At 42.8% G+C, this 60948-nt stretch overlaps 1 protein-coding gene and 1 long non-coding RNA gene across 2 annotated transcripts; one reads left to right on the forward strand and one right to left on the reverse strand.

Moving 5' to 3' along the window:
* Positions 1–33378: 33378 nt before the first annotated feature.
* On the reverse strand, positions 33379–58694 carry LOC8030104. The gene is made up of 5 exons (XM_002409086.5): positions 58581–58694; positions 56288–56442; positions 35389–35462; positions 33878–33955; positions 33379–33507 (listed from the first exon to the last, which is right to left on the reverse strand). Exons 1-5 carry the CDS (start codon positions 58692–58694, stop codon positions 33383–33385), a joined length of 546 nt encoding a protein of 181 aa, XP_002409130.3. The 3' UTR covers positions 33379–33382.
* LOC121836385 lies at positions 45414–48513 on the forward strand. The gene is made up of 3 exons (XR_006077909.1): positions 45414–45467; positions 47810–47882; positions 48367–48513. It is a non-coding gene; the product is annotated as an uncharacterized LOC121836385 (long non-coding RNA).
* Positions 58695–60948: the final 2254 nt, after the last annotated feature.

Raw genomic sequence — 60948 nt, forward strand, 5'->3', positions numbered from 1 at the left:
CGTGTTGTGTCCGTTTTTTAGGTCACCAGGTTTGGGATACTGCGTCGTGGTGAAGAAAAAATCCCGACATAGAAAAAGAACGGCCGGTTTTTTGCCTTGGCCGCGGCAGTCGACCAACGTTCCGGTGCTTTCCGTTCATGGGTAGCAAGTCTTCTTCGAGCTACGCAGAGTAGCGCGCAGCCGTGCTTCGCCGAAGCAGACGGCGACGAGGCGTGGGCTGCGCTGAAATGTTGGAGATAGTGCGTCGCCACACTAGAAAAATATATTGCGCAAAGGGGGTTGAATCAATCTCCCCACACTGTACCCCCCCCCCCCCCTTGCCGCACAAACGCCTGACTCCACTATATTGGATGTGAAAAATGTGCATGCAGGTATGCTAACTTGAACTTTCAGAGGGAAAATCATGGCTATGCTTCAGAATATTTTAAAGATAATGTACATGTGGCATATTTTTGAACTAAAGAGCAGGTTTAAAGCCCATACTCTCTCCAGGAAGTAATTCTCTGCTTCTAGTACAGCCCTTGATGTGGTAGGTTTGTCCTGCTCTGATGTGTGGGGTTCTACTCATTTCCTGCAAATCGTGATGTGCGCAAAGAACACACAAAAAGTATATGCTACATTAAGCGATATTTGTTACACATAAAGAAATGTAAAAAAAATAATTGTGTATTATTAAGCTTCTAATGAAATATGATGCATATTCAGGCCCTCACCTCCGTCCACCCTAGGTTTCTGGAAACTGGAAAGGAGTTTCCTTATTCCAAAAGAAAAAAGCATGTTGCTTTTTTCCCACCCTTCAAATGGCAACTGCAAATGCGTGCTTGTTGTCCCGGCACGTTGTCTGCTCTCACAAGATAATAATAATAATAATCGATCAATATTTTTAATGTAAAATAATTATAATATTTAAATAAACCACTTAAGTGAAAAAAAAAATATAAGGGCAAAGGTGAACAAGGAGGACGCTATCCACCAGTCTTCTACTAAACACTAAGTTAAAAAGCTAGTCTGAACAGCAGAACATTTGAAGAGCACAATGAAAAAAAACATCACTAATGTAGATATATAAGCATGAACAAAAGAAAAAACTGATAGCGCATGGACACAGGTACATTTCTCAACGGTCTTTTACCATAGCAATGTAAGACTACTGCCAGTTTGAGCTGAAATTTACTCTCACTATTAATTCCATGAAACTACTTTATCAATATTATAGTAATAATATATAACTAAAGGGGCCATATTTTAAGACATTATGACGGAACAGATAATGGGTTTTACGTTGTTGCTTTGGCCCGTTTTTTACATCAAGGCAACTGTCTGCCAGTGCTACATGTACTCACCTAATGTTCTCGATCCAGCTCTTTCGCGCTTTGGGGTCTTGGGGAAATCTCAAGAAACTGCAAGAACCTTTCTCCGCGCGATGGTTACAAGTAGGTACGAAGCACCTTCTTATAGCGCGAGCCCGCAAACAAAGTTTGGGATCTCAAGAGATCGCCTGAAGTACTTTTTTCACGGATGCAATGCGATCTTCTAGCAGTCGATCATCTCGATCAATGCCCGGACTTTCGATAAACAATATTTTGCATCGCACCCCACTCAGCGAGAAAAAAGCATACGTTTAGAACAAAATATCAAAGCAGCGTCTGTCCCTTTTTCTCCTCTTGCAGCTGACATGGGTTGTAAAAAAGCAGCCATTCTTTTGACCCTACCATGAGCGGTTTGAGGCCCCAGATTTTGTTTTTCGGTTCGCGATATGGGTGCGTGTATTGTACCTGCTTGTAATTGCCTCACTGAGAAAGCATCCTGATTTTTCAGTTTTTAGAAAGTCACCAAATTGCAAAGGTACTGGATAATAACATCGGGCAAGTTATATTGACGTGTGCATGAACTAGAAGGGACGCTTCTCCTTACATCTAGAAATTGTGTTTACTCTTACCCACGTGGAAAAGATAACGAGGCCAGAATGGCCTTGCTCTGTCACTCATTAACATTTTAGGTGGAATGTCTCAGATGCCGATGGTAGTAGATACGAAGTCCAGCGTGAGCTTTGCCGTCTCACTTAGATTCTTCCGACAACAAGGAACATTCACTCTCGCTCCAGTCATGCTGTCGCACCGACGGCGCGACGTACGCTGCTACTGTTTCGACGCATTCCTTTTTTTGTTTGTGGCACAAGTTCGCCGATAAACCCTTCAGTTTCAGTTTACGCTAGTTGAGTCTCTTTCATCCGCCACATTTCTGGTGGAAGTGCCAGAGGAAGGGGAAAGCCTTTCTTCTCGGTCATGTACGTGGAAATATATATAGATATGTTACGGACAGTTCATTTGATCCCACAATGTGCACTGAAGAACTGTGCTGTCAGAAATCCTTGAAACGTGTGTTGGCCTGCACTGAAACCTTAATAACCTTCACGTCATTGACGTGCCTGATTCGGCTTCATAGCTGTCTTTTCAAGTTCTGAAATATTCGGAAGTGAGCTCAACGGGAGGAGTTCGCACGTTCGCCCACCCCGAGCGTCGATCAAAGCTGTTTTACGGGCACTCTTTTTTTCGAAAATCTCCCCAGAAGCTAACCCCAAGAATAGAAGTTTCGCCAGTTGTCATCAACTTCATTCCACACAGCCGCGTACTCACTCCGAAAGAACCACTTACCCCGCGAAGTCGTCGTGTCGTCTGATAGGTAGGCAAAACGGGCTGTGAAACTTTATTACTGACTTTTATTATCGCTTCGTGCTACTGAGACGATACCAAATGTGTTCGTGGTTATATATGTAGACACAGGGCATACCAAAATGTATTCATTTTTTTATCAGGCAATGTGCAACCTTACGTCGAGTGTCTATGCATTTGTCCATAACAATGGCCCTAGCAACGGTTTGTTTGGGGCGGCGCGCCATTTTTTCCCGTCATCACTTACGGGGTCAATTACTGCAGTTATCATGCTCTGTACGACACTCAAAAGTGGCTTTTTGGCTGAGCACACATAATGTCCCAGCTTTTGCTCCAGTTATGTATGGCGCGACAGCTCCGTGGATTCAAATGGACTCCCTGTAACTTGCAACCTCTTCTCCCCCAAACATATGGGTTCTACACCTTCATTCAACTGGATTTGCAATTTCTGAAGACGTGTGCTTGCATAATCAATCACTGGATATTTCTTTAAAATTATTATTTATTAAAAATGCTTTTTTTTTGTCTTTTTCGGTCTGAGTTTAGGCCAGACCACACTAGCGACAACGGCGCTGCCTGTCGGTTGCACTGGGCGGTACCGCCGTCCTGCGTTCCAACGTGAGGAGGCCACATTGGCCTCCGTTTTTGCGAGTGTCATATTCACGTGACAGAGCTGGCTCTCACGATCGCGTGTCCGCCTCCCTCCGGATATTGTTCCCTTTTGTCGTCTGGAAGTCTTAGAGGTGAGTCTTAGATTCCTCCGTTTCGGCTCTCATCTTTCGCATATATTGGCATCGAAACCACCCTCGCTGCCTAGATGGTAGGTGACCATGATATCCTGGTAATCAGCGAGAATATGACCATCCCAGCCTGCTCGTTGACCTTGCGACGCCGCTGTAATCTGAAGGGAAGGAGACGCAGGTTTTGGGTCCGTCCAAGTTGGTGTTACCAAAATGCCGAGAGACAGGTCAGTACTTTTCTGCTCCAGCTGCGCGCCAGAGATGAAGGCTACTTTCGATAGTGTCACCAAATCAACACGAGATCCGACACAATACAGGCAACATGCAAGAAGTGCCACAGAAAAACTGAACTGTAATTCCGAATTTCTCTCCTATAATTTACCAGCGGTTGTTCTTAGCGTCCTCATCTAGGTAGTCTGGCTGCGTCTCCTGTCGTATAGAAAGGGAAACAGTCTCAATTTGGAGGAACCACTCCGTTGGGGAAGAGATTGTGGATAAGGGATAGCTGACGAAACAAAACAACGCTACGCTCCTTTGCAATGTGAAAGACGCGCGTAGAAGCGGCTTGCGCGTTGCCATGGCATCAAAATGTCACTGTCTACAGTTTTTGTTTTCCTTTAGACTCTTCGTTTTTGTAATATAAGGAATATGGTGCGTCCACACGAACCTTGCTTGCGGTTGCCATGTACTGTCGTCGTGGGCGTATCAAGAAAGCCCCACGGTCGCGTCACACCGACAAGCCCAGTATCCCTAAAACTAATGCAGGAGGCAGTCGGCCCAATCAAGAGGTTCAAGCGTAGGGCTTAGGACCGGAGCTACGCCACGGGAATTTTTATAGTGGCCTTAAATATAACCAAATTTAAGCACAGGTTAAAAAATAAATTTGAGTTGATGTAATTAAAAGTGGCCGTAGCCGGTACTTTAGGGTCCGACGAAGAGCAAGCTCCACCCAATAAATGAAGAATGGTAGTAGTTGCCAGTCATTCACTGGTGCACTGAATCTAGCAAAGCCAGTGAACGTGACCCAAAAGCCTTCCCTAGCAGTTCCGTGGAATCCTGGGGCCAGTGAATACAGTAAACGACACATAACCTTAAATTTTGGTGGTCGCCTGTCTACCCTGGTCAGATCGGACAAAGGAAAAATATGGAACGCCAAGGAAGTCACTTCCCTGACAGTCCATGAAATCCTTGGGCCAATGAACACAGTGAAGTGTTAATAAACCTTCAGTCTTGGTTGCTGCTTGCCTACCCTGGCCAGCTCAGACCAAGAAAGAGGAAGGAACGCCAACGAAAGTGATTTCCTGGCAGTTTTGTAGAACTCCTGGACTCGGGAAATACAGTGACACGCCAGGCTGGCTGTTGACCTAATTCATTGGGCGGTTCAGGTGCAGCCTATCACGGCCAGGACGCAATCCTGACTGTAGTTAGCCCAAGCAATTGTGCTGCCTGCGTACTCGTTTGATATGGGTACCCGTTCGATATATGTACCTGTTTGATAGGGTACACCTTTGAATAGGCCATGAAGGTTGTGAGTCAAAAATTCGCCGTAAATGTGTACCACCTGAGATGGATTTACCCTGCAAAGGCAAACAATGCACCTGTGACACTTTCTTCGAACAAAAAAAGTTTATTATAGGTGCGTGTTAATGAGAATGCGCTGCATTTGCCATTTCTTATAAACTTGACAACCATGCCTAAATAGAAGTGTGAAGAACGTTGATTCGACTAAAACAAAAATCTCCATATATATGACTTCCAGTTTGCAAGTGTAAATTTAGGAACGAGTTTGCCACGCAGAGAAGTGGCCTTGTTTGGGTTTGAATTCAATAAACAAGCAAAGCTTATCAATTTGCTCAATGATGATGCACTGTCCAGAACGAAAGTCCCGATGTTGGACTTGGAGCACCAGATCGAGTCACCCATTATTAACTTTTATGTAGTGTGGCAAAAAGTGATACATAAGAAATGCTCCACCGTTAGGAACGCGTGTTTGCTAGATTGTACCGCTGTACGACTTGCGCTTATTCATATTACTTACGCATCTGTAACCCTGCAGTTCGTTAATATTGTTGGCCATAAAAATAGCACTACTTGTATTGTTGGTTAATCGTCTTCACATCTTCATTGAAAATTCATGATAAACACAATGCTGGCGTGGGTTCACATAACAATGTTACACTACATTTTTGTTTCTGCTTAATACGGAATTTACTTTACATTTGACAACCATGGTTTAAAGTGAGGGCGAAAAATTAGAATAGGTGAGTGCCTTTATTGCCAGAAAGCTCAAAATTGTGTTTGTTCCACCCAATTACCACAAACCTTCAGCGTGCCAGTATATATACTTTGACGTTACCAATGAGGCTCGTGAAAGATTTAGGCCTGCTATTCACAGGTGGTGTCAAAAATGTTGAACTTCGAAGTGGTACCGCAAAGGAGATCAAATATAAAATTGCAGCAGGTGTCAATATTATCCAGTTTGCTCTCGGGAGCGGCGAGTGCGCATTTGCCTTCTGAAGAAATAAAAAAGTGGGGAAAATATATGAACGCTGGTTAGCATACCTACTCCGAAGAAATTTCAGATTAAAATTAAACGTCATCAGGAAAACATGTTGTCCTGCCGCAGGTGAACACATACAAATTTTAATAACGCAAAAAAAAGACTGTAGCAGCATAAAGCTGAGGATGATTTCATCTTAAATCGGGCTTGAAAAAATGTTGTGTCCTCCAAAAAATCTGCAAAAATATATGTGGGTGGAAGATGACTTACTAGAACAAAGCTTCAAATTAAAACCACGTTCTTTTTTTTTTTCTTTTTTTTTCGGGGGGGGGGGGGGGAGGCGAGGGGGGGGGTTTAAACGCAGATGCAGGTTTTGCGGTTTTTATAGTTTTCTTTAGTGACATATTTTGGAGTCGCGCAGCTTAGTTTATCTTTCTCACATAATGATCACTTTTTGTAGTTTTTTAATACTCGATATAGAAGTGTTAACGTTCACTAGAGGCGTGTTTTTTTATTTTATTTTATAAAATAAAAATTCTTGAATATTGCACCTTTGACAATAATGGTCCAAGTCTGAATCGAGTTAGCGTTCGAGTACAATTGTTTAAGGCAAAATGAATAAGTCTTAAGACCACGTGACGTCAATTCCCCGCTTAATTTAGCGGGAAAAGTGACGTCACGTGACCTCAACACAACTGCAATTTTCGCACTGAATGTGCAAAAATTGCACATTTAGTTTGACAGATCACTTCGAGGTCTGTCAAACTACCTTCACCAGACTCTTTCACCTCTCGTGGGCAAAACGACGACTTATATACGATATTCCAGCGACTTCATGGAACAGATTTCGACGTTGAAGGTGACCACCGAAGAAAGTCTAGTTTTCTTCGACGTCATCGCGCTGTTCACAAGCATCCCGGTTCCCCTGGCTGTCGCCACGGCCAAGAACGCCCTCGAAAAAGACCAATCCCTTAGCGAAAGGACTAAACTTAGCGTGGAGGAACTCTGCCGCCTGCTTGAGTTTTGTCCTTAGCAGCACCTATTTTAGTTTCAAGGGAGAATTCTTCAAACAGTCCAGTGGAACCGCAATGGGTGCCTCCATTTTAGTCACAACAGCGAACCTATGTATGGAAGCCATCGAGGAAAAGGCGCTACAGTCATTTCACACGGCCACCAAAGTCTTCTTGAGGCACGTAGACGATTGCTTTTGCATCCTAAAAACGTCGGAAGTGGACACGTTTCTTACCCACCTCAACTCCATCGAAACGCCTATACAATTCACCGTGGAGCATGAAAAGGACTATACCTTGCCTTTCCTCGATGTGCTCGTCAGAAGGCAAAATGAAGAGCTCCAGTTTTCTGTCTACAGAAAACCGACACATACTGGACGCTATCTCCATTTTCATTCCAATCACCCAGCCTGTCACAAGGCATCAGTGGTCAGAACACTCTTACCTAGGTCAACAAATATCTGCTCATCCGAAGCTGACCGCAAGAAAGAGGAACACACCATCTTCGCCGACCTACAACATAACGGTTACACAAGCAGCTTCATCCGCCGCATTGCGCGTGATCAAGCCAGAGATCGCCGACACCTGCAACTCCCAGCAACTACACAGGCCCGTCGTACCTCACGCAGCAGCGTTCCTTACATGACAGGTACAAGCGAGGCACTGGCACGTGTACTGGCCAAAGAAGGGATCCAGGTGGCCCACAAGCCGATGTCTACGCTTGGAAGACTCATGCCCCGTCCAAAGGATCGCCCGCCTAAGGAAAAAGCACAAGGCGTCGTTTATGAAATTCCATGCGCGGGCTGCCCGGTCACATACATCGGGGAAACGAAGAGCTTTCGGGAGAGAATCCGCCAGCATATGAACGATGTTCAAAAGTTCGACCATGAACGAAGCGCCGTAGCTGAGCACTGCGACGTCAAGGACCACAAAATTGACTTGGCCAACACCAGCATCCTGGCTGTTGAAACCAATTCCAGACATAGACTTTTTATTGAATTTTGGCACATACAAACAACTCCAGAAAACATAAATAGATCCCTCGGCACTCTGCCGACCGGCTACGTGAACGGACTTCGCCACCTCACCGATGCAAAACGATAGACACTGCCGTAGAAGAAGAAGAAAACAGATTACTGCTCCTCAACGGCCACAGCCGCAGTCAACCCCTGAAGAAGAGACCGAGCTGGTCTCGAAACGTAGGGTTTTGCCTTTATACAAGGATTTGGTTGGTGTATATTTTATTTATTATTATAGCGGGAAAATTTACGCCACACAACTTGGTGTCGCGTCACCTATGAACAAATTCAATTTCTCCGCTGGATTTAGCAGGAAAATTGACGTCACGTGACCTTCAAAGTTATTCGTTTTCCCCTCTAGCGGGGAAAATGAACAATTAGCGGGGAAGATGACGTCCCATGTCTTGGTATCACGTCACATGTGAAAAACTTCAGTTCCTCTGCTAGATGTAGCGGAAAAATTGAGGTCATATGACCTCAACACCAATTCAGTTTCCCCGCTAAATTTAGAGGGGAAAATGGCGTCACATCATTTGGTGTCATGGTGTCACGTCACGTACGAACATATTCAGTTTCTCCTCTAGATACAGCGGGAATGATGACGTCACGTGCGGGGGAGGAGAAGGGGAAGTTACGGAGGAGGAGGAGGAAGAAAGGAGGAGGATTAACAGGGGTGAGGAGGAGGAGGAGGAGAGGGGGAGGAGGATTAGGAGGGGAGAGGATAAGGAACAGGAGAGGGGAAAGAGGAGGGGAGAAGGGGGAAAGAGATACCCTCCCCTACCCACCTTCCCCTCCTCCTCCCTGAGAGCTGCACTCTAATTGTGAGTTGAAGATTTGGAAACGTCTTTAGTTTGTATCCAATTTTTTATGAAAGCCTTTTTATGTGCTCTGATAAATGCAATAACATTTATTTGACATATATCTTTCGTCAGACTATGCAGTGCGTTCGAAAAGAGGTCGTATTTGTACCTTCATTCTACGGTGCCTATATCTGTCATTTCGTTTTTCACCTCAATATTTGTTATTTTTCTAACAATAGCAGTGTTTTTATTTGTACTCGAGTTCATACACATTTCGGGAAAACTTTTACATCTATAGTATTGCTACTATAATATGGTAAATCGTTCTTCCGCACGTTCAGTCTGCTTACTTAGTAGACTACATCAATAGAAACTGTTTTAAATAACGCTTAGGCGTTGTCACGTGAGATTAACAAACGTATATAGAAAGTCTTATAAATTTCTGATAGTTTATAGAGCACATGTGGGTAAAAAATGTTCAAACCGACCGCCCGCCGAGCACGTCAATAAATGTGCATGATATTTTTTTTTTTTCTTCAAACAACGTCCTTTGCTCGACAGCTTGCTGAAAACTCCCAATTTCTGTCTTTACTATTGGCAGTGCTATGTTTGCGAAACCAAACGTACGTTCCGAATCTCGTAGGATGATATGAGGTAAAACTATAAATTGTGATAGCATCGCGCCGCTTCGGTGCTCGCTTTAGCTTTTCTTAAATGTGCTCCTATTCGCTAATTTTGCCTTTTACACTTCTATTTTGTTGAAATATAAGCACCTTCAAAGTACTTGTAAGCTGCATTGGCTATATTTCTTTGGCGAAGAGTGGAAACGAAAGTGCAGTCCAGTGGCCGAGCGGTACATACACATGCCGTCACCTTCTTTAACTCTGTCAGTGTCACATCCCTCCTTTAAAAAGCTGACGTTATTGCCTACTTAGTTCCGAAAGGGTCACTGTGAACGTTAGAAACAACTACCATAAAGCGATCTATGCACGTGATAGAAGGAAAGGAGCTATAGGCAACCTTCTTTTCCAGGAGGCGATAACAGTGCTAAAGCTCATGTGCCGCCGCCTAAAAAAGCGGCAGCCTTTCTCTTCTATTTTCCTTCGCTGGCAGGTTTTAGGCTGTCCAGATACCTGGTATCTCATCTTAGTTTGTATGACACAGTTAACCAAAACCGAGAGAGGGAGTGACTATTTTTTGCCTGGCAGCAACATCAAACGTGGTCGACCCAGAATTCAGTCCTGAAAACATTAGGAAACTTTAACTGTGTGCTAACACAACTAAGGTGTGCGTTCTGGTGACCTGGAAAGTGTGTCCAAAAAGAGAGGGTTTTACCCTGGAATCATGGCCAATGAAGGAAGTATAATAAATCGAAGTAGTTTTGAGGTAATCTAGAAAGGTACTAAAGAAACAATTGGAAAGTAGCGCATTATTCAATGTGCTCTGAAAGTGCGCAGCAAAGTACTTCCCCCATTAATTCATCCAGTATGCTCAGCGGCTTGCTATAAGCTCAGAAATGTACATCTTACGGCTCATACCATCGTTTTACATTTTAATTTTAGGAAAAACTGGAGCATCGTTCTTTTGCAAGCAGTACAATGCTTTCATTGCAATAACCAAATCGTAGCTATCTTCATCTGCGTAGCTAGAACGGAGCTCAAAATCTACAGCTGCTGAGTTGTCAGCGATGACATCGTGCACAATACAGCACACGCACTGTTCGGTATCCGCAAAGTTGAAGAGTGGCTCGAAGAAAACATTCCAATATTTACAAAACTTGTCTACATCTCCGACAGGGAGGCTAATCATTTCAAATATCACTTTCAACCGTACGAGATGGTCAAGAGACAAGAACTGACCGAATTTATTTGCAAAGCTACGGCACACGGGAAAAGCATGTGTAATGGCGTAAGGCGAGTCCTGAGTACCAAGCCGCCTTGCACAACCTCACGTCGTCAAAACTGGAAACCATTGGAAGTGCTGATGAATTTTTCTCCTGTAGTGTACCCGAAACTGCCTTGAATTTTACACTTGAAATGTGAAGCAGCATGCCTTGCCCAATACCATGACACAGTCCAATTGGAACCCCATTGGTAGATGAAGGCTCAAAACTGAAACGGGTCTTTAAGTGTTGTAATAGAAACCAAAAAAAGCTAAACCTCAAGGGTATTGTTAACCTGACTTAAAAACACTTTTTCTTTTATCACCATAAACTTTACTGGGAGCTTAGGATACTGAAAATGCACTGTACTCGTATGCGTTTTCCCCACTTATCGGTATTATTCGTTCTTGCCTCAAACCAAAAGGAAGTCAAGAAGTTTTAAACGAGCCTCGCCAGAATACGCCAAAATGCGGCCGCGTGAAAGGAGCAAAATTTCGCACTTGACCCGCTAGGTTTCTGATCATAATTTATTTCGCAGTTCCTTGTCTGACATACAGGTTTGTGAAACTTACCTCTTATGCATATTAAGTAAGAAGACAGTTCAGTAAGTTTATTTGAAGAAACGCTGTTAACCTTCAAATTTTATAAGAAGAGTGGACATGTAAATGAAACTTTAAACAAATATAACATAGCAGTCATGCCTCACTTTTACTAAATCATACATGATATACATCATAAAAACTATGGTCACGTTACAAGCATATATGTAGTAACTATATACATAGAAGACGTGTGAACTGCTTGATCTTTTCATTTTTGAATGGAGGAAACACATTTATTCTTTTCAAATGCACTGCTTAATATGACGAAACCATATATGTCAAAGAACTTTTATTGCATATAAAAGAAGACATAAAAAGCTCTCTTATAAGAAACATTTTAAAAGTATATATTTTTTTAATGACGTTCACATCTGTACTTTTTAACATTTCTGCTTAAGTTTACGGTGTTTGTTTTTCATATAAACTATAAGTAAATTAACAATATTATAAGTTTTAAACTGGCTCAGATAGAAGCTTTCATGTGATATGTTCCGTATGCCTTGAATAATTGTGCATCGAAAGCTACCTTGATTAAATCTCGGACTATTGTTGTGAATGGTGCAAATTTCAGAAAGTTTTATTTTATAAAATAAAAAAGACGCACCTACTTCAAATGGTGTCGCTCATGAAAACTGCAAAAACTGCAAGACGTATCTTCTGCCCTTTCGGAGTCCAAAACTAAAAAACAAAAAATTACTCTAGTTCTAATTTACAGTATTTTTAGGCACTCATTTTCCACGAACATATTTGTTTTCTAAATTTTTTTGACGACCTATAATTTTTTTTGCGCAACCTGAGATGAAATTATCCCTCAGTGTTCTTCCGAACAGAATCATTAGCTCCGGCGATTAATTAAAAGGTATAATTCAATCACAATTTGCGATTAACTGGTAATTTTTATATAAAACGGCACTAGAACATACAGAAAAGACGGTTGAACGAGCGTCAAGTGATAGCAATATTTTGCTGTGGATTGGCGCGTTCTTTTATAAATGTGGCCAGCGTTTTTTTTTTTTTTTCATTCGACATTCAAAACCAAGTATGAGAGAATTACCGCCTACGTACGGCAATCGAAGCACAGAACATTTCTTGACGTCAGTGTACGCTGAGATTCCCTGGACAGAAATAATTTCTGCAAAACAAACAAAAATATATGATAATTGAACGAATTTTAATTTTTATAAAATTACTAACGCATAATCATAAAGCCCGCATGAAAGAGGAAATTGTTTTCGAGAAACTGACAAGCAGCCTTGTTATTTCGCAACTACAATTAAACTTTCACAGAATTTTCTGTGGCAAAAATTAAAACAAATGAACTATGCATTCATTTCTTGCGGTTCGCTTAAGTAATCTTAAATTTATTCAGCATATATCATAATTTAACACATCTTAATTTGTTGAAATTACACTAAACCCAAATTGAAGTTTGAAGTGATAGATATATGTGCAAAGTTTTATAAGACTTTTCTGTTGAAATTGGATCGTCAAGCTTATAGTTTTAAGGTGTCTAGCTTAGGTCTCCTATGTTTAATTTTGTGGATAGCGCTATTTTTTTATTTTAGTTCGACTACGCGTTTAAAAGTGTGTAGTACATTTACTCACCAAAGTGAATCGCGTTTTCGTTCAGATAAAAATAAATTTAAGTAACTGCCGAGACGCACAACATGTAAAATTAGTACTCATGGCGGAAAAGTTTAAATGCTTTACTCACGACCTTGAACTTCCAAATTCACAAAGTTTTTTAAGTAAATCCTGGAGATACGCTTAGGGTAACTTTCGCATTTCTGTAAGAAAATGGCCGGGCGTCATTAATATTATTTAAAGCTGGGCATGCCAAATGTAAAGTCGGTTGGTTACGGAAAAAATATCACGTCAGGTTTTTAATAGAATATTAAATTCCACAGCTAAACAACAAGGTATAGAGTACATATACTCATAAGCGAGACCATGCAGATATGCATAAGCGACATCATGCCGATACGCATAAGCGAGACCCTTTAACTCTGTTAAATGGTCTCGCTTATGTTTTTGTGAGCTTTATCTTCGAACACAATATTATACTGTAGGTTAATTTTAATTAGTGACATCCCCAAACGAAGAATGTCATAAAATACGTTACTAGTTGGACAAAATAAGAGTATCATTCATTCGGGCGGGGATTATACTAGCAAGAGAGATGTACTGAGTAGGTTATGAACTGAAAGGCAGATAAGAACGCCTGCAAGGTTTAAGCTTTCCACCGGAGAACATCGAGAAGGATTGAACATGTTTGTTATGCCTTCATGCATATATTGCTCACTGTTTGCCTTGCTTTATAAAGCGCAGTGCCATTCAATAACGCTGTGACTATATTGAAATTGAGAAAAATTGTATGTAACAATTTATAGGTTGTCAGTGCGAGTAGACCAGCTCCTGAACTTTTAACGAAAGGAAGTATAGCTCGCGGTTGTATTTTCTAGTACATTTTCGTTGTTGAATTTTACAGGTGCGTTACAATAATTTTCATTAGATATATTAAAAAACATTGGTATTTTTTTCCATTCTGAGATTATACAGGAGCTTTAGAAAAGGGAAACACGTGGAGTTTGTATTTCACATAATGATTTTTCTGTTGAAACTGAACCTTCACATTCACAACTTAAAGGGATACTACAACACAATTTCGGAGCTCATTGTTTGGTCTATATGTGTTCAAAAGAGCAGCATCACATCGAGCATACCAATATATTGTTAAAAAAGTTACGAAAAAATTTTAAGGCGAATTAAAAGATTAGCAAAGAGCACCTGGTGGATGTCGCTAACGCCTCGCCTGTAATGCCCGTCTAGGAACCTTGACAGCTAGTGACGGAGGTTGTCTCCCCTCCGGCCACGACGAAATAAGAGGGGAAGGAGGAACTTCCCTCTTCCCGAGAATGCCTTTTGTGTGTCGCAGAAGTCGCTATTGTCCCTCTACAAGATTATAGAAGATTAACCCTTCACTCAAAATTCGTACAAAAGCAGCCGCTTCGGTGGCTGGAATAACTAGGCCATTTTCTCGACGTCAGCCTCGCCGTAGCTTTGCCCGTACCGACACGACCTGCGTCACGATTGCGTTTGATGTCACGTGGTCTCCGCTGGGCCATCGCCGAGCGCTTGCCAGAGGGGGCCGTTTATAACGAGAAATACTGCCACCCAGGCTCAAAATACAAACATGCCATTGTCATTTACGGATATTGTGGATCATATTCAACCTATTTTTGAACATGACGGGAATATTTCAAATTTCGTTGAAGTATTCCTTTAAGTGAGACATAGAAAGAGCGCTGTGTACAAAAAAGGAATTATTATTAAAACGTGTTAGTCTAGCTAATGTTACTCACGCAGAAGAGCTTGGAGCATACTGAAAGGGTAAGCGCCGTCTTCTCCTACACCATTCGAGCTTTATCTAACATGCCTTAGCTGCGGAACATGCACAGCTAAGGGCCCCCACGTTTGTAGTTTTATAGCTTAGTTTAAGGATTTTTTTATGTACTACAACGCAACTTTTAAGCACATATACCGACGTGCGAAGTGAAAATAAAAAAGAAATATAACAACACGCTATTATAAAGTGGAGTGTTCGTTACTAATGTAATCAAAAGAGGAATATCATACTGGACAAATGGTATGTTGCCTGCATCTTTAATAACTAGGTTCTGTCTTTATAAACCTTCACATTTAATGATTACTTTGCTAGCGGAAAAAAATACATATCTCATTTAGGGGTTTTATGCGTGTGTTTTTCTTAAATATAATATTTATTTCGGGTGCCAAAAAAAAATACAAAAAGCTACGAGACTTCATTTATATTAGCTTCTACGTGTCTTTACTACGCCGTTTATGTACTGGCGGATGAAGATACGAATCTTACAGATTACAGGGAAAATTAAAAAAAATAAGAAGCTCGCACAAAGAAACTAGAACCCCCGTTTGAAGGCAATACCAAGCAGGGCAGATCTGGCGACGACGGCGTAGTGTGTTTGTTAAAGACTAGCTTCTTTTGTGCGCATTCGCCAGAAGTTCATTCACATCCCGCTATATGTATAAATGTTGTTTATTGATGGGTAGATTACGCTAACAAACGAAGCAATCGCAACAAATATTATGTCGAAATAAGCCAAGAAAAAGTTCAAACTTTTTTTTGTTTACAACTTTGACGCTGGGAAATTTAATTAGCGGGTGTATATCCCGATATTGGAGGCAGTGGGAATATTGCTTTACGATAGTCATCAATAGTTATTTTCGTAGGTAATAGCAAACTATCCTGCGATGGCCCGTTCAGTGAATCTGTTTGTTGAACTTTCTAAACGACAAATGTGGTCACTGAACACCTTGCACCATAATCGCTTGCTTGAATGAACCAAAATTAAAGACAACGCCTTTTACTCGAGGACATGCATTCATGAAATCCAAGGCGGTTGTAAGCGAAAATGTTTTCTTTTAAGTCGGCAAATTAAATAATAATCGTTATTTTAGATTTCTCCGAAATTACATTTTTTTCTAGTCCAGTTGATACACATTCCAAAAAGGACTGGAAAAAGGCCTTACATACAGGATGCGACCCTAAGGACTACCACATTGGCACGGCTTGCGAAATAGAAATTCCAAACGTACCCGCCTGAAATAGAACACGGGAACCTAGTTTCACGAGAAGCTTTATGTGTGCATTTAAGAACTCTATTCTCAGGTAATATTAAAAATAAAGAAAAACGGTTGGCCGTGTGTTCCATTCTTTGCTTTACCAGCAGTTTTGTCGTCTGCACACATGTTTTTGAGATCGCTCGTTCGTGGCTTGCTGAACGCCATAACGCTAAATAACCATAGTAGAAGCTGATAATTACCGAGATATTCGCGACAATAATTACTTTTAATAAAATATATTAACAATGACCACTTCGGAACAAGCTAACATACCAGTGTGTAGACGACGAACATCCCGAATACGGCATCTGAAATACACGACCGACTTTTAATTTTTAATATTTTATAAATTCTAAGTTCAGCTCTGAAATAAATAGAAAAAATAGGTCTCTCCGAACAACATTCGCGTGACCAATTTAACGTTTATTTTTTGGAATTCGATTATTTTAACGCGTTCCAAATGTATTAGTCCATAGGGTCGCACGCTGTAAATGTGCAGGCACGTCCCAATGCTGTCGATATTAAAATCCCGCAAGGCGGAGTGGGCTTGGTACACCCCAAATACACCAACGAATAATTAACTGTAAACTTGTGCGGCACCGAATGTTCTTTAGGTGGAATGCCCGGTCTTTGAAAAATTGTGATTTTCAGATTTTGCCAGCGCATGGATTACATATATTGTGAAGCGATAATCTGCAGGTTTAATGAAATGATTGGGGGATCGTAGATGATGGTCAGTGCCGCAGCGCCAATGGCGCACGTTTTCTTCTTTCGTAACAATATTTATATAAGCCAGATATTAGTAACTATGCCCCGAAAAGAGCACCGCTTGTGATGTAGTTTTTACCTTCTATTTAAGAAGAGAAGACTTGTGTAAATAAAAGGAAGAGTTTATAGCGGTGCTCTACTCTTCGCCTTTGTAGCATTAATCATTATTTCAACGATGGTGGACACGCAAATACTAATAAGGACCAGCATATTTTGTATAGTCTTGGTGAGGTAGGCTTTACATTTCGCAGCACTTGTTTGCACAAAGGAAAACTGAATTGGACACCAATTTAGTTTTATCATGCTTTTCAGAAATATCACACAATTCAGATATACCTAAATATGTACAACATAAACGCATTCCAATCTTTAAAGAACGAGAGCATAACGCTATACGGAGTCCAGGGTCGCTAAACTCGTCAAGCGCAACCTTGTCCCCTTAGTTTGCGGAACGCGCTAAATGAACTCTCGCGACGCTGACGTCGCGCCGAGCGAGGTGTCAATCATTCGAACGCCCATTTCTTTGAGTGATGCAGAATGTAGCAAAGTTCATCGAGGCGCGCGCGTGCAGCACGTGAGGGGCGCGAGGAGCCCGCTGATTGAACGGCTTCGCCGATGACGTAGCGCCCGTTTGTCCCTACATCCCTACACCAAGCTAAACTTCATGCTTTGCAGATTGTCCCTAGGCGACCCGCTGACGCTCCAAATCCCTCCAAAGTTTGTGTAAAAAAAAAAAGTGATTAGAACCCTCGTTTGTCGAGGTTGTCGCTGACGTCAAAGTGACGTTTCCGAACTTTGCGAGAGCCGTGGTTTGAACTCGAGATCTTTGCTTCGGATCGAGGCAAAGTTAGACTTTGTCATCATGGCGGTGCCGTACGCTGCGGCCGAGCTTATCTTCCGCCACCGTCGGCGTCGCTACCGAGACCACCGGGGACGCCTTTCAACTCCCCGACGACGACTTTCGGCGACAGTATCGGCTATCGAAAACCGTTGTGCGTTGACTCTGCGACGAGCTTCGTTTGGCGCCTGGACTTCGAGGCGGCGGACAATCGCATCTACCATGACCGTGGAACAACAAGTTCTCTGCGCGCTCCGGTTCTTCGGAACCGGTAACTTTCAAGGCACGGTGGCGACTGACGGGAACCTGTCAGTCTCCCACATGACTGTGAGCTGGGCTGTCGCAATTTTTTGCGGCTGCCATCGTTTTTTTTTTTTTTTTTGTTTGCGTTATCCGAAGAGGTACTAATAAGCTGGTATACGATTCAGAATGTTGGAAAACAAACAAGAACCGGGGTAATTCTTGGGTAGGGTCGAGTCTCCCGGCAGCCGGCAGAATTATTTCCCCGAAATTCTACTGGAGTCGTCACTCATTGGCGGTCAAATCAGTTCATCGAACGACGTGTCATCGACAGATCGTTTCATCGGCACACGATGTAATCACATAAAAGAGATTTTCTTCCGTTAGAGGTATATACACATTAAGCATTTTCACACCTTTATGCATATAATTGGGGTGTCCCATAAATAACCCCCTAATAAGTGTAGCGATAGACCTTATAAAAAAAATGTAAACCTCACACCTTTAAAAATGTGTGATTTTTTAAACACGTTTCTTAAAATGTGTGATAATGCACTACACCTTTTTATAAAAATGTAGAACTACAACACCCCTTCTCGTCAGACACGTAGCCAGGGGGGGGGGGGCATAAGGCCCGCCCCCCCCCCCTGAAATCTTTCATTTTGTTGGGGCCTCCTCTCCCCCCTCCCCCTCATAGAGCAGTTTGTCATGGGCGGGACTCCCCCCCCCCCCCCCCCCCTACCTCTAAAACAAAATCCGGGCTACGTGCCTGCTTCTCGTCACGGTGTAATTACCACAGTACATTCCTTTCTTGGGGCGTACACAGTGGCCCGGGACCCAATAAAATGACTGAACAAATAAGTAACACAAACCAGTCGCCAAAACAGCACGTTCCTTCTTGGCGAGTGTCGAGGCAATTTCGGCCGAAAACCGGCTTCAATATTGGCTGGATGTACGGTTTTGCGCCTCGTCCCGACATGCGGCAGGTATGGGTGTACCGATGCAAATAAACGATTTATGTCTAATAGCACTGGCACCACTGATTTCTTAGTAAGCTGGATAGCGGATAGAGGCCTGTATTGCTAGGGTCGAGCGGCACCACCGGCAGTCATCGCTTGACACGATCTAATGCATGCATAGGAGAAACGGGAAAACTCAATTTTATTAGGTTAGCAGGTTGTTCTCAGTCATGAAACTTCTATCGTGTTTCCGCAAATAACAGTTAATATTGTGGGCAGGAATATTAAACGTGTTAGAATGTCAATCTTGTTTAAATAAATGTTGCGTGGTTGAGGGTCGAGAGCGACTTTGTTGGGCGTTAACTGTGATGTGTTTAATGAGGCAAGGGCTACCGAGAGTTATTATGGAGTCATCCGTCACCTCGCAGTCATCAGAGGTCAGCAAGTGATAAGTTGGAAGGCTTTTACTGGGGACATTCGCACCGTTTTATCCGCTTGTACATAGTACTTCATGGTGAAAGCTTTTTCTTTGAACTGCTGTGAGGGCTTCCGTGACAAACTGAAACTCGGAGCGTGCCGTTCAGTCGCTGAACGTGTCATTTATTTAGCAACCAAAGCAAGCGACGTCGGTAAAGTCGGTGGTGCCCCGGCCCATTTATTATTTTTTTAAATCGATGTTCGAACGTTTGACGAATGTCTATTTGATCTCCAAGCACCCGATATAATCATCGCAGCACGTCATAAAATACTCGCCCTCGAGCACCGCGTACAAGCTTCTTATTTTTGCGTGTTTCTCCCTTAGACTTGCGTGTATTGCCTCATGGTGTAATACGCCAAAACAACAAGGACGAAATTCGAAGGGAGAACTAGACAGGACGCGGCGTATTGCCTGTTGTCAAGCAATGGCCGCCGGTGAAGCCAGTGACGGGCTCCTGATCCGCGATCCAGACTTGCACTGTGAGAGTTCTAATGCATTGCGCCCGCGGAGTGCTGCACGGAAAACCCGCCCCGAACGAACTTGCCGAATGCACCTAGTACAGACTGATGCTGTCGCCATAGATGTTGTAGAAAAGTACCGACCTCAAACCGAAACTAGCGCCTTTTTGTTCCACGTGATGGGTGGGAATGCGAGAGCGCCAGCCGCTGCCATCGTTTATCTATAAACGTTGGTTGCTTCAACGTGTCACTTATATTCGCGATGATTTCCAATTAAGGAACTCGGCTGTCAGAGATATCTACAGACGGGGTAAGTTTCCGAAACCAGCTGACTACAAAACAGCATGCACTTGAGTACATTGATGGCACTGTACGAGCAAGAGCTTCCTTCGTTTTAATAATAGTATTATCAGTGAACCACTGAAAGGATACGGCTTCAATCTAGTTCTTTGGAACATCTAGCAATACGTTTCGTAAGGCGTTTTATTTCCCTGGTGAGGGCATTGAGAACAAGAGCTTTCTCAAACAAAATACGACGGGGCAAGATAGGGGTAGACAGGTTTCTGCTGTGGGAACTTTGTCGAAATATTCCACATTTCACCCACACACAGATGATGCGAAACTGTGTTTGTCCTGGGCCTTTATTACTCACTGGTAGGTTTCAGCGTCTGTACGGCAACAAAGCGACTCAAATTTTGCAAATAAAACACGGGTCGTCGATTCCTCCCTCTGTGAAATGTCAGACGCTTACAATTCAAGCTCGCGTTTGAGTTTGTCGCCCACGGGATGCGATTTCGAGCAGAATACCAACTTTTTTTTTCAGTTCCGCTGTGCGAATGCCTCATCGTAGCAGACGAACTCCGGTCGTCTGCTCTCGCTCCTCGCCTCAGCGAGGCATAACGGGATTGTCGGCGCTAGAGAGCTGAAAGACAACGTGCGACGAGCGGCGTGAATGCTCGCCTCCCCGCGCTGTCTCGTGCTCTCGTGCACCACCTAGGGATCGCGGGGGATTTTTCGTCAAAAGTTGCGAAGTTGAGCGCGCGCAGGGAGGAGGAAAGTTTGCAGCGTTCTTTTGGTCCCTCTCCCCGCTACGTGAGAAAGCGAAGAATGTTTTGCTCCACGAGTTTAGCTACCCAGCAGTTATTACACGAGGTCTTTGACTAAGGTGTTCATTTCGCCATATTTTTCCTTTTTCTTTCCCGAGAAGTCAAAACATTTACCTTTTAGTAATTCAAGTGTATGTATTTTCATTTTATTCATTTGCTTGAAACCTTTTAGTACGCTACTACAAAACGAAAAACAAAAATGTCTAGAAATATCACATCGTGCAGGATTATTCCAACACAACAGCAGGTATCAGTCTCTTTAAAAATATAAAAAAAATCATAAAATGCTTCTTAACAAAACCCTTTACCGAGATAGGTAAAATTCTAGGGATCTGGCGATTTGTTTAATACTGCCAGGAATATTCTTTTGTTTTATTTGTGTGTTGTGTGCGTGTATTATCCACCCATTTTGTACTTTCGCATGAAGTAGCATTTCTTTCCTGTACCTCTGCTGTTGCGTCTATGTAGGGTGTCGACAGCCTTGTTAAGCTGTGTTTCACAACTTTTTCTTTCGAGCTCCACCTTGAATGTAGCTGAAAATAAAAGAATTATTAGTTATTAAATGTCTCCGACTGTTAGCGTATTTACCCGCTGAATCTACTGGGAAATCCCCGTCACTTCATTTCACATAACGCGTGTAACAAAGCACGGAACGCACGGGAAACCGAAAGAAAACAAAATATTTCTGAGTTAAAGAAATTAGAGTGAAGACGCAGGCGAGCTGGAGACGAATCATAGTAGAAAAACCAAGCGACAAGGAGCTAAAAAGGACAAGAACAACACCGTCTCAGAGCCAGCACAACAATGATTTCATTTGACACTCTTCCTTCTTCTTTTCACATATCACGAGCACAACCTTTTGTCATCCGCAGGCACCACATTCAAAAGTCTCAAAAAACAGAAAGACACGGGCACGACTGCGGTCCTAAACGTTCGGTGATTACAACACTAGACGCGCAAAAGCGGCGGTGTCTCATCGTCCAAAAAAAACCCTGGCTCCCAAACTTTGGATGAGGAGACACAGACGTTCTTGTCTTTCTAGTCTATTTTCTATGTCTAGCGAAATCATTTCTTTTAATTTTCTTCTTTATTTTTGTTTATAACGAAATTGTACCAAACCGTTATTTGGGAGCTAAGGTTCGTTTTTGATGATGAGACGCCGCCGCTTTTGCGGGTCTAGTGTTTCTGTAATCACTGAACGCATAGGACTGGAGCCGTGCACGTGTCTTTTTTTGAGACTTTTAAATGTGGTCCCTGCCGATGACCAAGGGTTGTGCTCGTGATATGTGAAAAGGAGAAGGAACTCTGTCAAATGAAATCATTGTTGTGCTGGTTCTGAGACGCTCTTGTTCTTGTCCATTTTAGCTCCTTGTCTCTGGGTTTTTCTGCCATGAATATTACGCAGTGCCGCCGTAAACATACTCAGGAACATTTTGGTTTCCTTTTTATTTTCCGCTTGTTATGATCCTGGCATATTTTGTATTTTAAAGCATAATTATAAAAAATGCAGTACAAGTTTACCCAGATCACTGAATTTAACTATTAGAAAGCAAATTTTGATGAATTTATGAGTTTTATTTCTTTATTTGTGCATAAAGGATCGAAACTTGCGCATACGGTACCCTGTTTGCAATTGTCGCTGCAAATGTTTTAAAGTCATGATTAATAATATTACGGAACCATTCGTTTTTTTTAATTAGCACTCACACAGGAGTACCTTATCAAATTGATAAAAACGACTATACTTCGTCTCACCATACGATGGACTAAAGGCAAAAGCTACGAACCACCAGATACAGTCCCGAGCCACTTAGAAATTGCTTGGTATTTCGCTTCAATGAAAGTTACTGAGTGACTCATCACTTTTACTTGCAAAGAAAGCCACGACATGAAGGCTCCTTGCAGTGTCGAAGCTATAGAAATGATGCAGCGCCTTTTGATTACGAGCAGTATTCGTTCATCTTTAATCAATGTTAAGCCTATCATATTTTAGTGTGGAACGTAATTGGACCTGGCGGCCCGTAGCTTCAGCCTTTAGTCCATCGTAGGATGAGACGAAGTATAGTGCTTTATACTTTTCTTAGTAAAACACATTATATTTTAATATTGCTAATGTTGTGTCCACATACCTAGTAATGTTGTGCAGCAATCACGCAGAAACTAAATAGCTCCGAGCGAGCGGGCGCTCTCCCCGCTTCAATCAGTTCACGCTGAGAATACGCGAAGTATAAGAGCAGTTTCTTTGCGTTGATGGGCTCCCCCTGTCTGCTTCATGTGGACGAGTCCTGACGTGAGCACTAGCACGAAGGAAAACCGTAAGGATAGGGCTCCTTAGAACGCAAACGCACGCTCGCTTGGAGCTACAGTGAAACCTCGAGCTAACGAAGTCGAAGGGAGCCGCGAATTACTTCGTTAAATCAGGATCTTCGTAAAATGGAGAAAGTCAATTTTCTGATACTTTGCTATGTAAGTACGAAGTCTTAACGCTGCGGCATCATCAGAACCACAATGGTATCGATTTTACGTGTCCACGCACTGAACAGTTTAACAGTGCACGGAAAGGTCCGCGAAGGGCTCACACTACTTGTGAGTGCTAATTGAAAACAAGAAAACTTCGGAACTCAGGTGAGATTTCTTTTTTAGCAAAGAACTTCGTTAGCTTCGCCTTGCGTGCGCGTTGTCAGGAGCGTACGTACGTACTTTTTGTAGCTCACGAGCGCATTCAACGCGTCCTCTGTTCCCTTGTAAGGTCCAGCAAACTGCCTCAGCAGGTCGACAGCGCAACTTCCAAGAATGTCCGGCACGTTCTCTGACAAACAGTCATCGCCTCCAACTTTGTTAACACTGGGCTACTTTCTGCTCAACACTATTCCTACAATGCCTTAGCGCTCTTGAAACCACGACAGCCAGCCACGGCTTGCCTTGAACTCGTCGTATCTAAGCAAACACGCGAAACCGCACTTTGTGCAGCACCACGTCCGCGGTGAGTGGAACGTTTTTGGCTCGCATATAAATAAACCAGGTGAAGAGCGCTTCTTCCAATTTTTATTCGGGGCGGTCTTCAAGATTTTCTTCTTGGACAGGTGTCCAAACGAAGTGGCACTCAGCGTTGTGGCGGTTGTGGCACTAATAATGATGCCGTCTTTCGATTTCAAGATTCTCGAAAGCGTGCTGGCTGGGATGCTGTGCTCTGCGGCAACTTCCCATTTCTTCCGTACGGTCGTGACAGCACGAATGATATTCGCTTTCTCTTCAAGGGTCAGCGCTTTCCTTTTCTTCTTGGGAGGCCCCATTGCTCATTAACGCAGAACGTAGTGGAACAGATAATATACGCAGAGAGAACCGGTCACAGGGAGAGGTGACATATTGAGCTTCCGGCTCAGCAACACTTCCTTTGATTTCCTCACTCTCCAGATTCTGACTGACGAGCAATTGAAGAAAACGAATTCGAACAGAGAGCGAGAGGCGGGACGCAGACTATTAGTGCCATCTGTCGCACGCAGCACGAAGCAACCGCCCCCGCTATCGTCATCTAGTGTAGGTAAGTCAATTCAAAGCCATACGGAGAATTCATGTTCCGTCCAGTTTCGCTGTGAAGGGTACCACCTCCGGTACCTGGATTTTACCGCGGGCACGCGAACAGCAAGCTTCAATCTATTCTGGGCGAAATAAGTGCAGAATAACCTTCTTTTTGCATATATCTTTTTTTTTTCTTTTTCAATAACACTTTGTAAATTTGGGTTTGAGGGTCAATTTACTTTGTTATTTCCAGTTCATATACGCATTAAGCCCCATGGAAACTTCAGGGGAAACGCGATTTGTTCCTTAGATCGAAAAATTCGTAAGATCGGAGTTCGTTAAATCCAGCTTTGACTGTATTAGGTTTCTTCGTAGCTGTTCATTTCTATAAGTTCCCACATCATTATAAATTTCAAGCTCTTTTTGGCTTGGCTTATGTTAATTAGCAAACTGTGTAGCTCTCATCAGACGTTATCGACTAGGCCTTAAATGTATTATGAATATATAAATAAATAAGCCAATCCAGATGATTAGTTCAAACATATTTGGTAGGGGGCATATAAAACAGGCGCATATTTGTATTACATTTATTAAAATTTAGATTTAAAATATAATTATTTTAACTTTTCAATGACATGTAACTAAATAAATATTGGGTGTATATAACAATGTGCCATCACCAAAATAATGTTTATGAAAGTTTAAGCTCTTTAGTTTATTATTATACTGTACAACACCGCGTAGGTACTATTTTTCGAACGTACTTAATGACAAGAATATGGTAAAAATTTAAACGTCGTTGGCATGAAAATTTGTATACAGCTGGGAACGTCGTCAGCGACTAGATAGTGGGCTACACTGTTGTGATATTTACACTAATTTAAAATTATGCTTGTTATACTTACAATGCATAATAAAATGCTCCAATAGATAATGCACATTGCATTCAGCAATACATTTAATTTCAAACCTCGGGAAGACAACTACAATGTCTGTGCTAATCATCAGGCGTGCAGTGTGAAACGATGAATAACCACCTCAGAATTTACGAGTCAACACTTTCAAGAGTGACGTATAAAAACCTCTCGAGCCGTGATTGAGTCTTCCTAGATAAGGGCTTTGGAATCTATAACTCTTGGAATTGGCAGCTCGCTCGTCAACGTCATGTAATTTTAAGTATATTTTGCTTCAGGATACGAAAATTCCTCAGGTTGACATTCTAGGAAAAGATCAGCTGCCAGGATTTGGGTTGTGCGATGGCAGTGACGCATTTGTTACCTCATATGTTTTGCAAGAAGTTCTACGACCAACCGACAGGATTCCTACATCCGACAGCCTGACACGCCGGCTCCTGTGGCGTCAGTTGTTGCAACTGGGTTCCACTCCTAATGCACGGGTGGTATAGAACGTCAAAAACACGTCGGAGGTGCATTCCAGGCACCATACTGTAACATATTGCATGGGCAGCTCAGATGTTCTCATTGCAGCTTTAGCTAGTTACAGGTTTTTTTGTTTTTTTTTCAGTGTTAGGTTTTGAAGGCGTCACTGTGTACGGAGCGTCAGAGTGCCTGACAGTGAGCCGCCCAATATAGACTGCTGGCTCTCGTTGCGGTCTCTGAAAGCCTGTCGATGGGCTCAATGATAAACCTGCCTGCACATTTATAAATGGTAAGCACAATCAAGGATACCCTTTGAATTACGACTTGGTGTAACTGCTAGCATCTATGTCGTGTTTGACTGCAAGAATTGAGCTTGATATTGATGAGCGGCACCTTTGTGTGGTATGCTGGGAAGTTGTCACCAGGTAAACCCGCGCTGGGACGCTTGCCAGCAAACTTAGCTTCCCAGTCCATGAGCCACCGAAGACCCCTGCCGAGAAAATTACTGACCAGCTTTACTATTTGTGATGCCCTGAATGTCGCTCAAAGGGGCATTCAGAGTTTTTAAGCACACCAGCAAACATTGGAGATATTGGTTGGCTATATGCCACGAAAGCGTCATTTCAATGACTTCCTAGGCCACCCTGGGAGTAGTCTATAAATTCCCCGTATAACCAAGATTGAATGACTGTGACGTCCCACACTGGCTCACAGTGCATTGACACCGTTTCGCCAAGCTTGGTTGGCCAGGTCTGGCTGGAGATACGCCGAAGAGAAACGCTTTGCTTGACAGAAAGCTCCCAGTGAATTGCCAGGCTGGTTACCAAGGCTGGGGCGAGTTTTCCCCACGGTGAAAAACAGTGATTGGCCCGGGGAAACTTTCCCGGCTGCCCAAGCTGGATGAAGCTTCAACCGGTCCACTGTGCCCCTTGGGACATTGTAAGCAAGCTTTGATAGCTGCATTTTGGATATCTTAAAACATATGTATGCCGAATTCGGTTGTGATAGGACAATATGATGTGAGCATATGCTTCAAAATGCGTCTTTCGAGCATCGGAACGCAAAGAGGAGCACGGCAATCAAAGGGCACACCAGCTCCGAGCACGCAGAACGCAAGGGTCTTGTGTTCAATCTCCACCCCTGTTCGCTTCGATCTGGATGAGCATCTTACCGGCAACCAGGCGTGTATCACTACTGCGTGGTGCGCGTTAAAGACCCCAAGCTAGGGGTTTGTAGTTCACTGACTAAATTTCTCATCTATAGCTGGGAGACTAGTCTCCCGTTGAGGCAGACCAGTCTTGGGTAGCATCGCGTTACTAGTACAGAGATACTGTGTTTCGTTACTTTTTTGGTATACTGTAACTGTAACTCTTTACCTCTTCAAAAAGTATCTGTAACGATAACTTAATTATTTCTTTTGTAAAAGTAACTAAAAAGTATCAGCAAAGTTACAGTTACTTTTCGTCAAAATGAGCCTTGTCTCTCTTGATGGCTACAGTGACGTTCAGCCTGTAGCTCAGAAGAGAAGGAGTTAGTCCTGACAGCAAAGACAAAAATAAACAGTAAAGGGTGTTTCGCTTGATGCAACCCTTCGGCGCAGGCGGCAGGCATTTTTCCACTTTTGTCTTCCTTTTCTTGTTTCTGCTACGGGGACACTGATTTCGGGCTTGTTTTTGCTTCAATCCATTCCGCTAGACTCTTGCTCCGTCTTCATCCTTTCCGATCTCCTCAAGTATCCCCGTCTCATCCACTCCTCCGCAAAGCGTCAGAGATAAAAACTTTACTCGCGGAGGACGCATAGAAACGGTCCACCGTTCGGCGTCTGACGGTGCGACGGGGGTCACCCGCGAGGCTAGATTTTATTTTCACGTGCGCTGCGAAGCACCTGCTAGGAGGCTATAGTCTGACAAATAGACACTTGGAAATTAAGTATTTGGTAAAGGCCTCACAAAAAGTCTCCCTCGTTTGCTGCACAGCCGGCTGTTGGTCAGCTTTTAATGAGTAAAACTCTACATGTTGTAGGTTAAAATAAAAGTTTAAAAATGTGTAGCCTTTTTTAAGGAGCTACATCGGCGTCACGGTGTACTACATTGATGACACGTTGGAGAGGAAATCTGTAGCACTAGCGTGCGAACGGATTCATGGTCGTCACACATCTGACGTTCTGGCGTCCGCCCTCTGTGCGATCTTCGCCAAGTTCAAGATCGCAAACATGATCTCTCTAGTTGTGACGGACAATGGTTCCAACTTCGTCAAAACTTTCAGGTATATGAATTTGTTTTTTCTGATTGGCGAAAGCTTGCTGTGTTTATTTTCAATTCGGACATGTATTAATCACGCAAATAAATGGTCCACAACGTGCTTTCCTTTCTTTCGCTAGATACTACTGAAGATGAATCCTGATAGAGTTCACAACCTATAAAAGCCTTTTGGTTCGTGGCTAAAGTAACTCTGAAATAAGAGAAAATGCAGGAAGAGAAAGAGAAAAAATTCAATTTTGTCTCAAAACACAGCTGTTTTAAAACGTCGTTGTGTTTGTTTTGTTTGTTTTCTTTTCCCTTGCCTCAGGATTACTATAACCATGATCGCTCACCAGTTCGAGCGTGCTTTAACAAACGTTTCATTGCGTTAGTTTGTTTATTCACGCGCTTGCATTCGCTGAAACGTTTCAAGAGCTGCGAGCTATGTTTAACTTCACAACGCTCAGTCAGAACAGTCGGCCGGATGTTTATTACCCGCCGCAAATGTCCATCTTAGCCGCGCTAGGGTCCGCCGTTAACGGACCTTGTGCAGTGCTCTGAACGTTAAAGTCTGGCTGCTCTTCTTATCGCTACAGCAATTCGCTACGAGCTCCTGCGCGAATATCCGCCAAGGCACTGAGTGTGACGGAGCCAACCCACGTGGTCGCGCAGTGGTTTTGTCCAATGCAAGAGCCGCATTCTACCATCGTCACATGATAATATCTCCGCGACTGGGTTAACGTCATAGTGACGACGAGTTCAACATTAAGCTTCACAAAGAAAGGACCGAAAGAAAAAGTATGTTTGTATTCTTGAAATTATATCGCAGCAAAAGGTCCTGGCCCACTGGCTTCAAGTCAGACTTGTCTATGTACCCTAGTGTAAAATCCTTGACATTCAGACTATCGAAGGTTATTTCCTTCACCCTTTTATAATTTTCGGAAAGGTGGAGCGGGAGACTAGTGAGGTTCTTGGCTCGGGCTAAATCACATTAATCTTGCCCGACCATATTCCCTCTGTACATTACATCAAAACGAGGCAGAAATATAGCGTTGGTTGTGCCCTTGATATTGTTAGAAGCCAATTCGCAAGCTACGTCAATGAAACTTCCAGTCTGTGGATTCCTTTTTGATTGACTATGGTATACTTTCGACGGTGCTATTTTGAATAGTTTTATTCTTCTTTGAATTAACCCCTTTGGAGAGATGGCACACGAGGATGAGGAAGCAGACACCCCGACTTCCGAAGACCTCACCAGCCTTTTGAATTTTCGCCCTGTGATGAACAACTCCTAAGGCGAAGTGCTACACTTGTCCAAGCTTAGGAGATGTGCCGCGCATACTTTGAACTTAGTAGCGACTGTGGATGTAGACACAGGCTGCACGATTAGCACGTACCGTCAAACGGCAACAGCCGTGTTCGGAAAACTGAAACTTATTTGAAATAAGCAGGGCCAGTCCACTCAAGCGGCGGAAGTTATAAAAAAAGAAACTAGGGAGATTCTTCTTGGTTCGTAACACTACTCGCTTGAATTCACTCTATGATACAAAGAATTTTGTTGACGTGGCCCAGAAGGACAAGATAGAGGTTGTCTGCGACACCGTCGCACTGCCGCGCCAACAAAAATACGATCAGAAGTTCATCGAGGAGTGTTGCCAGGAATCCCCAAAAGCTCTTTCACATTTTTGCGAAATTTTTATTAAGTATTTTTTATTCGTTAGACGATAAAAGGGGTTGCCAATGCAATTGAGATCCTAGAAGGAGAACAGTACGCGTTCATGAGCGCTTTAGTGACGACATTGGTGGCGCTGATGCGGCAGCTACATTCACTCCCTACGCTCAAGTTTCGCAGCTCGCTTGTAGACACAGGGAAGATCGCAGTGTTGACGAAATCAGTTTCTTATCCTTTGAAAAATATAAGACCTCTTTGTTAGCGCATTTTTGTAGAAAATTACGTCTGCCAGAAAGGCTCATTTACAAATATTAAGACAAGTAATGCACACATTTTTATTATATCATAAGCAAAACGTTTGATAATATTGAATACATATTACACCTAAAGTGCCTTGGCCAGCATATTCCTACGAATAGTTATTAAGGCACGCATCATATGGAGAATACCGAGGACGTAACAGCTAGTGCACTTTTACTGCGACCCGCTCGTGAAAATTTTGTTTTTAATGTTACTTATGTGAGTAACTGTTTTTATTTCATTCGTAGATATTCTGAAAAGCTCAGGTCCGACAAGGTCCTTCTGGCTGCAGCGGTACATTCAAAATTTAAAATTTTATGAATAGATGAAGCGCAGAAAGCGCTTTCTCTGCTGCTTTTTGAAGAGAAATGCAGCGCACTGCGCCCTTCTGAGCAAGTCACACGGGAGCCAACATGCGATGATGATGACGACGACGACTCCTTCTTGCGACTGGGTCCTACTGTTGTGTTGACCAGTGAAGCACAGTGATAGAAGACTGTCGCCCCCTCGACGGCGTTAACCAGCCTCAACGACCTTCCGAACATTAAGAAGATTTTTTTTACGCCTCGATTTCGCACTTCCTTCTAGCGCACCTGGGGCGCGTAATAATTGAAAACGAGCTTTCTTCTGAATTCATTCGGATACTTGAAAACGAGCGTGTTGTTGAGCGTTTTTTCAGCAAGAGACAGGACGATTTCAACATCAAGAGGGAAAAGCTAAGCGACAAAGACTTCGACAAGCAGTTGCTACTTCGACACAATATGAAGCAAATAATAACACGGCATAATAACATGGCGTTATTAAATATATATATATCGAAAAGTTCAGTTTTCAGATATTCCTAAATAATTGAAAATGTTGCTCATTTTGTTCTGTCATCCATGTCTTCATAGCTGAACACATTCGAGTATCTTGAAAGTAACTAAGTTACTCTGCCGAAGTAACTGTAATTGTAACGCGGTACTTCTATCTTTAAGTAACTGTAACTCTAACTAAATACTTTTAAGACGTAACTTACCAAATGCTGAGGCAGACTAAGTTCTAGGCTGTATAAACATGCACACAACCCATTTTGTTTTAGATGACGTACTTGCAGGCCAGATATTGAGTGAGAGAGGGAACAATAACGAGTCCAGCCGTAGTAATATTGTGAGGGAGGAGAGGAGAGAGCGGTTATTGAATCTATTGCATTAATGTTAGGGGGTAAGAAAGCTGGCTAAATATTTGACCAGGAGCGCACTTCAGGCCCGATTTTTCGCAAGCTCTTTCCCTTCCATTCCCCTAACGTTATTTTATTCAATTCAATAATAACTCCCTGCCTTTTTTACTGTATATATATATATATATATATATATATATATATATATATATATATATATATGTAGAAAGAAAAGATACTATAGATATATATATATATATATAGAGAGAGAGAGATACATATGGTGTGTACAAAGAAAAGGTACTGTCCATGAATTCTGAAAATGCTGAAAAAAGAACGAAAATCAAAAACCAAAAACGCGTTCGAATGTTACCATAGCTGCGTTCAGCACTCCTTTGGAGCGAGAACTTCTTAAAAATGTTATTCCATGGAAAATTGCAGCTATCGAGGAATACGGCGGGGAGAAAACGTGTAGGCTTAATTCTCAAAATACGTACGATGGGGGCGACAGGACGATTTGGAGAATATCGCTCGCGAAAATGCTCCTTAGTGGGCCTTTCTGGGTCGCTGGGATATATTAAAATGTCTGTTTGATTAATTTGACAATCATATTATATCCCGATTTTTATACATAAAATATAATATAAAATATATCAAACACACTAAAATACCCTAAACACGAAAATCTATTTATTATTAACATTGCCGTTTTTCAACCCGCATCTCACCTTAAATAAACAATTTTGCCTGTGTAAATATCATTGGGAGGAATAGATGCTTTTTCAAATATAAGAAACGATCCCCATCAAACACCAAAGCGCCGAGTGATGGGGCAAGGCGAAACAACACAGTATTACAAAGAAAACCTCAGGCTCACGAAAAGTATTTTCCAACAAAAGCAACACCTTATTTTATTAATCATACCTTCCTTCCCACTATGAACAGGTAAATGTTTCTTGATTTAAAAAAAAAATTAATATTACTCTAAAAAGATACAAAACAACTTTTGCACAAAATGTTGATATCTGTTTCCGCTTTACGTCTTTATGAGTTCAACATAAATATTATTAGCAACAACGCTCCTTGGCAGAGTTAGATGCGTATCATTTTTGTTCGCGGATACATTTTTTTATAGAATTAGCATTTTTTTGTTATTCTATCCGGATCGAAACTTGAGTTTCTTCCAAGCAATCTATCAGCACAGGTGACCTCTTCATTGTTGAATACAAAGGTTAAGCTTACATGTCCTGGTTAAGAAAGAGTGTTCAGTATTCCAAATACTAAACACATTATTCAAGAGGCCCCGCCGATGCCAACGGGTTTAGCACACTGCCCCACCCTGATAATAAAGAGGGTCCAGCCTTTCTAGTGTTTGAGTCAACAACACTCCAAACCTTTCTTTGAATTATATTGTAAGATGTTAAGCAAGCCGCTGTTATCACAGTTAAGCATTGCTACCGCTTTTACCTTTCTGTAGATAAGTGCTCACGGGAATGACACTTCCAGTCACTCCAAACATCGGTACGTTTGGTTTTTGAATGAAGTATTACCTTCTTTTAAAAACCAAGTCTGATTGCTGTTAGAGAAGCAGGGATCAATAATACATGGCACACTGTTAATTTTTGAAATATACATTTTTTACACTTTCTGTATTTTATTGTGGAGGGAAACCAAATTATCATTTAATTACAGATAATGGATACATTTTAGGAAAGAAAAAGAAAAGTTCGACAACAATTTGATGTCTTTCCGAAGCCACTTTTTTATGACCAAATACGTGTCCACACGTTCATAAATTGATAAAGCTGAAATGCTCCAGGAGTATTTAGATATTTTACTCAATATCTTTTATTTTCAAAACCTTAATCAATTAGACCTTCATTGCTGTTGATACCGGGGAAGTTAATTTCACCAATTAACGTAATAAAACAGGATTTTCTTTTTCAATTTTCTCAAGGCTTGCATTTAAATTTTCTACTGTGCCGAATAAATTTGAACTTTGGCGCAATCTGCGAAGGTCAGGAGGCACGTGAAGCACATAACAGAGTTTTCATGATGTGCTGATATGACTCTATAAGGCAGCAAATCAATATATTCAGAAGAACTTGCCTTAAAAATATAATGAAATTGAAAATTAGAGAGCTCACAGAAAACCATATTCGGTTTGCTGGAGTATGAACCTCGATCTCCTACTAGAGTCTCGGGTATGATAAACATTTTGCATGCAAGTTTCAAGTGAAACTATACAATATATTATTTATCTTTTCATAGAGTATGTGTAAAAACATTTTTCAACCAATACAACCCGCGTTTATTTTAAAACTTGGTTACATAATCAAAATCAGAGTTGCAGAATATCTAGAGCCAATAGACGTTTGTTCAGCAGGATTCGTCGTAGATTATGTATTTTGGAGTGGTGCCGCAGATGAGATCAAAGACAAATCTGCAGCAGGTGATGTCTTTGCCAAGTTGACTTTCGGGAACGAGGAGGCCGCATGCGTTTTCTGTACCGTCCAAATGCAAATCAGCAAGTTTAAGCAAGATCCTTGCAAATAGGCGTTGCAAATACTTGCCCGTATATTGATATCAATATTTTATGCTGACAGTCGAAAAGGGAAGAAAGATTGTGGCAAAAACTGACATTTACAAAAGTACGCTTGGGTCACGTGGTTTTGATGTTTGTATCGGAGAGTATTGACTAAACTATTTAGTGATTAATATTAAAATAAACTTTTCGTAATTATGCATGAACAAAAAACTGCACTTATGAAGTTATTAATTAATTCACTTGTGACGTGAAACCAGACAAATAAGATATGATATATTTTTATTTGTCACTTTAATTTCAGATTTTTTTAAAGAATGAAAACTTACCATTTGCATAAGGAAATCTAAGTATAGCGCACTCCTTGCACATCATATAGCCATCGTACACCGAAAGGGAGGTGTTTTCTGTGAGGAAGATGCATAATCATAATACAGTTTGTTGAATTGTTTCGCGTTTTTTTCGACCTTTCGATAGGTAGTGAAGTGAAAGTTCCCATCATTGGCTGGATTTATGTCGTTCCTATTATTGTTAGGTTTATACAATGATTGGTTATTTATAAGGCAGGGCACTTGATCGATTAACCTACCCATCAATAAATTAATTCCTTAATCGCGAATAATTGTTTTAACCTGTTAATCGGTTAACACGTGACATTGAAACAAAAGTAAAAAATGAATGCTTTTACCAAGAAGACGTGCGAGGGCACACCTGTATAAAGGAAAACGGTGGTCGAAACATTTTACTAAAATAAACTGTAGGGGTGAGATTTGTCACTCCAAACAAATAGAGAGGATTTTACGTGTTCCAGACACTTTAAAGTGTCTATTTAGCAGAGCAAAGTCTACACGCTAAAAAAAGCCCGTGAGTCTACTCTTCCGAACAACACACGGAGAGCCAATCAGCGCAACTTGCGGAGGCAGCGCAGCGAATGATGATACCGAACCATATGTTTAGACCAAGAAACGCAGTTTGAGTTGTGACATTAAGCAATCCAAGACGTCACACTTGCATTGATTATTGTCGCAACTCAGACTGCGCTTTTGGGTCTAGACATATACATTCCACATCGTCATTCGCTGATTTGACTCCCTAAGTTGCGGTGATTGGCTCTCCGAGTGTTGTGCCGGAAATTAGAAACACGCCTTTTTTAGAGTTTACGGTGGACAATCAAATGAGTTCGCTATTCCAGGGGTATATCAACGAACCCATTTGCCCCTGCGGCTGAATTAATAATGTCTGAGTACGGAAATCTTTTGAACATTCTTAACAGCACATCAAAGTTGATTTGAAATCAGAGACGGTTAATTCCGCCGTTTATTACATATTCAGCATAGGCAAAACACAACTAAAGGATTACGTTTTCATAATGTATTATGTTTGGGAAGAACAAAACCGAAGAATCGAACAATTAATCGATTAAAAGGTGGCGATTAATTAGGGTAAATGTTTTAGTTGACGCCCAGATGTAGACTTTTTATATATATTTATAACCCTGTTTGGCACATACATGCTTTCTTTCATGAAAAAGAAGTGAGACTGGAAACAGTCATAATCATATGATATAAATGAAAGTATCTTTATCAATGCCAAAATACCCATCTTTTATTGGCAAAAGATCCGTCATCAATGTTTTTCCGCTGTAAATTTTATGTTTAATGATTATTTATAGACAATAAGGAAAACGGTGTGGCAGGTGTATACAGAACCTTCAAATCCATGTTATGCTCGCTGACGATAAGAAAAACGTGGCACATTAGTTTAAAGTAAATTGAACGTTATCATGTTTACACAGGTGATATGTGCTTTACAACATATTTTATAAAAAAAACACACTTACGCCCTTCAGACTTTAGGTTTATAATGTTTTTGGCAGTATACCCCGGTGATGAACCAAGAGTTGCTGTGACGGAACTGAAAATAGAAATGTTAAAACAGAAGTAACATTTTAAAAGCTTAAGGTTTTGCATTAGTGTCGAGTTTTACAGGTTGGGTGGAGGTACACAAAATCAAATAATGACCGATCATCCAGAGGGAGTTTTTTGTATTTCGGTTGGCTATTGATTTCCTTGTTTTTGAGGACCTACTATCTGCTTTTTTTGAAGACCTACTATTTTCCTTGTTTTTGGGGACATCCTATCTGCATGATTCATCAACCATTTCTATGCCCCTCCCCCTCCCCCCCCCTCCCATTCATTCTTCTCTCCTAGGCACACCTTTCACACAATCACAAACACACAAACACACTGATATTGTCCTTTTTTCTCGACTTTCTAGCTTTTCTTCTCTCTATTTTCACTTGGTTTAATATTTTGATTATGTAGATGCCACAATTGTGTTTCGTTTTTTTTATTTTTTTTTATTTTTTATATAATGGTGTTAACTGATCGCTGACTAACCCTTTATTACCAAGGGGTCCCTTCAACAGTTTTCTTTTGAAAACTTTGGGACACCCGTCTGAATAAGTGTAATTATCTAACATCTTGTGTACACATAAAAACACATTTTGACTTGACTTGACTTGACTTGACTTTAGTGAGTAACGCATAATTTAAAACTCTCACCGCGGAGAACTAGCTGCGATGCGTCCTCAAATTTACTTATACGTGATTGACAACCCGCCCTGTACCCTTGGTCGAAAAGAAATAGCACACGTTCCTCAAGGAAATGACAAATCTGCCAAAGGTATCGTGGGCCCATCTTCAGGGGAACTAACTAAGGTATGTCCTGAAATTTACTTATACGTGATCAACAACCCGCCTGTACTCTTGGCCGAAAAGAAATAGCACAGGCTCCTCAAGGAAATGACAAATCTGCCAAAGATATCGTGGGCGCATCTTCAGGATAACCTTTTCGACTAGCCTGGTTCATATATCTGAGAACGGCTTTAAACCTACAAATGTTCTAACGAGTTTAATTATTTTTTGAACGGCAAGGCTTCGCCGCTGGGCACCAAACTCCACTAGGCGATGAAGATACGTGGCGAGTTTCCCGGCATGAGTTGAAGTGCAGGGTCATGAGTTTAGCAGAGAATCTTCCGAAAGTATTGATTAAGGTTTCTTCAGCGCGAGGCGAGTCTGTAATGCACGATGTTCTAGTGTTTTGACTTGCAAAATTTGGTTTTCAAGGTTTCTTTCCCATAATACCGTGAACACTGCGTATCTATGTGCCGTAATGGCCCATCGTTCTACGGAGATGGTCGGTCAATGCACCGTGGCATTGGCGCCCCATTCCCGGGTTCGTCGCGTTAAGCCATCTTCATCTGCAGGCAGCACATCAAGGTGGCTAGTACCTTCTACCAATGCCGTCGTCCTGCGATCACCCATTCTCGTGGGAGTCGGTGGCATTACTCGTCCCGAGATAAACGAAGGAACTTCACTTGTGATATATTTTCGTGTCGGTACGCATCGGCAACTTAAAAGCACGATACTGCGGTATTTTAGAGCATAGCTCCCGCGGAATTGCTCACTAAGGAGCCAAGAGTCCTCGCGCACCCACCCAAACACAGGGTTAACATAGAGAATCCTGAAGTATATCTGTCCCCCTGTCACGGCGGCCGGAAGTGACCCGCACGCCGTGTATAGCATCACACAGAATTTCTTTATCACCACTGAAACCATTATTTGAAATATAGATTAGGTACATTTTCTGGAGATCTTAGTTACGTTTCCAGTTTTGGCTGGTAACGGTGCGAATACTATATACATTTTATTTTCGAAAAAAAAATTACATATATTATCAAGAAAATCATTAAATCAGCTGCTTTTAACGGAACAATAGCCGTTTATCCGAAGGGTCCCCAAGTATTTTGCTCAAGTGCCGGACTGAGGAGTAATCTCAGTCTCAATGGCCGGAAAGTGAACCTAATAACGTAAAAACCTAAATAAGCAATTAAATACAAAGTGTGTGCTTCAGAAAAGATAAGATAATAAAATGCGATAAGTACATATACTTTATATTAAAATTCAGCAAACCGTGAATTCTGGCGTACGTTATGCAATAATTATAGTGAAGTACACTCTCCAAGTATACATCAAAGCGCATAGCAACTTTTGCATAGTCACATTGGACAGGACACTAATGAGAATAATGGTACTTATGGCGACACAATACAATTTTTGAAACACGGGACAGTAAGGAAAAAATACATGAAAACGCAAAGGAGCTTTGACACAGCTAGGCTGACATGAAATAGGGCACTAAGAACGGTGACTTGGGTGATTTCAACGTGGAATACATAAGAGGCAGAACTATCGCCGGGACATGAATTACCACTTATATGATACTTTTGGTGCGTGTCGCACGCCGCTTCTTTCCCCGTGGTTAATTTTGCGTCGGTAGCAGCAGGGAGCCTGTTGGTACAAGAGCACGAGCCGAGCGTCACTGAAAATTCCGCGGCCAGTTGGGGTCGGTTGAGAGACCTCCGCGGGCCGGGGTTTGGAGACTGCTGGTTTACCCAAATAAGGTAGCCGGCAAAGCCCATGTTCATACCAATTTTTAAGGAACGTTGATCCCAACTTTTGTAGGAGTGTGAAGTTGTCGGTTTTTAATGGACAGTACGTGCTGTACCGTCAGGTACTTACTTCATACTTGATATCTGGAAAATACGCAATTTTTGTTTTTACATAAATTTTTGTTTGCACGACCTTAGTGTTTGGAAGGTCCAAATGTTCACTTGTCCCCAACAACCGCTAGAATAGTTAACGCCCGTGCACTATAAATTTGGCGTCATCACGGTGAGGGTGAGCAAAGATACAGTGTTGAAAAAGAGGGCTACGCCACCATTTTGCCGGGCCTCATTTCCAGTCAATGTGCCGAAGCACGCTTGGCGTCGGCCTCAAGCAGAGATGCTGAGTTAGAGCCATCCTAGCGCGATGGCGGTATGTAGAGTTAGAGGAGCCTCTTCAGAGGCTGTGATTATTCTTGGTGATATTGCCTGTCTCGAATGATTTTTTTTTCACTTTTGCTGTTTTGTTAACGTAAAATGTTATTTAGCTATGTGTTCAGCATTTCGTGAAGCCGAGGTATAACCGTGGCCACGGGTTGATTTTTCGTGTGTATGTGTGTGTGTGGGGGAGGGGGGAGGGCAGGGGAAGGGTGAGTCCATCGCAGTGAACAAGGTTTTGCGGCAGGCGGATTTCGAAACCAGGCCATATAAATTATTAAGCGAGTGTATTTTCAGGATGTCACGACCAGAGCTGGCCCAATTACTCATATTTTGTAATTAAATTACATTACTAATTACTTTGCTGAAAATTGCTGAAATGTAATTAAATTACATCACAAATTACCACAGCCAGAAAGTAATTAATTACCATTACAAATTACTTTTAAAAGTAATGACATTACTTTCGCATTACTTTTGTATACTTTTAAATATAAAGGAGCTATTGATAACTTCCTTTTACAGATAACTTTATTTACATTATTTACACAGTTCATGGCACACAGCTAGAACTCTCTGTTGCATGTTTACCGATGGACAGAGGAACGCACGTGACTGATCCGTTTCCCACCCCAACCGGGACAATTATTTTTGGAGATGACTGAGGACCCTACGCGGATTATCTCTGGTAGGGGGGAGAATAATTGTCATTGTTCGCAAAATCGCGTCGAGGGCCGTTCCACCAGGGGCCTTAGTTCGACCTACTTCCTCTCCTTCGTTTCCCCAGAATATCGAGCAGAAAAGCTCGAATGGAATGCACTTACCAGCCCTATTTCTCACAGTGGAAGATAACACAGAGAGGGTACGCAGTATGCATCAGAAAAAGTAAGCGGAAACTTTCAAGAGGGGCCAGAAAACTTCGAAAGCAAAACCGCAAAACATAGGTAGAGAACCGCGCTGAGCGGGTTTTCACAGTTCAAGAGAGTGGCGGAACATGTCTAGCTGATAGCGAGCGCGAGAGTCGCACCAGCCGCATTAGCATCAGCAACATAGCGGCGGCCAAAGAGCGTTTTTTTGGAAAGGTGTAAAGGAAAAAGAAAAAGCAAAAAAAAAAAAGAAAAGCGCACTTGTGTATTGTGGACACAAAAAATATGCCTGGTGCGAAAAAGTAATTAGGTAATTTAGTTACAATTACCGTCGCTGGAGTAATTCATTACATTACTAAATTACCTGCTACAAAAAGTAATAAATTACATTACTAATTACTGGAACAAGTAATTAGGTAATTTAGTTACAATTACCGTCGCTGGAGTAATTCATTACATTACTAAATTACCTGCTACAAAAAGTAATAAATTACATTACTAATTACTGGAACACATCGCCGAGAGTTTAGCAACTATTTGGCGGGAATGTCCTGCGGGGTATCCGCTCTGCGTCCAGCAGATGGCAACTTGACATCATATATCAAACTTTTAACGTCAAACGCTCTTTGTTTAAAGGAGCTGTGCAACGATTTTAACGGTGAAAAAATTGGCATCTTCCACTTTTGACATTGTTCATCTTGTCACAAATGGCAGAAAACACACCTCCTTTGATCGAAATTTTGCGATTGCGCCGCGTAATAGTGAGGCAAAAATTAGAATATTCCCCGACCTGCAGCCGCGAGCGGCGGCCATGAGAACAACGCGGCTTGACGGCGATGGGGGTCTTGTAGAAGGATAACAAGTTGTGCGAATACCTGCTCGATAAAAGGTAACTTTTCTATAGATCTTGTCGTTCCAACATAAATATAAATGCGTCAAAAACCCGGTATCATCGACAAAACTTTTATTAAAGAGAGTTTTAGTGGCGCCATCTATCCGAGGTCATCAAAACCGTCAGCTCTATCTGCTACCGCGAACAGCCGCCAGAAGCCGGAGAAGGAGGGGGACAGGGCCGGACGGGTATGGCCGGAACCGGATGAGACTTTCGTCCTTTCACCATATTGTTCGCGCTGCGCCCGCCAGCACGTCGTCACGCGGTCGCGAGAGGATGAGCTCTCGCTGCTCACTGATGGCTCTAGAGAGAGAACTGTACCGGAAACCCGCGCCTACCCCATCAAAGTCACTGCACACGTGACCCGGAAGGCGATCTACGAGTTGAGAGGTGGCAAAAACCTGGTCCGTTTTCATTTTTTAAAATAAAAACTAGGGTATCCAGGCAAACTGTGTTTTCTGTAGTTCACATCAGAAGTGTCGGGCATCAACTTCCACAATTATTTAAGCAAAGCCCTGAAATTGTTACACAGCTCCTTTAAGTCTTCGGCATTTCGTGAAGCGCAGATAAAATCTTCGCCGCGAGGCCCCACACTGATTGGTTAACAGGGAGGTCGTGTGACCAGGTGGGTGACCAGGATGAGTAAGGTAGTCGAGGTAGAGCTCTACGTCGTGTTCGCACTGTGGGAAAGGAGCTCGAAAGTATGCAAGGCTCTCTAAGATCGCCGGGTTTATCAAACCGATTAGCGGCAGGGTCAATACATTCTGGGTACACCTTTAAGGTGTCCATATAGTACGCGTTTAACTATCTGGTGAAGGGCACCGTGAAAGTAGGCGTCTGGCGTCGGGCAACTCAGAGTATTACTATTTGTTTGTGATGCTCGAACGCTTCACGTATGGAAGACGATTGCCTTGCAATTCATTATACTTTTTTACTGTAGGGTAACTTCCAAGTCAGAATTTACTACTTCGTATTACAACGACTTTCTAAACACAAAAACTCTTAGTGAACTCGATTTTTTTTATATTGTTTGTGATTTAATTAAATGGGAAAGTTTTATATGTGACGCCATAAACAAGCACATACTTTATTGGCCTAAAAATACGGTACATTATGTCGATAGCTGTCAAACGACTGGTCAGACAATCGGATAATCATATTTTGCTATATATCGATGGATATATGGCTCAATCATTAAACGCAGCCTTTGTTTTCATATACCCTTGGTGTTCCACTGTGTTCCTAAGTATGTTCGTGAAAACGCTAATAGAACAATCAGTTACATTCGAAATTTGTTATTTTTCTTTAATATTTTGTCTTATTTCGTCAGCAACCACTCATAAATGTATTCGTGTTAATATCCTAACCCTTAATATTAACGAAAATTTTCAGTTTCTAGTGCTAAAGTCTTTGCCAAATCACCTCACATTCCATGAGCCATGGCGCGCAGAAACCCCCAGAATTGTCAAGAAACCATAAAAAAAAAATTCATGTTACCGATTAAATAATCGGTAACAGGACAACGTATTTTATGGCGCCTTGAAACTTCAGGTGGTTTCTGCATGAATTGCAATTGTCGAATGGCGAATTCCTCTGATAGCTTTGGATCAATAATCTAAGTTTGGAACGGATCATGCCATCCGGAAGGTGCCTCTGCTAATCCTACTTTAACTATGGAAGACAGCCTATCGTCCGGACACGGCCGGCAATGGTTCGTCCACAGTAGGTTAGAGAACGACAGTTATATGAAGGCTTGTAGTGGGACAGCCACATTTTCGTTGTCATCAGCTAATGTTTCTCCATCACAACTAGCACAAATTGGGACCACGTGGGTCCCATGTCGGTTTCGCAAGTCAGGCCTAGGTGGGGCCATTTTGGGCATCCTGCATGGGCTGCCCTCGGGGGCTCATGGGAGCCTACTTGGGAAGCTCACATGCTACCTTCGTGGAGCCCAAATTGGGTCTACTTCGGCAGCCCACATGGCCCTCCTCGTGGTACCCACAGGGACCAAGGTGGACAGCCCACATGGGCTCTCCTCGTGACCCCATAGAAAGCCTATTTGGGCTGCCCACGTTAGCACCCCATGAGGCACTCTCCTTGGGGGCCAACGGGGAACCTAGGTGGGCACTCCACATAGGCATCCCGATCGAAAAGACCATCAGGTTTTCCTTTTGGACCATCAGAGTTTCTTGATGGTCCATCAGACTTTTCTGATGGTCCATCAGGTTTCCTGATGGACTATCAAAGAAGTCTGATGGACCATCAGCCCACTCCTGATGGACCATCAGCCCATTCCTGACGGACCATCTGACTTTCCTGATGGACCATTAGACTTCTTTGATGGCCTATCAGGCTTCCTGATGGACCATCAAGAAGGTCTGATGGACCATCAAGAAAGTCTGATGGACCATCAGCCCATTATTGACGCACCATCCGACTGTCCTGATGGACCATTAGACTTCTTTGATGGCCCATCAGGCTTCCTGATGGACCATCAAGAAGGTCTGATGGACCATCAAGAAGGTCTGATGGACCATCAAGAAAGTCTGATGGACCATCAAGAAAGTCTGATGGACCATCAGCCCATTCTTGACGCACCATCCGACTGTCCTGATGGACCATCAGATGCGTTTAGATGGTCCGTCAGAAGTTCCTGACGGCGCCTAATGGTCTGTTGGACACTCTTGATGGGCTGTCAGAGGTGGTCTAATGGTCGTCAGAAGTTTTATGTTTCACTTCGGTTCCATCAAAAGTGCCTTATTTCCCGGCCGTCGGGACTTTCTTTGCGCACAATGTTTATCAAAAGTGCTTGATTAATTGTTGCTCGCGGTATTCTGTCGGCGCCGTCAGAGGCGTTTAATAACAATTGATATATGGGTCGCGACATATTTGCCAGCATGTGATGAGTCGCGGGCTCGCGAGGTGCTGACACAACAATGTCACGCGATTTGTCTTTACTCATTGAGTCCCCGATACACCGGCAACTGTGCGTTCGTCTGCAATCACGCACCGTGGAAACCCGTACACACGGTAGGGTTCATCGTTTCGCATATGCTTCATCTACGCCTTTCATTACCAACTGAAGGTGGACAGACGTTTCGTCGATACATTAATTTTTATAGACACGGCACCCTCCGAGCCCCGTAACCGTTGTGCGCATCGGACGGTCGCGGCGGCTATTAAGTTCAGCTTCCAAACAGACCGCGCGGCCATTGCTTTGCTTTACTTTGCTCGAAGGTTAAATAGTCGGGGGAATGCGCCACCGCCTCGCTGAATGAGCGGCCCAAAGTCGAGGAGGCTCCGCAACTTTGCACGCTACAAAATAGGCGATTTGAGGCTATGTCGCGATAAAAAAAGCTGTCGTTGAATCTCGCGTATGATATATGATGGGCCGCAGCCGCGTGGTCAATGGGTTGATGTGATTTTTTTTATTAAGGAAAAGCCTTATATGTCTCGTCGTTCAGATGACCTTAAAAGTTCTTGAGCGGAAACACGTGGAGTCACGAAAGGTGCTAAAACCGGCGATACAAAAGGTAGAAAAACCTGCATTATTCAGTATTCAGCTGCACTAGAACCCTTTTGGACCAGGGCGGTCGTTAACGAAGCAGCTTCGCAGGGGTTTTAGACTGAATTAAATTTTTCAATACCACCGCCACCATCATAGATATAATAAAAATAAACAAAAACACACAAAAAAAACGTTTTCGTCCTTATCCCGCGGGGAGTCGAACCAGCAACCTCTCGTTCCGTATGCCGACGCGTTACCCCTGCGCCACGGGCGGAAAACGGTCGAGGATTCCGTAAATTATGAGTTAGTCTTTCATGTATCGGCTACTGCCGACGTATCGGCTACTTGCGGCGCCAGTTTCTTTACACGCAGTGTTGACACTTGACAGATTTCTCTCAAATATGTTCTCATTCAAGTTCATACGCAGTGTTCGACACTCGACGATCCGTTAATTTTAATGTATACTTTATATTTTGAAAAACGTTCGCCGCTTATATCCGTTCGAGCAACTGCGTCTTCAAAAGCTTCGAATCCAAATCCAAATCCAGTTGTTTCGTGCGCTTTGTTGCCTCGGCAGCCTCACCCTTCCTCGTGTAGTGTTTTCGAGGTTTTAGATATATCGGTAGGTTTCACTCGATTTTGCGAGAACGGAGAAATAAGCGACGTCCACAGGGCTTTATTTAAAAACTGCAATCCTTCGAATGTGGTCGACTTCGAGCGTAGGACGGCGTACAAGGTGTCTTGGGACGGCGACGCGAACACTCGAGGGGGCTATTACGACGCCGAGACCCTCGAACTGACGGGTGAGTGTGTATTGTTTACAATCCCAAAGTTCGACGTAGCCACAAGCAATCGCCGTTTTCTTTCTTTTTTATTGCGACTGTAATTAAAGGTGAATATTGTAGACTGCTTATATGGGGCACCAAGCTAGGCAGATGAATGCATGGGCTAATACTTCAGTTGAGCATGTGGACTGAACTGCCTTGCACGTGACATCATATGGCACCCTACAAGCCGCCATTGCTTCTGTGCCTTAAGTCCGCGCTAATTTACTCGTACTCCACCGTTCCGAGTTTCACACTCCGAGCGCAGCAACTAAACGAAGCATAGCGTACAGTAGCGCAACACACCGACGCTGTCGGCGAGCAGTATGAGCCACTTCCGACCACAGTTTTATGACGAACCCAGCATCTCGCGGATGGCAAAATTATTTTGAAGATAAATTAATTAAGGGCTTTGTGAAATGGTGAAGTAAACCCCGCCCCCCCCCCCCCCCAAAAAAAAAAAGAAAAACGAAATGCGCGGCGACGTTAGGAAATTTTTACGAATGTTTTAATGTTTGTGAAAGGTTTGAAGACTCGCTTCGACCAGATATGCTGAATGTTACTTTGACCGGTCTATTTATTGACCATGCATGCTGTTTAGATTCAAATGAAAGACAACATTCTTGAACTCGCTTGTCAAAACAAGAAACTCTCAAACTTGTCAGATATCTTGGGTTTCCGTCTTCCAGCGCGAGACGGAACCTGTCGATGTGCTACTCCAATACTGGCACATCACCGTTCAACAAATAGCACATTAATTAGTTTTCAGGCGAGATGCATGGACAAACTTTTTCCGCAACGTTTTCGCTTTCTAATCGAAGTATCTTTATTCGCAGGGCTGTGCATTCTACAAAGGGCAGCGGTCGGACTGTCCTCTCATCTCGACCACTTTTCTGTCGCTGTACCATCATAACGCTACTGTTCGATGGGTAATTCGTTTTCAGGTGAGATTCGGGAACAAACCTTTTCCGTAATGGTCCTGGCTTTGAAATCAAATCATTTTACTCGCTGGGTTAAGCATTCTTCAACTGAAATGAGGCAGCGATCCACTGCACTCCTCGTCTCTGCGACGTTTCTGTCAGCGCGAAGAAATGTCTTGCACTTCGAGAAATACTCGGTGCAAAAAGAGCACGCTTGAGTGTCAGTCCTTTGGTGGCGCTTCTGTCCATTTAATGAACAGAGCGCCAAACTCTTGCGCTCCGCAGCACAAACTTAGGCGCACAATCGTGGCTGATTCAATGTCAATTCATGCGAGTCATATAATACATGGCTTGCATTGATGTTGCATCAGCTGCCATTGCTTCCTGACCAATTTATTTATTCATGATCACAACTGTACAGTCGGGGACAAAAGTCCCCAGGACGTGCTAGCTGCGGCTGAAACCCATTGCTCTGCCACCTGCTGGCGGGTCGCCTGGTTTCGAGGTCACACAAAAGCGCATGCGCGTCCTACTCTGCCTGCAAACATGTGCGTTTCCTACTCTTCTGTGGCACAGCACCTAACTAGGAATCGGGCACATGGTACTGCCTCGGAGATAGCGCTGGTGGCTGACGAGCGTCTGCTATACATTCCAAAATTCGAGATACCGCCTGGGGCATTGCGTTGAATTTCGTCGTGTCAGCGCACCTTGCTTTATAACCAGTTCAGCTTATCGCTTAATTGAGCTGCCGTGACTTCTTGCTTTATAGGTGCCATGTCAGTAAGCGCTATCTCCGAAGTGGTACCACGCGCCCGATTCCGAGTTAGGCGCCGCGCCGCAGCAGAGCGGGAAAGTGCACACGTTGGCAGGTACAATAGGACGCACGTGCGCCCTTCTGTGATCTCGAAACCAGGCGACCCGCCGGCAGATGGCAGAGGAATGCGTTTCAGTCGCAGCTTGCGTGTCCTGGAGAATTTCGTCCCCGACTGTACCTACAAGAAACCCAAGAGGAAATGGCAACTGAACTGGCCAGGCGCAAACAGGCAGCTGAAGCATCTGCAAGTTCACACAAAGCTGTTCCTCCCAGGAACGTCAGCCCTTGTGCCCTCTAACGCAAAGCAGTTTTTGTGGAAATTTTGTCACCAGAATATCATTACCTGTCTATGTAATGTGGTACAGCCTATTTTTTCTGGGAGTGTCCAAAAGCTAAATCTTAGCACTAATTAAATTTTTAGATGCGGTTTATGTCAGGACAAAAGCTGAAAGTGACGATGTTGCAAGGCTCTCAAAAGCAGCGCCAGCCACATATGGCTAGCAGCGACCGAAACGGGCACACAACTGACCAATCCAACTGATGCAGAAAGAGAGCTGGTCGTGCACAAAATGTGAGTGTGGAAAGCAGCTTGGGAATCCCAACACCGCGTAATGTCATGTCGAGTCCTTAACATTTATACTTCCTTGGGATTGCTCTCAAGGCTTTGCAGTTTACCAAGCCTTCTTTAGTTCACAAAGGCCAGTAAAGCAGTCGGGAGTGACAAGGAAGACAAAGAATCAACTAAAGCACACCAAAAAAAAAAAAGAAAAATAGCACAGGGATCCAGTTCGATGCCGGCAACAATGTGTTGTCATGATTTGTTGATGAGGAATGCCATGCTTTCTGCCTACACCCCAATGTGCGTGAGTAATGCTGCTAGGGGGCTCACTGGCAGAGCTGCTAGAAACACCTTTCTCTAACTTACCCTGCTCTATCAATTCCAGGACTACCTGCGGCTCGGCTGTTGATGCGGTAGGTGCTGTAGGGCCCTACTGCCTAACACGTAAGTCATTTATGGCCTGACCTCTCGGTACTCGTATGTTTACCGTACTAACAGAACCCATGCTTTAGCATTAAAAAGGTAACTTTTTTAATGAACCTGCAGTATATGAAAGAAGTTTGCTGTGCGGTGATAGAGCCGAACATGTCATATGCAACAGATGGCTTATATCTTGCATAGAGGATATTCATTCATAAAGGGTGGAAACAATAATGCTGAGAAAGAAGGCATAAACGGCAAAGAGCTTTCTACTCTACTGTTGTGGCTGCGCCCTGTTGCTGAGCAGAATGACCAAGGAACGTCCTTCCTACGTTATGACTACGTAGCAAGTTCCCCAATGTTGCTAGATTACCTCCCAAATAGGCTCCACATGCATCCACCAGGTGCACATTGAAAGATTATTTGATTAGCTTTAAAATTAGTTTGCTTGTGCCCTTCAGCAAAGGACTGGTATTTTTGAGGTTATGTTGCAACCTGCAACTCATTAAAGCGATAAAATGTGCGCTGGAGTTTGGTTTCTGTACCTCTTTAATGTGAAATTGTTTTTTTCAGTTGCTGACGAGGACATCCTTGCAAAGAATGAGATCGTGGATCCTAGCATCGGCCTCCAGAAAAGGAAGGAAGGGTAAAATAGAAAAACTTTTCACTTTCATTCAGTGTGTAATATACATTAAAAGAGTTTAGGATAGTGCAGGGGTGGCCAGAGTGACATGGAGTTAGAGCCGCAGACAAAACTACGAAAGTTTAGAGTCGCTAGAAAAAAGAAAGTGTGGGGGGGGGGGGGGGGGCTACTTTTAACAAGAAACAATATAGAGGGAACAGTTATTTCCATAGAGGACAAGTATAATGGGCGATAACAACAAATGACACTATGCATCAGAAGGTCCTTTCCACTGCTAAGCAAAAATTAATACACGTTTTACTAGCCAGTCACTGCCCCTGACAACTGTTATGCGTATACGGTTGAAAGTCTTTCTAGAACAATAAAGGAAACAGGGTCACTCGACGCATCTATGTGGCAAAAAGCATTCCAGGTGTATATATGTAGTGTGTTGCAAGGCTGCCAAGACTTGTAGCTCTTTCTAAATTCTAGAACCCTTTTCGTCTAGGGGACACGTTTTCCAGGGAGCAGCGAGCTGCACTTGGACCCGCAAAGAGCCGCGTGCGGCTCGCGAGCCTCACTTTGGCCACTCCTGAGATAATGTAAGCACAGTAGATTGAATCGATTGCAACAAGAAGTCATTAAAACATTATTGTAGCCAGGCTTTTAATTGTAGTTACAGCCAGTGCCTGGAAAACATTCTGTTGTCATGCACACCTGATGCAACTAAGGGATTATGTATGTGGTTGAAAATACCCCGAGACTGCGGGTAAACGACACAACACTAAATTATGTATTATGGATTATGTAGCTCTTTCATGCAGATGCCATGAAGCTTTGTAGGCCCATTAGCTTCGCAGACGCCCATGAAGATAGGAATTCATGTGTAGTTCTGTCTTAAATTTAAAGGCCTAAATTTCATAATGTAATTATTTTAGTGCATTTTCAACGCATCTTGGAGTATACAGTACCACTCTACGTCAACGACTGGTATATGTGAAGCTGTTTCTCGCTTTTGTTTTTAACAGATCCATGTCGGGCAAGGTGTTCACGTCAACCAGGAATGCGGGCAACATGCGGAAAGCAGAGTGCGACTCCATGTTTTGCAAGATCACTGCTGCTTCCATAGGGTGAGTGGAAGTGCTTTTGGAGAGGTCGGTGACCGGCACCCTCTCCAACAAGGCAAAGGCAGCGAGGCAAGAGAAGGCGTTTGCCCCGCTCACTTAGCGTAAGGTGCAGGCTCTCTCATTAAGCAAACATTTTTAAAATCTTGATATGAATCTCGCGGAGTCGCGTAAAATATTTCATGCTAAATTCGTATCAACGAAAGTGAAACAAAATTTATATTTTGAAACACAAGGAATGCATGAATGTGCATTTATTTATGGCAGAAAATATCTTGTATGCAATTTACACGATTCTAACACGCCCCCGATAGTAACACACGGTTATAATCAACCCACGAATGTTGAAAAAATGAATTAATGTCGATTCTACTGCGCAGATAAATGTCGATTCTACTTCGCAGATAACATAATGACGGCTGAACAACATACACTTTGTGGAAAACATTTTATCAAATGCACATACTAGGAAAGTGCCCACACTATGTGCTGTTGAAGCCCTACATCAAAAACTTGCAAGCAAAAATTCGGTTTCTTTGTCTTTCCAACCAAGCTCGCATGTCACCGTGGACCACACCGAAGATACCACCAACATCACTCGGTTTTTTGTTTTTGCCAACGCAGTTACTTTGTTTTTTAGAGGTAACCTTATAGTAAAATCGGTTTTGCTTTTCCAAGGCTGAAACACCATTCCACGAGATCGCAAAAACAAAAAAGCGATTTTGGATTTAGATTGGATTGGATTTGAAACATGTGTTGATGGTGATGGGGCTAGCCACTTTGCACAGTTTTTTTTTAGCATTTTTTTTTTTTTTTGGTTTTTGGGTCCGATTGTAACATGCATGTAATTTTGAGCTCCAGTTTTTGGGTAAAGTGCGGCTGATCCCTGGCAGCAGCAGGCAATCAGCCGCCCGAAGCCTTGAAAGCTTACAGTCGCCGATCATGGCCTCCTTGCTACTATCAGTTGTGGAGCAAGCATTCGTATCAGCCGTCGCAGCGCGTAGAGGAATTCGGAACACCCAAAAATTTTCACGTCGTATACAATGCACTTCGGCCGGAGAATTTGTTAATTTGTTTTATTCCGAAATTCGTACCAGTTAGTATCACCGAGATTTTACTCTAGTAGGTTCTCTGCTAACACCTGGACATGTGATGGGGGTACCCTGCCAAGAATGAGTCAATCATAACAGATAATAACCGTAAATAATCGCACATTTGTATTTTGAACAGATAATTTTATTTTTCGTTCTAAGGAACAAACTCAAGCAAGTGCTCGAAGAGAAGTCAACGGAGAGCTCGATGCGTCGTGGGCTATCCGGCAAAGCTGGCGTGGCTACGAGCTGTGCCGTTCGGGTGCATAGTGGTGGTGTAGATGTGTTACAGCCTAGCCATTTGAAACACCTATGGGCTTTACGTGGACCAAACGGACTAAGCCGTCTAAGCGCCTATGTGTGAGATAAGTAATGTCAAGGTCATCGCGTTCAGGGCGAGATTACTCCAACAGTTGAGTATACCTCCAAACAGCGGCGCTGCTCCGATATGTAGTGCTGCTACATAGCGGTTTTTGCCATGTCACGACTACGTCCAAGATCCCCAACATTGCTAGATTACCTCCCAACGAAGCTTCAGAGGCCTCCACCAGGTGCACATTGAAAGAGTGTTTAATTACCTTTAAATTTAGAGCCAGGCCATGAATGGAAGATCTTTCAAGGAATGTGAAAGATTGTTTTTATATAGAACTGCATTGTTCTTTCTGGTGCTCATGATGCTATTTTTTTAATTCTGTGGCGTGTCTAAGCTGTTACCACAGCGAGGGATGATAACCAAGTATAAGCAGTTTCCAACGTACATTGTCTACTTATCTACAGTTGTAGCTCCTATTTCTTACAAGGTCACTAGCCTAGCAGTGAGATTTATAGACATGGGCTACCTGTTTTGTGCTTAAAAGAATCTAACAGAAGCCAGGGTGAGCTGTCTATTGGGAGTGGAACATAAATCAGGATACTGCGGTACTTTTGCTTTCATGGTGATCTCTGAACACTGTAAATACTAAGAAACGTTGAAGGTTTGTTAGGTGCCAGCTGCCACTTAATTGCTTTCATTTGAGACTAATTTACCCTTGGTCTTCTCAAACTATGACCCTCCAGCCTGTATTTACGACGTTCTATATTGTTTTAAGTCTGAGCACTGCAAAAAATAATTACCCTGGAATTTCAATATTCCAGGCTGCTTTTGACTACACCTGAGTGAGAAAGGTACCTCCAGGCTGAAAGGGCAGCCCGGCGCCCGGCACCAGAAGATACGGCGGTACCTGTCAGAAAAGCTGTCCAATCTCAAGAGAAATCACTACAAAGTATGTGCATATATACTCTAACTTCCTTAATTAAGTAATATACTATTTTGGGTCTCAAGTTTACAAGCAATTATTTTAAATGATGGTATAGATAAATTATTTAGAGGTTAATATATCTAAATGTTTATGCAAACAACTTTAAAGTAGTCTGTTGATCAGCTGACCACTTGAAAAAGGCTGTGGGTTGCTTGGTCGCTACTGCCATCCCATCAGGCCGTGTTCGCTCACTTTCCAAAAAGTTGCATGGTCACACAATTACAATGAAGCACGTCACTCTTACTGCCCCTTAGTCGTCTCTAGGCCCACTCTGCTGTTTACGTATGCCAATGGTCGTCCTGTGTTTGGACTCATAGCTGATCTCTGAATTGCCCTTGATATGTCCAGGCTCATCCCTTTGCTGCCTGTCCTTCCCCGATGCGTGGTCCCACCACGGACTGCCCATGCTGTTGCAGGTCTGCCATCGCTTGCACCCTATGTTGTAGCCTTTTTACCCTTTTCTTCATATTTATTTAGCTTAATTTATATATTGCCAATACTATTGAAATGGAACAAATGTACTATCGCAGCCAATATGAGCTGAAACGCCACTGCACGTGGCACGCGATGAGAGTTGTCTCTCAGATTATTCAGCAAACCTTGATATGCGTTGAGGTAGAAACAAATCACTTCTTGTGCTCGTTGCACCACTATGCCGTTCCGTGTCAATTTTCAGCTCATAGTGGCACAATGAGTGCAAGAAGCAACCTGCCTAAACCTCAGCAAACACAGAGGTTCACTGAAAATCCGACAGGTGGCTCTGATAGTACCACACGCCAAGCGTCATGGCGCTTCAACTAATATTGTTCACAATAGTTCTTCCTCAAATGTTTCTGGTTTTTCTGTACCACCTAGCCATTCCGCCCAGCGAAACAATGTATGATTTCATAACTTTATAATAAAAATATCAAAGCAATGCAGGTTGTTTGACTTTATTCTTATTAGTAGCTGCATTCGCCGTACTCAAATGTCGGGCTTGCAATTACCAGTGTGCAGTGGACAATATAATTAAATTCTAAGTGGGATATGCACCTCGTCATGCTCCAGGCATGGCATAAATAAGTTTCCAGATTATGCATTCACATATTGTTGTGTTTTTTTAAGTTGTGGCCAACTCGAACTGTTCCAAATTAGCCATGAAACCACCATATTTAAACCGTAAAAAAATAGGCGTCTCAAAATACAACAGGTCATTCGACCATCAGACCAAACCAACAGATCATCAAACCATCAGGCCATCAAACCATCAGGCCATCAAACCATCAGGTCATCAAACCATCAGGCCAACAGACCATCAAACCATCAGGCCAATAGATCATCAAACCATCAGGCCAACAGACCATCAGGCCATCAAACCATCAGACGTCCCAAAATACGACTCCATCAGACCATCAGGATTTTCCTGATGGTCTTTTCGATAGGGATTCCTTATGGAATCCACAGTGGGCCTGCGTGTGGACTTACATCAGGTTCCTCGGAACCCTAGCGTGGTTGTACTAGCTTCACCGTTTCTCAGTCGATGCTGGGCCTAATATAATTTTATACTTCACCCTAAACTTTGGGTTAATGTAATGCCTTCCGAATTCGGCACGCCTAGCTTTTACAGACAGCCTACTAAAAAAAAGATTACCATTCTGATAACTATATATTTGCGTATGTTTTGATCTTAAAAAACTCAACAACCTTTTTAATTTCCCGTGTATATATTTGAACCGAACGTTGAGCGCATTTTCATGTAATTTTTGTTAGACAGGTAACCGGGATGCATAGCTAGCTGGAACTGGTTACATGCTACAAGTTTTAGAAGAAATAACCACATTACGATAACCGCGTTGCAAAAAAAATTTACCCTCATGACCTTGTCCTCTGCTCATGCACACTTAGTATAAATATCGTAATCAAGTTTAGTAAACCCAAACCTGTCTCTCGCGTCATATATAACTTTGCTTTGTCATCTAGTGTAACCGCTTATATTAAATTTTTAGGACGTTCACTCAATATTAACAATGTCAATATCAGCAGAACAATACATTTAAGAAATTTCACTGCCGTCCAATTTCTGCATTCCCGTGCTTTGCTCCCGTGAAACCCATAGCTACGTTAGCTCTGCCTCTTCATAGCCAAGGCGGGTTTCTACGGGGGTATTCATGGGCAGCCACGTTGGCCATGCCCTTGCGAACCCGAGGTGTAATTGAGCTTGAGCTGCCGGAGTTGGCATTTCCTTAATTGCTTTTTAGAGCGCAGCTCTTAGGGGCCCGTTCCCGGCTTGAGCGGCGTCGCCGTCGCCGTCGCCGTCGGCGTAACCAAGGTCACACCAAGGTCACGCGACCCCCAAGGTCATCCCAAGGTCACGTGACACCCAAAGTCAAGTGACAACTGAGGTCACGTGACCCCCCAAGTCACGTGACCTCCCCGATGACGTCATCGTCACTGATGACGTCACCGGCATCCACATCGTCATCGTCATCATCACCAATGACGTCATCAGTGACGTCACTGATGACCTCACCGGCGTCCGCATCGTCATCGTCATCATCACTGACGACGTCATCAGTTACGTCACTGATGATGTCACCGGCAACCGCACCGTCATCATCACGGATTAGGTCATCAGTGACGTCACTGATGACGTCACCGACATCCGCATTGTCATCGTCATCATCGCTGATGACGTCATGGGAGTCCGCATCGTCATCGTCACTGATGACGTCATCAGTGACGTCATTGATGACATCACCGGCATCCGCATCGTCATCGTCATCATCACTGATGACGTCATCAGTGACGTCACTGATGACGTCACCGGCATCCGCATCGCCATCGTCATCATCACGGATGACGTCATCAGTGACGTCACTGATGACATCATCGGCATCGTCAGGTGACCCCCCAAGGTCACGTGACCCCCCCCAGGTCACTTCACCCCCCAGTACCCTTCCCTCCTCCTCCTCAAGAGCTGCGCTCTAATTCGGTGTTACAGGGAGTTGTAAGCGGCTTTCACTTTTTTCTATCCAACCTAATTTGACCTCCTTTTGCAGACATGGGACCAACGAGGATTTTCACGGGCAGCCCCAATTGTTCATGCGCACGCCACACCGACGTTGAACCTCCTAGTGTATTGCTGGGGCCGCCCCTGCCTCCTTGTCTCAATATCAAACAAAGAATCTTATTCTTGAACTATCACTGAAAATACAGTAAGCTCCAGTAATAGCTTCAACCTGAGCACCGGCAAAGAGCAGATAATATACGTTGTGTGCGATGACTGAAGCTGCAAACGCTCACAAAGCGCCAATGTCCAGGAGGTAAACTAACTTGAAATAATGAGCAGCTTTGCTCTCTTGAAGCCGCGGCTCCGACGCCGCCACACGGGTGGATCCGTCTTCTCTGCTCAGACGTCGAGGTTTGGTTTATTCCGATATGTGACTACATTGCCACACTCACGGATTAAAAATTCTAGAACTTCGACCGATCATGCCGACGTCCGTCTCTGCTGCCATGCTTGCCAGTGATTCAATGGGTCGCCGAATCGCAACCGGCATGCAATGCGTGCAGTGATACGTTTCCGCAGAGATTGGATTCTAGGAGGATTCAAGGACTCTGGCGGGACAAGATCTGGGCCATCCCGATGGAGGTCTAAAGTTGGCGCTGCTCTAAAACAGCAATCGAACGACATGAGTGTTCATCCCAAACGCCCAGTGGCGGACGAGTGCCCCAGAAAAGTCGATAACGGAGAGCGCAAAACCCGAGAGTGGAATTCGCCCTTAAGCTGTTTTAGTATAAGTACTTCTCGAAAGCCGTCAGAATACTAAGGAAACAATTGCTCTATCTAGAGCACTCTAAACAAACATGGTGTTCTCTTACTCCCTTCGTCCCATATAATACACCCCAAAACCTTACTTCGACGTAGAGCACACTGACATTGATCTGACTGTACTAACTTTCACGAAAGGATTGATAGCCGTGTGGTACAACTTAATAAAATACTTAATGATAATGACTAAAAAGAAAATTGTGGTTTTCTGGGCTTTTCTGTAAAACCCTAATGTTCTATTTCTGTGGTCTTTGATAGCTACTTCAGCTATTTAATAAGTTGTATCGCACCGTATCAAACCCCTCGTAATATTTGGAGCCGTCTGTTCGACTGTAGTGCGCTGTACGTCGAACTAAAGTTTTGGGGCGCATTATATGGGACAAAAGGGTGTAAGATTATACCCCTTTTTAGAGTGAGGGCGAGTGCCTATCTTATTGTCGGCACAACCCTTTGCATACAGGTTTGTGGACCGAATATCTTGATGTAGAAAATTAATATCTCTATTTCTGTCCTTTGAGTAAGTTTCATTCGTGGAAATATTCATATGGCTATTCGCCTCATGAAACGAGCTGGGGCCAGAGTTCGAATGACGCACGAGGTCTGCTACTGAATAAGTCATACTTTAACTTACCTGTTCCTTTCAAACGTAAAACTTCCTTTATCGAATAAGGTCACGAAGAAACTAAATATACATTCACTGGCAGCCTAAGGCACACACGATAAAAAGAGTCCCAAGCCTCGTCGGCAGCGAGTATGATTGCACTATGCGGAGACCAAGCAGTCTGCTTTTTGCTCAGGATTTGCGGTGATGTCAGAACGACACCGAGCACTTATTGGCTGATTAAAAACTAAAGGGTAGATCTCAATGCTAGATACCTTGAGGCCTATCCACTCTTTTTTTCAAAGAGCCAATAAGAGCTCGGCTTCGTTCTTACGTCACCGCCAATCCTGCACAGGAAGTAGTTGACTTGCACTCTATATTAGCCAACAAGAAAGCCAATGAACCAATGCGGAACCAGACCCATGAACGTACTAAGGCAAGTCGTCGGTTTCTTCAGCTGTCAGGGATGTCGGTGCCAAATATGATAAGGTAAATTTTACTTACTTCGAACTGTTTCCAAAACTGATGACGAGCGGGTATGCGCCGTTTACTTCTGGACCAGCATTTGTGAATCGAACGCATTTAGCAGTGCCACCAAATGCCGGGTCGAACGCATAGTTCCTGTACAACATGTACCAGGTCTCTTGGAGTGGAAAGCACTGTTGAATGGAATAAAACGATGCATATAGTAGTACCCAGGCCTATATTGAATTGATTATAAGCTTGTGGTGTTGAGTTTTGATGCCTATGAACAGATCTTGAATACTAAGATATTGTACTTCGTATACGCAATGGTACTTTAGATTGTTTTATTGGAATTTTATTTTGATTATTCTAAATTTTTTTTAATGCCTACAACACCTCCTTTAAAAATGAGCCGTCTACTAAAGCCGACTATACTTCGTTTAAGCGTAAGTCCAGACGCAGGCAACGCTCAAGCTGAGGGTACCAATCAGTGTCAAAAGAGCGAAATCATGGTGTTCGCCATGTTTCCTCCGTGTTCTATCACCGTTTAACCAATCATAAACAAAAGGCCCTAATTACTCGCGCTTTTGACGCTGCTTATTTGGTCCCATCACTTGGAAGCGTTGGCTACGTCTGGATTTAAGCTGAAACGAAGGGTTCCCGTAAGATGTCTTCACATTTCAGTTTATATCCGTTGGCGCGCCCAATTCTTGTACACTCGTAGTTCAAGTTCTTAAGCTCAGCGTGTGTATCAGTTTAAAACATACTACGCCGACGACAACCCATTAACGTGATAGTTTTTACTTGCTCATTCAGAGTCGTAGGTAGGGAAAAGCCTTGCCCTAGCAAATGCCAAGCAACGGGAGAAGCAGTGCTCAAGACACGCGCCTGTAAGTGATTCCCAATTTAATTCCTTATTCGCAAACACTACACTGCTTATTGCCAAGATTTCAAATGGTGAAGGTGGGTCAGGTTTTTTTTTTATGTGTTGAAAAAAATAGTTATTTGTGTTTTTTTGAGTGGTCAAACGACAGCCTTTCATTTTTCAATTCTTCCCCTAGCAGCACACTTCCCCGGCTCCTACTTGGGCCATTTTGGCGCAAGCTTACGACAGGCTTGCGCTAAGTTGGCCCTAGCTCGCGCCAGTCTGGCCCAAGCTTGACGAGTAAGTGTGCTACTTGGGGATCGTAATTCTGAAACAAGGTAAAAAAAACAAAAAAAGCGTCGATTTTTGTGCTGAATAAAGCAAATGTTGAATACGTGGCAACGGTAGGCTCACGAATTTGAGAAGTAGCAATGAAAATATTTGCACCTATTTGATTAACAGTAATTAAACTCCTGTCATAGTTCCCGTCATATGTGGTATGACTTTCTGAATAATGGTCAGTAGCTTGGATTGCGTGACGTATGTCCTTCACACTTTCTGTGTACTCAGTGAAGGGAAGCGATGCACGAGTTGAATCTAATTGAAATACGAAGCAATTAGAAGACGCAAAAATGTTAGGAAAGCGCTGAAGCAAGGTGTGAGCAGATAGCTGAACATTCCACTGAACTGCTTCAGTAAGCCCTGCGTTTCTGAAGCCGTCTTTGAAAAAAAACTAAGATCACTGAAATGTACTCTAGTGTGATTTCAGCGACGCAGCGAGCTTACGCTTAATGCTGATGGATTGCGTGGCATCACTGTACGTACGGACAAAAATTAGAGTTTCGTATTTGTGTAACTACTTGAATTATTTCTCGTTTGGACTCAGACGTATTCACAAAACACATCGGAAGTGTTTTTAATATATTATGACATGCCCTATATGCTGTAATTATAATACAAAGATACGGAGGGATTACTGTAGAAATTAATAATTATTTTAATCAAATCGGTCTTTCTACATCCCTTTCAAAATCACGTGCCGATTATTAGAAGGTCGGAACTATTGCACAATGGCGGAACAACTTACATTGTGGAACGTGCAAGTAATTTCATAAGATAGCGAATGTTCGAGCACTGCCAACACCAGAAGCCCGCGAGCCAATGAAACGGCGACAAAGATGCAATGTCACTGCGCTCATCGGCTTTCTTTATGGCTGTGTTTTTGCCTTCCCAACCAACCATACTCATAAATTGCGCCGGGACGCATAAAGTGGGCCGTTTTTGTCCGCCATTATGCAGTGATTCCGCAGCTGTCAACAGAGGGTAGTCCTTCGATAGGGGTCTATACAATGCACAAATCTGGCTATTTATATTGTTAACTTTGGCATGATAACACGCTTAAAGTTAAAATTAAGAAGCGTGCACAGTGTTAAACAATGAAAAAAATAGTAGCGAGTTCATGCAAACCTGTGATTCGTCCTGATATTTGCCCAGCAACGGATTTCTTTCAGGGTAAGTGACAGTGGCGCCATAGCAGTTCAAACCCAGAAGAGCGAGCATGGCATGAATTATGACAAACATTGTTGCAGTAGTTGACAGTCCTACTTCGCTTATCGCTAGATCTGCTAGGATGTTCACTCCAAAGGGCATTATATAGAGGCTAACACGTGCCATTTAATTTTGTTTTTGTCTGGTGCGTTTCCGTTTGCATACGTCCCTGCACTTGCGCACTGTTTGAAAGGAAGCAGATGTATTGCCTTGCTTTTGTAACGTACTTTTCATATCGCAATCTGCATACACGAGAAGAAAATGTGAGCTCATGAAATCCGTAGACTGTCGGGCCGGGCCAGCGCTCAGTTGAGCAACTGGAATAGAATTGTAATAATAAATGCGCTGCGTCAATATATCATCAAGAAATATTGCTATAATAAATTCAATATATGCGTAAAAACGAAAAACACAGGGAGCGGTAACGTGCTTTCGTCAACTTTATTACGTTGTCCCTTCATTGCTATTATGTTTATATTTCCACATGAATACAGTGAAAGTGCGAATTTTCTGACATATAAAATTCACCTGGGCTAACCCCTTCCCTCTCGCGCAAGTTTATCAAGAAAACGCTATGTCGCAACTTCACCAGTCACGAATATTAGTACAATTTTGTCAGGAATTTATTGCTCATCAAATCGAGCACACTTTATTTGACTCTAATCAGAAATATCTTGAAGCATCCTATGCAAAAAAGTATTCGGGCAACCATCAATAAAGCCGTCTTAAAATATATATAGGAATGCGACATTAAATCTGGAGCTTTTTGAAAATAAAAGGAAGTAACATACTAAACTCGGCCTGAGAAATGCTTATGATTAGAATATATAAATTTTATAAATTTCCTTACCTAAACTTTTATTGTTTATTTTATTAAAGTAGGGAAGGCATTCGGAAGTGCAAAATCCTGTGATCGTTATTTCGATAGGACTTAAATTTCAGGCCTCGCATAACGTTCAAAAATATAAAAATTCACTGAATGGTTACAACTAAAAAAGCTACGCTTCAAAGTAAGGACACTTCAACCATCTTGGTGCTTAAACTCAAGATTTTCAGTTACCTGACGCTTTATTTGAAATCGCAGAAAATGTGTTTTCGTCCTCCAGAAATACTAGGACAGTTCGCGAAATATTAAAACTATATCACCTCAGCTTCCTACCACCATGTCTAAAGCTGAGGAAGTGGCATTTCTGAGTGATGACGAACTACAGTAGCGTGTACTCCCCTCTAAGCACCAAGATGGCGGCGCCCACTAGCAGATCGGAGAACGGAGTGCAGAACTCTAAGCGTAGCTCATTTAGTGGCTTTAGTTATAGCCAAGGGCAGAATAATATTTTTGATCTTTAAAGTGATCCCGCCAAGAACAGCAACATAACTTACTTTTCATGGCTTCAAACACGAAAGAATAAAACACATAGGGACGGACACACACAGACAGGACAGTTCTTTCAATGAGCAACCAACATTTATAATGCCTCCTCAAAGGGTCAGCGACTCTCTAACACAACCAAGCGCTGACCCATTGAGGAGGCATCATGAACGTCGGTTTCTACTTCAAAGAGCTGCCCTGTCTTTGTGTGTCCTTCCCTGTATTGCTTATTCTTCCGTCTTTCAAGTCATCTGAGCCAATCTGCTCTTTGTTCAAGTTCCCCTACTTTTCATGTCGAAATAAAAAGCTGCGTCCAGAAAATAGCGGAAGATTAATTGTGTGCTGCTAGACATCACCCTAATTTAGACACATGTTTATCAGGTGTACAACATTGAAAAAAGCTACAATTACAGAACATATTTATTACGAGCATTTAGTCGTATCTATTTCTTCTTTACACATCAAGGATAGCAACGGCAGTTTATTTGCTTCAAAGCAAAAAAACTAAGCGCTGGACTAGCATTATTACCGCGTCATGTGTTTTATCAGCAGATATTTATTTGAGGCACATACTAGAACGAAATAATAATCTAATAGCGAAATGATTTGTTTGCACAGCAAAACTGCTGCGGTTTCGCGACTGAAGAGATGCCTCATTTCAATTGATTTTCGCTCATTGGGACTATTCGAGGATATTATGAAACAGAATTATGTAAACATTACGAATGCTCTGAGGGATGCTGAAATAACTGCCACTTTTTGTGCTGTCTTTATCCAATAATTAAGGATGCATGACGAGGTCTGATTGACTTATTCAATCTTAAGACAGAGATTATCACATTTTTGTTGATTTTTTATGTTTTGTTTTCAAATTATAACTATTTTCAAACATCTCTGTCACTAAAAAAAAAACGTCGT

The sequence above is a fragment of the Ixodes scapularis genome, unplaced genomic scaffold (assembly GCF_016920785.2).
Source record: "Ixodes scapularis isolate PalLabHiFi unplaced genomic scaffold, ASM1692078v2 PGA_scaffold2__306_contigs__length_199485367, whole genome shotgun sequence".
Classification (NCBI taxonomy): Eukaryota; Metazoa; Arthropoda; class Arachnida; order Ixodida; family Ixodidae; genus Ixodes; species Ixodes scapularis.

Bases quoted from the DNA above. Each gene is read 5' to 3' on its own strand.
- LOC8030104 (XM_002409086.5), bottom strand. From the start codon at position 58,694: ATGTTTGTCATAATTCATGCCATGCTCGCTCTTCTGGGTTTGAACTGC. The intron at 56,443-58,580 runs GTTTGCATGAAC...TCCATTCAACAG, and splicing joins AATATCAGGACGAATCACAG to TGCTTTCCACTCCAAGAGAC. The intron at 33,508-33,877 runs GTAAGTTTTCAT...TGGACGGTACAG, and splicing joins TAGATTTCCTTATGCAAATG to AAAACGCATGCGGCCTCCTC.